Source organism: Cydia pomonella, chromosome 7 (assembly GCF_033807575.1).
Source record: "Cydia pomonella isolate Wapato2018A chromosome 7, ilCydPomo1, whole genome shotgun sequence".
NCBI classification, from domain to species: domain Eukaryota; kingdom Metazoa; phylum Arthropoda; class Insecta; order Lepidoptera; family Tortricidae; genus Cydia; species Cydia pomonella.
The window spans coordinates 18,066,974-18,123,712 of record NC_084709.1 but is presented as its reverse complement, the minus strand read 5'-3'; the positions used below and the strand labels follow the sequence as shown (position 1 = coordinate 18,123,712).

At 35.3% G+C, this 56,739-nt stretch overlaps 2 protein-coding genes across 2 annotated transcripts; one reads left to right on the top strand and one right to left on the bottom strand.

Annotated features, from left to right (window-relative positions):
* Positions 1-7,299: 7,299 nt before the first annotated feature.
* Positions 7,300-21,172, bottom strand: LOC133520041 (uncharacterized). The gene is made up of 7 exons (XM_061854303.1): positions 19,375-21,172; positions 17,516-17,738; positions 15,891-16,020; positions 15,371-15,472; positions 14,507-14,645; positions 11,711-11,854; positions 7,300-7,760 (listed from the first exon to the last, which is right to left on the bottom strand). Exons 1-6 carry the CDS (start codon positions 20,605-20,607, stop codon positions 11,735-11,737), a joined length of 1,947 nt encoding a protein of 648 aa, XP_061710287.1. The 5' UTR covers positions 20,608-21,172; the 3' UTR covers positions 7,300-7,760; positions 11,711-11,734.
* Positions 21,173-23,707: 2,535 nt separating this feature from the next.
* LOC133520040 (glutamine synthetase 2 cytoplasmic-like) lies at positions 23,708-55,904 on the top strand. The gene is made up of 9 exons (XM_061854302.1): positions 23,708-23,873; positions 26,877-26,911; positions 29,227-29,400; positions 33,437-33,598; positions 37,083-37,296; positions 39,656-39,728; positions 41,603-41,787; positions 46,737-46,876; positions 54,965-55,904. Exons 3-9 carry the CDS (start codon positions 29,235-29,237, stop codon positions 55,111-55,113), a joined length of 1,089 nt encoding a protein of 362 aa, XP_061710286.1. The 5' UTR covers positions 23,708-23,873; positions 26,877-26,911; positions 29,227-29,234; the 3' UTR covers positions 55,114-55,904.
* Positions 55,905-56,739: the final 835 nt, after the last annotated feature.

Genomic DNA, 56,739 nt, shown 5'->3' with positions numbered 1-56,739 from the left:
TAATCAAAGAGTGCTCGTAGGCCAAGTTCTGGAGGCCAAAGGCCCGCGAGCGGAGAGTTGAATAAATTCACTAAAATTTAGGTAGTACGTTGGAACAACTTGATTCCTGACCCACTGTGAAGCTTTTTCACATTTAATCGTCAATGGCATTACATCGCTTAAAATAGTACATTACGATACAAGTGCGAAAAATAGGAAATTCGAAACGAGTGGCGATAAATTAAAACACGACCGAAGGGAGTGTTTTAAATCGACACGAGTTGCGAATTGCCTATTCGCACATGTATCGTACAACGTTTTATAGTACATATGGCCCTTTAAATGTTCGACACAGTAACGTAATATGCTAATTTTCGCACTAGTGCTATAAAGTAGCACCATATGTACTGTAATAGTACATTACGATACAAGTGCGAAAAATAGGAAATTCGAAACGAGTGGCGATAAATTAAAACACGACCGAAGGGAGTGTTTTAAATCGACACGAGTTGCGAATTACCTATTCGCACATGTATCGTACAACGTTTTACAGTACATATGGCCCTTTAAATGTTCGACACAGTAACGTAATATGCTACTTTTCGCACTAGTGCTATAAAGTAGCCCCATATGTACTGTAAATTAAATTGTTATGACACTTGCTGTTAAAATGTTCTATGGTGGTTAACAAATCAGTTTGTTCAATTATACTACCGCTTTTTCTGAACGCTGGCGTCCAGAGCGCGGCCTTATGCTGGATGAACCAGCGATTAACTAGAATTCTGGAGCATAATCTTGATTTTTTCAGTCAATAACTAAAAAAATGTGACTTTGCTTTGATATTAATCTCTTTTCGTTCTTTTCGCGCGATCACAGGAACATGATAAATATTTGCACGGAACACTCAATTTCAATTTAGAAAGTTTCGATTAGAATATATTAGGAAGTTAGGTACAGACAGTTCGGTTCCTCTTCCCGCAAAATACCGTAAAACTAAGTTACTCTAAACCTATTAAATATGACACTTTTTGAGCAGAAAAAATATGTAACAATCTACAAGATATGAGCAATGATATTTTTTTTCTGCTTACTCCGAAGTCGTTGGCGTCGGGCGCAGCCTTAAGGCTGGATAGGCCACGGTCGGTTCTCCATACAAACGTAGTCCCCATTTTCCTCCCTGGATATTGAAATTATGGAAAATATTTTTACATCTTTTGATGTATATTAACCATATGTTTGACTTTTTTCGATTTTTTTATTTGTGTAAAAATTAGGAATGAAAACCAACTTTCATACAAAATTTTAACAGTTTAGGTAAAAGTATCGTTATTTATGGAATATCAGAAAGGAAATTGTTCATTAAATCCATTTAAAACCAAATTGTAATCGTTAATCATAAAAAAATTAAAAAATCTACTTGAAATGTAAAATGCTCTAGTGCAGGAACGTATCACTTTCTCCACACTTCATAGAACAACAACGACCCATCAGAGCATGAAGAATGAAAACCTATTCTATGTTATTTATAGTGTAAATAAAAATGTTGATAGGTAAGGTAACATTAATTACTTATTTGTCTCATATATATGAGTACTTCAAATAACACATTAGTAAAGCCATCAATTTTTAATGAAAGGCATCGTCATAAAGCAGTAATTTAATTACCGAGCAATGTGTGAGGCGACCTGCCGCAGAAATGTGATGTTATTGGCATTTATCGCGCATAATATCTGAAGGTCTGAAATACCTAAAGGGGAGGTCCCATATCTATTGTCTAATCTAATACCATTAAACGTGCAATTCTTGTATATTTATATATTTCGGGGATCTTCGAAACGGCTCTAACGATTTCGATGAAATTTGCTATTTCTGGAAAAACGCGCATTTTTGAGTTTTTAAATGTTTTCCAAGCAAAACTCGGTCTCTCAGGTACTTCATATTATTTGATTACACCAAAAATGACCAATTTGACGTCTATTTTGAATTTCTTGCAATGAAACGACGAGGTAATTACGAGATTTGAATTTAAAAAAACACACTGGTCGAATAAGTTTATCTGTCATTACGCTGCCGTCCGCTGCTGAGTGAATATGAGCCGTGGTCATATTTTCTGATGTTTGCAAGTCCAATTTGCAAATTCGAGTATTGACGGGTGCAATTTGGTTTAGCGTTTAAAACTTGCGAGGACAAGTGAAATTTACTATAGGTATGTAGGTAGAAGTCGATGAAATTATGAAGAAAGACAGCGTCGTCATTAAATTTTTAAGAGGGAAGCTTTGCGATCCTAACGAAATAACGGTACTTTTTCACTAACTAGATCTTAACAAAACACTTTGATTTTGACGTCGATCGCTTCAGCATAATATATTCTAGGCTTGTAGGTTTCGCTTAAAAAAAAACAAATTAAAAAAAAGGAATAGGTACCTATAAACCTAGTTTTTCATTGTGGCAATAACGTGCTAAAAATCATAGAGAATGGAAAATATTTAGAAGTGGTAAAACATTTTCTCTTTTTGTATGGACAAGAACATGGTATAGGTGTGGCTACCACCAGTTCGGCACTGACATAAACGCTATCGATAACATAACTTACTTTTTTTGCATCTCGCTCGTACTCGCATATAAGTGCGAGCGAGATGTATAGAAAGTAAATTTCGTTCTCGATAGCGTATATGTAAGTTTTGAGACTGTCAGTGATTTATGGTACGGGTACGGGTATACTTCCCTCTTAAATATTGTATTCGCTTTTACAATGCGAATAACTGAATTATTTTTCAATATAATTTTAATTATTGTCAGATTTCCTTAAGTCAATATCAGATGTTAGATATTTTATTTAAAATGTCACGCTACACTACATATTTTACGAGTATTTTCACAATCCAGTTGCCTTACCTGCCTTACATATTACCAGAATCTGACTGATATATTCGTAACTTAAGTGCGAGAGAGATGCATAGAGAATAAAGTAAGTAACGCACACGCTTGCGAATATACCAGTGTCAAACTTGTGGTAGCCTTATAGATACATTTTGAATAGTGCTTGCATAAACTCGACAATACTTTTATCTTAACATTAATTCCAGTTTTAATGAAAGCTCCGGGCAATTAAATTAAATGCAGTTTTTAAATGTACTTATCGTTGCGCTTGAAACACGGCGCTGAATGCAGAAAAAATGCATTTGCTGAAGACAAAAAAATATCTTTACCTTACGTTAGTCAGATGTCATTTGGATACTTGCAGACTTTTTAAGGATTTAACATCTTTCCTTGCGTACACGCACGACCACGTGCGTAAGTTAATTAATTTTTAATAACCAGATACAATGATGTAAAATGATGATAAAGTACAATGATGTTACTTTCTTTGAAGTAACATTTATATTTGCCGGTTCTTATCATGTATTCATTGGCGGGTGCGTGACATTTTAGGATTTGGCAAATGGCGGTAAAAAGGTTAATGAATCGCCCTCATCGCTCAAGTTTTACAAAAATAAACTAGTGGTTTTGTAAGCTGTAGACCTCGCGAAAAGCTTTATAAGCAGAAAATATGTTGACAACAAAAATACTTAGGTACTTCGCTGGGTTAGTATCTCAGCGAACTCGCAATAATGGTAAGTGCTATAGACCCCACTGGCACTGTATAGATATATGCCTATTTTCACCATTTTGAGCATTTCCCAAAAAACGAAATTTCAGAAAAAACGTATGTAGGTACCGAACCTGGTCACAAAATTATAGGTACGAGAATCGGTTAATAATTGCGACCCTATACAGGAGGATATCCGGACATACGAAAGAAGTTTTCCCAAGCTGACATGAAGACCTTCGGTAACGCTCGGTCAATTAATAAGATACAATCTAACAAGACAAGGTATCTAGCCTTGTTCAAAACTAAGCACGACTTGTATGACGTTATATTTCAAATATATACTTTCAAAAACTCGTGAAACGTAAACAAAATTCTGTATTATACAAATTAATGCCTATATCGGGATTCGAGGACCTGCTAGGCTAACAACACCAAAACACCTTACGTAAAACCAACATGCTTAAATGTCGTAAGTTCGTTATTTTACGAGCAATACATATGTAGTATACTATATACCTACTACTAAAAATACACAATACCTGGGGTTGAAACGCGAGTAAAGACGTCAACGTTGTCAGCGGAACGACTGAGTCTCCACGGAACGTTGCAACCGAATAAAATTACTCAAAGGGAATATATTTTGTTGCGAAATGAAAAGACGTGCATGGAAAATATTGCAAAATCACGAAGAGGTTTATGTTTGCAACCTACTGTACATACGGGTTAAAATTTGCTACGTGACGTAACTCTGTAGCTATTTGAAACAAGATAATATTTACCTATACATTTTTGTCGTTTAAAACTGTAACAATTTACGATGCATAATTTTAAACCATTCCAGTTATAGGTCATCAAGGGGGTTTTCAGAAAAAAATGTACCCGTTTTGCCTTAATTATTCTTAATTTTCCATACAAAATTTATTAGTCAGTTTTGTAACGGTCCATATAACAACATGTTTGGTTAAATCCTGACCAGTCACGATTATGATCACGCGCCATATTGCGGAATTTCATTGGAACTAAAATTTTCATACTAAACTAAACTGTCACCATGAGAATAACACCGACCTCTTGACTATGATCATATATTTCTGGTCGGGCTTTAACTACGTTTCAAAACTGACAATTAAAAGTGGGACACTTTTTCTATAGTAATCGTGGTTCTGAGTAGAAATAACCCAAAACTTGTTAGCTTAAAAAAATAAGTACAGGTACAGTATTTTTTTCTGAAAATGCCCACAAAATAAAAATTCTCATTTAGTTGAAATAATATAATTATGTCATTATGAGTTAAGGTACAATCAACTGCAGAGAAAGTGACATAGAAATGTGTATGCGAAGGTGCTAAGCGAATAGTATTGCTGACTGTACACTTTGGGCCAAAACAAATGACAGCATTTGGCTCAGCATTATGACCACAGCTCACATAAACCTGTTAGCGACTGAAACGAACTGAAGCGGAAAGTCAGATAAACATGGTATCTAGTTAAACGAAAGTATTTTCTAAATAAAATAATGTTTTAATTAATGATTAAATATCTAACAGACCGAGCTTTGATCGGAAAACATATAAAAACTTAAAAATGCGCGTTTCCCAGAGATAAGACCTAGCTAGACCGATTTTTCGCCCCCGAAAACCCCCATATAGCAAATTTCATCGAAATTGTTAGAGCCGTTTCTGAGATCCCCAATATATATATATATATGTATATGTATATATACAATAAGTGGTCGTTTAAAGGTATACATTTACTTTATACATTGTAAATATGTGATAGATATGATATAGTTTAGAATGAATAAATGTAAATCAGTCCCATTTGAAACCATGTAATGTATTTAAGTACTCAATTATAAATTTCTGTTACAACCACGATGCGGTTTGTTGAAATAATTATTTTATGCAAAATAATCATATTTTTATAAGTAGTACCTAAGTCGGTAAATAAGATTATAGGTTTCCGTCCAAGTCATCTCTGATAGGTATGCGTAAATATATTAAATCACATTTATGACCGAGTCAATAGCGAATTTATTTGATTACGTTTATTTACCGACATTTCGACACATGCTTCAATGGCCATGGTTATAAATGTAATATAATATGTGTTCAAAACGCGAAAGTTTCAAATATTATTTGGGTAAATATACCCACATCCGAGATGGCTTGTGCCAATATTAATTTCTAAAAGAATTTTGGGCAAATTAAAAATCTGCGAAAGTGTGAAAGGGTTGACGTTTTGCGTTAATGTTCGCTAGTACTGTCAAGTGTAAAAAATATGGATACATACAACTTGCTCAAAAATATGTCCCATAGTTATTAATTCGCCCACATAGGAGCTATGGGGCATATTTTTGAGTAAGATGTGTGCACCCATATTTTTACACTTGACTGTACCAGAGACAAAACTGCCAGTTCATATTAAACATAAAAAAAATAAAAATAACGATAGGCCTTCTTTGGTGCAGGTACTTTATATGAATGACCTGCAACACCTATACGAGCATTAATTTATTCATCGAGAAATGAAGATCCTTTCACAATCGAGTATTATTTTCTGTAGCATATTGTTCCATTATGTACTCTTTGTAAATATAATGCTTCGTGAATGGTGAAATGTTAAGAGGGAAGAATATCACGTAATACTCGTCCATAGAAAAAGGGAAAATATTTTTCCACTTCTAAATATTTCCATTCTCCATGATTTTTTAGTATATTATAGACACAATGAAACAGTAGGTGTATAGGTCTTCCTTTTTTACAAAATTTGCAATACAAAAAAAAACAAAACCTATAAACCTACAATATATTATGTTGAAGCGATCGACATCAAAATCAAAGTTACGATTTAGTTAGTGGAAACCGTTTTCTCCCGAATGGAAATTCATAGAAAAAGTACCGTTATTTTGTTAGGATCGCAAAGTTATTCTTCCGTCTTAAGCCTAGGGGCTCGAATTTTTAACAAAAGAACGCATTTTCTACCTGCAATCTACTTGTGAATCTTCGCCAGGTATAAGTGTGTCTGATCCAGCTCGCTCAGTGCGCTCACATAACGTGTCTACTGTGACTATTTATTCGTTCATAAAATATAGTATCAAGGCATTGTGCAAAGTTCTCAAGATGTTCATATGCGGTTAAGATACTGAATGTGATAGCTTCAAAGTTTATAGTAAATAAAGTCTCTCTAAATTTCTATTCATTTGTTTTTTTTTACACCCTTTGTTTATGTCCTGATTTGGGATTAGAACTATGTAATTATAATCTTATCTAAAATATAAATTATTATTATTCCATTACTTTTCTGTTATAGTTCTTGTACTAACAAATAGGTCGAAAGTTGAAAGATTCAATTTCAAAGTTTAAAAAAATGACGAAGTGCTTCGAGAAAGGTAGGTAATGCCATTGCGCTTAACTTTGGTCGTCTTCGCGGGGGCATTACCGTGTCCCCAGGTTATCACATATATGTATATACATTTGGTACTTATCTACATACTCAAATGTTCACCGGCAACTTCAATGTTTATTTCGAAATTTCTGAGGAAACATTCCATTTGAGGGTCTCAAACCTTTATTCAGTCTCTTTAAATCACGACTGTCTACTGTTGTAATTTAATCTTCTAGTCTTAATTTATAATTCAGTTAATGTGCTGATGCTGACACTGTAGTCAGAAGGAAATGGCAGCCAATGGCCAAATGTATTTGCAATACACCTAACTTACTACGGGAAAACTTTGGCTGAGATTATTTATTTAATGCTGAATGTAGAAAAAATACAAAAATGAATACGCACCTAAGAAACGTGTATAAATTTAATGCACCATTATTATTTTTTAATAAGCTTAGAACAATACCTAACTCAAATATTTAAAGGAATTACAAAACACAAAACGAAGTTTAAAAACATAAAAAAACGTATAAATCAAATAACACAAAAACGAAAAATGTGCGTAAACTTTGAATTTTCCGCTAAACTCAATTATTTCACAAATCGAGCGTAAGCATGCTATTCGTTATTACTTCGCAAATTCCATTTCCGAACACCATGTTGTCTTTTCGTGTAAATTACTACATAAAATGGAGCTGTGCTAAAATGCGGGAAATGGAGGGAAAAGGAATCAAGAGATAAAGCTAAGCTTTTTCATCTTAAAGCTTCATCACGGGTGGTGTAGAGCGGAAGACGCTGGAAGCCTGTGGAACAAATTTACAAAAGCGTCGTATGTACAAGGCACTACAAGTTCAATATAATAATGCGTTCCGGCGTTGATGGGGCTGCCGCGCTTATGCAGTGCCTCACAGATGTTGGCTGACGCGCGCGTAACTTGTTTTACAGTACACATGGTGCTACTTTACTGCACTAGTGCGAAAATTAGTATATTACGTTACTGTGTAAAACATTTAAAGGGCCATATGTAATGTAAAACGTTGTACGATACATGTGCGAATAGGTTATTCGCAACTCGTGTCGATTTAAATCACTCCTTTCGGTCGTGTTTTAATTTATCGCCACTCGTTTCGAATTTCCTATTTATCGCACTTGTATCGTAATGTACTATTAAAACAGCTGCAGTGCGCCTGCGAGCCGCATCGCTGGTACGGCGCGTGCGCGCCAGCCCTAACATCATACTAAGTATGATTGCGGACATACATATATATACACGGCATATTGTGCACTGTTGCGGACTTCACAAGCCCAGTATCAGTCAACCGTTGTAATTGCCTAGGTTGTATTATTACTAACATAGTTTTAAGTTTTTTTGTTATTGTATCATTTGCAAGTAACACTATGTATGAGCCTGATGAGCTTGACATAAAGGTTAATTTATTTTATTTATTTTTTAAATCGGGAAATTGGCTGGAACACATCATGTATCATTAAACACCAGCCGTACCATGACATCGTGATTGTTTGTAGCACGGCAGCATTATATTAGACACGAAATATTTTTCCTTTTGCATTTAGTAGACATAATATGTCACTTGCAAATATTATCTGATAGTCTGATATTATCTGGTGTGCTAACATCGTCATTTAAATCGGGTAGGTACTTTTCTTCGTATATAGAAAGAATGCACATTTCAATGCTCTGCTCACTTGATGAGTTAATTATACTTGACTACTTAACTCGACAGATTGCAGATATTACTTATATACTTAATATTTTAAATGGTAACATTGATTGTCCTGAATTGCTCGCTAAGCTCTCCTTCAATACTCCATCTAGGTCTAAAAGATACTTCCCTCCCCTCTCAATTCCTTTTTCATCACGTAATTACAGAAAGAATAGCTTTCTACTACGAGCTGGTAAAAGTCTAAATGAACTAACGAAGGAGCGGGATATAGACGTTTTTAATAGCAACATCACAACTATAAGACGGATTCTAACAGACAAATTACTTGAGTGAGCGAGTCGTATGTGTTGGCATATTATTGTATCGATTAACGTATTAAGATTACTAATAAGTTTTGGTTTCTTTGTTCAGTATATAATATAATAAGTATTAATATTTAAAAATATTAGTGGTAACACGTTGTAAAAAAAAAAAAAAAAAATCTAGTGCTAACCACCAATTATCTGTTAACCTGTTGCTACCGGTGGGAACCTATAATTGGCTCTTTGTTATCTATATATATAACTATTGTACAATTTATAGCTGTTGGTTCTCCGAACAATAAATAAATAAATAAATAAATAAATAAATAAAAAAATCCGAGCCCAAGCTGATGTTTGCGCAAAGGACAGACCCGTTAAACTGAACTGGAAAACTATCACATTTGTATACTGAACAGGGTGCATAGCCAACGTGCCAATCATTTTCGCTCCATAGTTAACAAAACGCAGCTGTCTCTGTCGACTCTGTCGCACTAATACGGAAGAGTGATAGAAAGATATGACTGCGCTACGCTACGGAGCGTAAACGATTGGCACGGAGTCTAGGCACCCTGGACTTCATTTACATCAGATCACTAATTACCGTGAACGGCGATCAGAAGAGCTCAAAAGCCGCGGTAAGGCGTTTAGAGAAGATTTGGCAAACGGAGGAAACAACCAATTCAACCCAAATCAAGCTAATGCGTACCGTTTTTTATATTTCTGTACGGTTCGGAAACCTGGACTCTGAAAGCGAGTACTCAGATAGAATTGATGCATTTGAGATGTGGTATTGGCGGAAGGTGCTAGGGATTCCATGGACGGCGCGTAGCACTAGTGTCAATCCTGACGGAGTTAAGGGGCACCCCGCGGTTTTCATCGATTTTAGACAAGTTTTGAGTCGTTACTCCTACATTTGCACTATGGATAGAATTATAAGACAAACGGCTATCGGTTCTTCAATCTTTTATCTTCATTCTGGTCTGCTGGATTTTGAAAGGAATGAACACTTACATTTTTTTTTATTGTCTAAAGAAACACTTTTTTCGTTACTCGATTGCTGTGAAGGATTTTACATGTACAAAATCTACACATTTGGATTCGTATTTGATGTCTCTGAAAACTGGCCAGAGATTTTAATTTTAAACTAATTAACAGAAAAGGTCTGGCCAGAAAACCAGTTTTTTGGCTTGAAATTGTTCAACTTTGATGCCAAATATCTTGAAGACAGTGAACTTTGAAGTAAATATGGGATACTATATTGCTTAAAGCTGTTGCTCTTAATATGACACGCTACAAAAAACATTAGAAAACTCAGGGATTTTAATCAAAGGTCATTGGCGCTAGGGAGCCCCTTAACTAATTATGCATTATTTTGTCCCTAGAACAATACTTTACTCAGTTTCAATAGAATATTAAAAAGAAATCGTAGATTTGCGAGATCTCGTAAAATAAGATCTTGCGAGATTGGACCTCTTGAATCTTGCAAATACCGAGATCAATGATTATGCTGCAAGATTGCACTCCCTAGACGCGACTGAAACGATTTGACACGAACGGAATCGATTCGGTCGATAAGTAGGGTCAAACTCTATTGCAATTGAGTCCCGTTTTACATAAATAAACTCAACGATATTAAAATGTATCTTTTTATTTTGATTACATAATATTGTATATTTTCCTGATTATTTTTTTATTTAAACTTTATTGCACAAAATATATACAATAATGTACAAATGGCGGACTTAATGCCAAATGGCATTCTCTACCAGTCAACCATAAGGCCAAACAGAGACACTTACAATTGGTGCAGAGAGAAAAAAAAAATCAATGAATTAAAAAGAAAAGCAACCTAATATACTTATAAACTACATATATATCATATAAATACAAACATACATACATACTATAAATATAAGACACACATACATACGCTTGAACGAAAACTTACTTGGAGCTTCTCTGGTGTTTAAGAGCGAGTGAATTCTAAAGACGACTAGCCTGGACGGCGAAAGAATTGGTCATAAATCCAGTGCCGTGAGACGGTATGTTCAGTTTGAGAATACGGGAGGTACGCAGCTCGCACCCTAGACGAGGAGCATTGAATACGAATTTACTTTTGAGATATGCAGGAGCAGAAGGCTCAAATAGGATAGAATACAGAACACAAAGGATTCGGAACGACCTACGACGACGTATGGGAAGCTAATTTAGTTGCCGACGGTAAAAGGAAACACGATCATATTTACGAAGTCCGAATATAAATCTAATGCAATTATTGAGGAGACGGTCTAGTTTATTAAGTGATTCTTGAGTGACATTGGTAGTACACATATCACCATAATCAATGATTGGCAACACTAAGGACTGCACTATCATCTATAGAGATATTAATAATAATAAAATTATTTATTGTACACTACATAAAAAAAAGATACCGAAATTGAGAAAATATACAAATTGGTAGGATATTCTAAGCTATGTTTTGGCCTATTAGAGTTCAAGTTAGTTTTGTTAAAAAAGGATTCGTCAGAAACGTCAATGGCATGTAATGAAAAAAAATCATATGTTAATCTACCCTTCCCATTTAAAAAGGCTATAGTATTGCCAATTTCTGAACAGGACACTAAAAGACCTAAACGACTGCTAGTAGTTAGTCACATTACGATAAGGGAATGTATAAATTTTGAGAGACAAAAAATGACTGTCTGCGTTTCAAGTTTTGTCTAGTAGAACTTATTGTGATTTAGAAATACTTAACCTACTTACTATATATATTACTCCAAAAACTCCCTATACGTCCAAAGTGATTTCCGCGTCGTCATGCTCGTACGCTACGTCTGTTATCCAAGGGAGGAGCCGCCACACACCCGTGTACTGCGCTGACTGACTGCCCCAGGCACGACGTTCTTCCTGAAATTGATTCACAGTTACTCAAATAACTATAGAGCGTCAGCATAACAAATATACTATAGTCAGAATCTAATGTATCTGTGACACTAAGAAATTGCCAGTGCCATTGGAGTTGCAGTAGTGAAAATTCGAATTTTTCAAAATTATACCCGACGATTACAAATTAATGTAATACTTAGGTCCAGTCTTCCAATATATTATAAAAATAATTTCTACGCGTTTTTGCCAGTAACCGTTTATGCATGTGCAGTCAAAAGTCAGCGTCAGCCAATTTAAGCGAATGATAGTTAGAGTGCTGGCGGAGCATGGAACGGATTTAATTTAAAAATAATGCTGACTAAGATAATTGCCACCGACTGCTTTTATTGGCCGGGCGGCCAGTATAATCGATTAACAGGGAGCCTTTGCACTGAGGCGGTAGACACGCTGACTATAACTGCTATGGAAAGACTGAAGACTTGGCCGCATGAAGCTGATTGATTATGTAAACAGTAAAATGTTATGTACCTAATTGATTATTTTGAAATAAGTTCAAAGTTAGGTGGGAAATATATTCCCTGTGCCTTATAAAGGTAAAGGGTATGACATAAACTATTTTTACTTCCAAAACTCAGCTAATACTTAACAAATATCCGTGCTCATCACATGAATAAATGCCCTTACCGGGATTCGAAACTAGATTTCAAGCTACGGTTTCATAAGCAGGGTCACTGCCCACTAGACCAGACCGGTAGTCTGCCTGTCTTGGGGTGCCATAATCAGAACCGAATTTTCGAATCGGATTAATCTGATTTTTTTCCTCCTAGAGATAATTACAAATGACGGTGTTAAATTAAGAAAAAACCTTCAGATGAATTAAGAAATTTTATGTCTGTTTTTTAATCTAAGGATTAATTGAAAAGTTCAATCTGATATTGTTTTCTAAGTCTACGTTTCTTGTGCGTACATTTAGGATTAAAAGTTTAAATAGGGTGTTAGGGTATCAGGGTAACTTATTCCTTTCCAATCTTACATAAATAGGTCAGCCAGCAACAACATTTGGGTTTCGTTTCCATATGCGAGAATGCGAAGCGAGGGATTTTTTAATAAAACCGGGTAACTGCGAGTCGGAATCGCGCACGAAGGGTTCCGTACCATTATTTATAAAAACGGCAAGAAAAATATGTTTGTTGTATAGGAGGCCCCCTTAAATATTTATTTTATGCTGTTTTTAGTATTTGTTGTTATAGTGGCAACAGAAATACATCATCTGTGAAAATTTCAACTGTCTAGCTATCACGGTTCATGTCATGAGATACAGCCTGGTGACAGACGGATGGACGGACGGACGGACAGCGACTGCACGATGAACGAGGAAAACAAATGTAGTGGTTCTACGAGTATAAGTATTCCTTCTTAATAAACACCTCCCTCGCTACGCATCCTCGTTCGTCTCTGGTGGAAACGCAGCCTATGTTAAGCCGTAATATGGTTAGACAAAGATTTTTTAAAATATACTTTCTTTATTTTAATTGATTTTTTATTGAAATCTACAAGAAAGTGAGTAGAAAGTATAGTATATGATAGATATCGTTTTAATTCAAATTTAAATATGACGGATAAATAAATAAACTGACTTCAAAAGGCTAAAACAAAATAAAAAATATCATATTTAGTCTTTCGCGAAACGATGATCTTTTTCTGTGATATTATTATATTAATAAAAACGGGACTCTCCTAATTATTATAAATGTATCTTTTGTGAAAAAATATTATACATATTTATTGCGTACAACTCCGTAGAACCTTAGGCAAAACTAGTGTTTACACAACGGATCTGGAATGTATGGGAAGATCCAGGTATCTGGATCCAGATCCGGATAATTTCATACATTCCGGATTTGGATTCCAAACCCTAGGCAAAACGCAGAACGTAATTGGATGTCTATCCAACTAATGTTGGTCGATCGTTGGCAGCAATATTGTATGTAGACTGCAGATTGTTTTCTTTATCAGTTTACTTCTCAGGATGTTTATGCGATCGGCTTACTTATCGATTTATGCTATTTATTATTTATAACTAGTTTGTGTTTCACCATCAATAATTTTAGACAGCGATTTTGGGAAACATATGTATCCTGGAATTATATATTCACAGGCCAAGTGCATCGCCTCGGTTAAAGAAATTTATGATTATGGAATGCAGATTCGAAGAGAACAATTTTAAGATGGCAATTACTAAACTACACCCATTCTTTAATAAATAGGTTATTGAATGGGGCACCAATCTACCCTTAACCGAGAGAAAGGCTTTAGGCGAATATTTATAAAATAGCGTACCACGTTGGTCCGTTTTTATTTTTATAAGTAATCGAAAAATGTATTAGTTATCTAAATGAAATAGGTATATATGACTAGGTTCACACGGTGTTATTTTTCCCCCTATACTGTTAACGGGATTTTGTGGAATACCGTAGTGACAGCGAAATTCTTTTGGCAACTTACAAAATCGTTCACACGGCTAGACGGCTTTCCCGCATAGACGTCGTGTGATTGATTTTGAAATTTGCCATACAAATAAATATATACAAATAGTTATTATCCAGTTAAAAAGAAGAGAATTACGTTCATGTGAAGAAACAGTCATCTACAATTTCAACAGCAAAAAAGTACCTGCAAATATAGTGCTATCAGCTTTCCATCGACCAGCAACAGTCCGCCGTGCACGGAATCGTTTTCTTCTCCAGTGTACACCGGCAGCAGGAGACAGTAGACATTGCTGGCGCCACTGCCATCTTGGCGTTTCGCCATGCTGTACAACAAAAACGTGCATAAATAAATATGATAGGACATTATTACACAAATTGACTAAGTCCCACAGTAACGACATATATAAACACGATATATATAATATATAAATATGTATAAATACTTAAATACATAGAAAACATCCATGACTCAGGAACAAACATCCATGCTCATCACACGAATAAATGCCCTTACCAGGATTTGAACCCGGGACCATCAGCTTCGTAGGCAGGGTCACTACCTACTAGGCCAAACCGGTCGTCAAATCGTATATGTTACGTGCATATGTTACGTATGCATTGAAAGGCGCCTTAATTGAATACTTGTAGCGAAAAAAATTGATGCTAAGCTATACGCAGTAAGTGATCACTGGTCAGAAGAATGCAGTAAAACAGTATCAGAAGACGCCACCAAACCCTAGCTATTTCTCGCTTGATTCATGTCATGATATATAAGTAACAATACTTAATTAAGACAAAATTACATAGGTATCTGAAAAAATACATATAAATTCAGCCCGAAATTCGACGTAGAATACATAGTAATGGTTATTTCAGGGTTCCTATCAGCTCATTATTTTCAGGCTAGTTGTTTAGTTAAAAAAATAGGTAATTAACGTGTTTCGGTTGTCATACGTATTATTTAATAACTCTCCCAATAAACGTTCATAGCTGTGAAACCTATCTTTGATTTGAATATTCGATTGAATTATAATTTCTGTATATTTACCTAAACGTGGAACTCCCTGGGCATGTGTTGTGATAGACCAGAGCTTCGTATACAGTAAGCGGCCAGTGTGGCAACTTTTCAGTCGTGTATTTAGATCCGTATCTGAACAATACAATAGTACCTACATTTTAATATTATTGTCTAATTGACTATATTGTATTAAATCTGGTATATTAATACATAAGCGCTGGTAGCCTAGCGGTAAGAGCGTGCGACTTGCAATTCGGAGGTCGCGGTTTCAAACCCCGGCTCGTACCTCGTACCAATGAGTTTTTCAGGGAAGGAAAATATCGTGAGGAAACCGGACTAATCGCAATAAGGCCTAGTTTACCCTCTGGGTTAGAAGCTCGGATGGCAGTCGCTTTCGTAAAAACTAGTGCCTACGCTGATTCTTAAGATTAATTGCCAAGCGTACCCCAGACTCACATGAGCCTTGGCAAAATGCTGGGACAACGCAAGGAAAATATTGAATATTAATAGAGTCTTATCACCCTGAATTAAAATTAAAATCTAAAATCACCTGTCTAAACCCCAGCCAACTGCAGAGGCCATAGTACCCGCCGAGCTCGCAGAGAACTGATGAGACATCATTGCGATTGGTGCCCAACGAGGACAAGATGTGGACATTGAATTCGACACTTGGATCAACCCTGTAAGTACAGTCAGCGTCAAATACTTTGTAGCAGTCAAAGTGGCCAAATAGTTTGGTACACCAACTAAATATATGGTGTACCGAACTATTTGGCTACTTTGGTTGCTACAAAGTATTTGACACTGACTGTACCACGGAATGTATATGACATTCATAAGTCAAGTCCGGATTCGTCCTGAGGGTCCCGAAGTTGGAATCTTGACACAATGCAAGTTAAACAGGAAAAGCTGTAATTGGCCACACTATTGAGTAAATTAGCATAAGATAAAAACTCTGTATCAATTATAGCAGGTAAGTTCCACGTATCGCCCGTGGTCTTCATAATCAGTAAGAAGACTTACCATGAGTTTGACACTGACATACGAGTATTTACTATAGTGTAACTTATTTTCCATGCATCTCGCTCGTACCGGCATCCTATTAGTGCGAGCGAGATGTATAGAAAATATATAGAGTCAAACTTGTGGTAAAGCTACATTTGCACTACATCAAATTGGTAGTTTACAAGAGGAAATGCTTCAGTTGCTTAAGAATACAGTCAAATCGCCATTTATGTGCCTTCAAAAATTGAGGAGTTCCCTCAATTCCTCGTGGATTCCATCATCAGATCAGAACCAAAAATATTATGGGACCATCTTTCAAACCTTTCAAATAAAAAAAGAATCATTCAAATCGGACTACAGGTGTCGGAGTAATCGGTGTACATACATAAAAAAAAATTGCTACAACCGAATACAGAACCTCCTCCTTCTATGAAATTGAAGTCGGTTAAGAAATAAGTTTTAACTAAAACTCTATAGTTTATACATTAAATTACTACCAACGAATTAATATAACTTACTCAAAAGCTTTCAAGGTATTATCATGCTTAGTTATATTTAAAAAAATAAACAAATTCTCAAGAGTCTTAACCTGCCGAAACAGCCGGCCTAGCCAAGGTGACAATCGCTATCGCTTCGACAACGAAACGCTTTGTGTCTCTTTATCACTCGTCCATATTAGTGCGACAGTGACAGTTGCCTTTCGATCGCTACGGAGCGTAAGCGATTTGCACGTTGGCTACGCGGCCCTTTACCGTACTTACGTAGTAACAGGGCAAGTTAAATAAAAGCTTGTAAATATGGAAGTCTCAGAGGGCCAAAAGTTAATTAAGTACGAAGCTTTGGAGTTTTCCTAATTAGAAAATTTGACTCAAATTTAGTTTATTTAATGAAAATGGAAAGTTACTAGTTATGTTACTATGTACATTTAGTTTAGACCGTTAAGCTGATATAATTTAGAACTCGCAAACTAAATTAAAATTAAACACCTCACCACCGCACAGTCTATAACCACCACATGATGTCTATCAGTGATCATCCTTATCATGAACATAATATAATATTACTTCAAGACAATAAGTAACGTAAATATAAAATAAAACTATTATATATACATATTATTACATTGCAATTGGGTGGAACAATAACCAATTGTTTTGAAAATTGCCTTACCAATGTTAAAAAGAAGTCTTCTAACTTTATCCCTTGGGTTGAATTTAGGATGTACCACGATTCTTTTGACATAAGCGATACGCTCAGGCGATCGCCAGTGCTCTCCGCAGTACGTCACATACGCCGATCTTTCGTCGATCGAGTATTCCAAGTTATGTCGCGACAGGCAGGATCCGGCAGCTAGCAGCCAGTGCGGACTTATACCTGATGCATCGCAATGTGTCTAAAAGGGAAATCATAAATAATATTTTTCATATCAAACGTTGAAATCTCTTAAGTTTGTCTAAGGTATATTGTTATTATTTAGGTAATAATTTGAGTGGGTGATTGATTTGTTTTTGTTTCAGCTTGAGCAAAAATCTAAATATATAAAGGAAGAAACTGACTGACTGACTGACATATCAATGCACAGCCTAAACCGCTGGTTCTAGAGATTCCAAATTTGGCACGTAATATTGTGAACATGAAAAATGTTGAATGTATTTTTGCTGAATTGCAATTCAATCGGTCCAGTAGTTTCGGAGGAAATTGGTTGTAACAGATGGATTGACAGACATGCCACACGTGATCCAATAAGGGTTCTTTTTTAGCTTTTGAGGTATGGAACGAGACCCGCGTTATCCTAATAGAAGTAATAGATATTACGACAGGACTGTTTCTCCCACGTTCAGTAATTTATTCGATGGCGTAACGTGACGTACGCGTTTGCGTTAAGTGTCATTTTGTATGGGATTTTGAGTTTCCGAACTACGCGTGCGCTGCGGGGCGTGTAAACGTTCCGCTTGGCGCGCTGTCTCTAAATCCCATACTAAATAAGACTTAACGCAAACGCGCACGTCACGTCACGAAATCGAATACATTTACTAGGGGCTCCGTTATATGTGGCGTGCTCCCGTGTAAGTTCACCTCAAAGTTTGGTTCTACCTACCTCTTTCAAACATGGCTAAAAATGTTGTTCATAAGGATGTACTTTAACAAGTATAAAGTTGTGGAATACTTCATGCATTTTTCAGAACATGATTCTAAATCTAATAATCGCGGACAAACATACATACCTACATGCGTTCATACAAACATACGGGTCAAACAGAGAACCTTTTTTTTGCTTTACGCGGGCGAAGCCGCGGGCTAAAGCTAGTGCTTTCATAATGTCCGGCTGTTCAGGAGTACAGAATAAATTCCAGCTGCTGTTGAGCTATTGAAGCACAGCTCGAATTTCTCAACCGATTCTCATAAAATGTTGTTTACAGGTTCGACAGTTACATATAATTTTTTGTCGCTTCGTTTGATTGTAAAATGTTGAAAATGGGGGATATTGGCACATAATACTTAAGCGGCAGTAGAGAATATGGTGTTTATGACCATTGTGATTATGAGTTTGCTGTGATAATGGCATTTACTTTTTTTACATTTTTTAAGTTTATCGCCAGGTCTATAGGCCAATCATACAGCCAATGGTATCTATTATCTATGCGTTTATTCTGGTGTAGTATTACAATCAGTGAAATAACTGACTATAATTAATTACTCAGTAATCAAACAAGAAAAAAATTCATTTCCCGTTCCAATCTATCGCTTTGTACAGTTCAATATAGCAAACATAATCGAATATAAACTGTCGTGAGCTCGTGAGACATAAACACAAAACACACAACATAACAAAACAAAATAAACATTAAACGAATTTTACGGTTTTAACTCACGTACTAAACTGCGTGCTGTGTCACGTGCGAGGTGACTAAAAACGCGCGAGTGACTAACACGTGAGTTAAAACCGTAAAAATTGTGTAATGTTACAGCAAACATGTTTTATGAATAGATATTAGAATATTTAGATCAATTCAATGTAAATTCATTACCTGCGTCGGTTTATAGACGTAAACAGATGCAAAAGGATAGCTGGACCATTTCGCCATGGCAGTTCTTGTTAAAGGTTCTGTTTTAGAGAAGACGAAAGTTTGTTCATGACTGTATGTTTTTGGAATGGCATGTAATTCCGAAGCATTACTTTCAGGAATTCCGTTTAAAATATCTAAATTTCCATCCACTTTAAAAGACCTTTTTCTGAAATTCTTATATTTCCTCTCAAATCTTGCATTAATCGGGTTATCAAGACGCCAAAATTTACTTGGAATGTTACTCTCTCCGTTGCTTTTATTTGTAAAATTTTCTGTTATTGATATAATTTCTGGCATTTTCTGACTTTGATGCATACTGCTGCTATTTAATTTTAATCTTTTGTTCGAAGGTCGTAAGGTATTTGTATCATATATTTCAAAGAATTTTACTCTGTCATCAGGAGATGTGAAGACAGTAGTTGATGCGGATGTTGTAGATTGTACCAGTAGTTTTACAGTTGTCGTTGGCATTTGGGAATCTTTCAGAGACACTTTTACTGTAGCAAGCTTTCTACCCAAATATGCTTCATTGCTAATTAAATCACTTACTTCGATGTTATTCTTCAGTTTATCCACTTTTTTAATTTTAAACTTGTTGAAAGCTTGGTGATGAGAAAATAAAGCAGATTCTTGAAGAATTTTTGGAGGTTTTGATATGGGTAACAATTCCTGTGCATTGTATGGATCGTTAATACGTAATGAATTAGAAGGGGAGCGCAAAGTGGAACGTAGCCTTGTCTTGAATTGATCCAATATAGCTCCTCTGATATTAGTATCAACTCTATGTAACCTTTTCAAACTGGTATTCTTTTGGTATTGATCCTCGTCTAAATAATCGAATTCTATATAACTAGCAGTAGTTGATAGACAAGTGTGACGGGGCAACACAGACATATAACTTCTTCGTTTAGACTGAGCAGTGGAGGTTTTTATGTTTGTAACAGTTTTTGCGTTTCGCCAGAGAAAATTGCTTTCTTTGTAATCATTTTGACTGTTTTCATTTTTTAGTTTCCAATAAAAGGGTTGATGTGATGTGTTGCTGTAAGTATTAGAATATGAATGCTGAATATCTCTTAAGCCTGGAAATGGTGACCTTCTAACATGTCTGTCCCCAAAATCGAATGCAAAGCAATTAAGAACTGCTTGTGATACATGAACAATCAAGAAATAATTTACAAGTTGATGTAGTCCCATTTTTAACTGGGATTAAAATAATTAGTCGTGTTAAGGCAAAACATTATTTTAGTACTGAGACGTAAATGTTAATTTTATAAATAAATATTCATTAATTTTGTATGTCAACTTGAGTTCTGACCAACATAGTTGATTGATAGTTGACATTGTTTTGATAGATTCAAAAAGCATCTAATCCATAAATATAATCACTACCATAATTGTTTTTAGGCAAATTAGGTTCAAAAAGTTCCGCAAGAGGAAAAAAAGGTTTAAATTATTTATTCCAAAACAAAACAACTACAAAGAACAACTTTATAACAAATTGAGAACGTCCTCCTTTTTTTGAAGTCGGTTATAATATTATTTCTCCGTTGTAGAAGTTGCCGTTGTTACTTGAAGGAAACTTTAAAAAAAAATTGTGCGTGGAGTCCCTCCGCGCGGAAGAAGTTAAACTTCGCAATGTGGAGATGAAAATAATGCTCTAAAATACATATGGTTTATATTAAGAGGTATGGTTTATATTAACCTTGTTGGAAGTCGCATAAGAAGTTTCACTTCAAAAAATATTTTAAATTAAGATTTATAAAATACATTTAATAATACATATAATTATTTAAATATATGTATTCTAAAATTCCTAAATAAGTAATAGAAAATATAAAAATACAAAAAGTCAGGTTCCACCGAGATTTGAACTCGGATCGCTGAATTAGCGCTAGAGTAGCTAAGAACCTAGGCGTTATTGGCGGAGTGAAGTGCGTTGTCTATGATTAGATTTTTTTCTCAAGTATTCTAGGTATTGTAGCGCCACCTATTTATGGTTTTTTGTCGGACACTTCTTGGTATATGGAGATTCTATTCCTTGACATGACGCTTCATAATTGCGCATGTGTGGTTTGACGCCTGGGATAGATACCAGTTATTAATATAAAAATATTTTGCTACAGCAACATTGCTCCTATCTGGCTTTTTCTATACAACTTTAGGAACAAATAAAATTATTTTTATCAAATATTTTGATTTATGTCACACTACCATATGTAAATTATTATTATTTTATATAAATTATTACCTATTTCAGTTTGTCTTTGTCTCATCTTTGTCTATGTTCCTAAAATCGATAGAGATCAGAGGCACATACACCCTCCATAAAGCCTTGCATACGGAAGGTGCAGATAACTCTACCTTCCATAGCCTTGCACTTGGGTCTGGCCGTTTAGAACATTGTCAACATTGACCTAAGTCATTGACGCAAAACTATCAGTTTTCATATAAAATTATTAAATAACGATTTATGTTCTTGAAACAGATTTATTAATTCATTTTCAAAATTAAAAATCCACCGCACAGAGGCTCCGCACAGACTCAGTTAAACTTTAATCGTACAATGGATTAAACTGAGAAACAACAATAATTCCAAGTTAAGAAATATTTTAACTTATAAATAAAATAAGTGTACTATTGCCAAATTCAATTACATAAATTTAATATTGCCGCCCTCTTAAGTCCCACGGCCGTCCTATCGCGTCCAAAATTCCAATCAAAATTCATCATAGATGTAAATTCTAACATTGTTTTAGCGGGCAATTTAGAACTCTGGTAGCTATTAGCAAGGTAAGTAATTAGGGATATAGGTTATAGTATTGTTTAACATCTGACTGTTTTGTTTTAGAGAGTGAACGTGAGAGAATAATCCTTGGCCGTCATACTATTTCCTTGGAAAGGCTCAAAATCAAAAGGCACGGATCCGCCGCATAATTCCGACAGTAGTTTCCCGGTTACCATCAACAAGACCGCTGCAATGAGCTGTGGAGCAGAAAGTGTCCGACAATCGAATAGATGTAATAACAACTTTGGCTGTCATATATTCATGTATTTATAGTTTTTTTGGCCTGATATATGTGATATGATTACAATTTATACTAATTGCGATTGTGGAGTAAAATCAGATGTGCCAAAGATCATGTTTCAAATATATAAAAAGCTATATAAAAAGCAATAAATAGTATCTGTATATATATAAAATTGTTTTTATCATGAAGATTTTAATGACTTCTATTTATTGTTGTGAAGGTAATCTGGGAATTAAAACATGCACTAATAAATAGGCGACCTAAACATGAATAACGCTTTAAAAAAATCAAAAGATAATAATCACACGCACCCGTAGCACCTGTGGTCTCATTGAATAAAATTCATATAGGTATGTAGATGTTATATGCAAGTGTCACAGTTAGTTCAACAAGCCCCGTCAGATACATAAATTTGTATAGAACATGACTTTTTTCCTGCCTATTGTATGTTTTTCGAACGAATTAAGCTCTTTTGATCCTAATATATAGGTATAAAAATATTTGTAACTTGATAATAAACTGTTTTGTTACCTTTTATATTGAAAAAACTTCAAAATATAGATATCATTATATCTTAGGACAAAAGATGCCTGTGATTTTGATTTGTGTAACATAATATTTTTCTATTTGTAAATGCTAATTTAAAAATCTCACCCCAAAAAACAAAAAATACAAAAATAAATTCCGTGGCCGGGATTCGAACCCAGAACCACTAGCTAGAACAGGATCACTACCAACCAAAACCCGCCAGGCTAAACCGGTTGTCAATTTTAGTACTGAGATACAAAGAGAGCGCCACTAGTATAAACGAACTTTTGTAAGGGGCATTTTTTGTATGGAGTTATCGTTCTTCTCCTAGTGAGTATTATATTGAATTCCCCTTGCCTAGTACATCTTAGATTACATTAAGTCGCAATAATATTTATAATTTTACACCTCGGCGGGTGCTGTATTCGTATATGCAAAGGTATAATAATATGCAAGTGCGTTCCATGATACGGGTAGGGGCAGCGTAAGCTCATTGTACTCCTTACACTTCATAGAATCGTCGAAAGCCCTCCCCGTATTGGCTCTAGCTCCGCGCATGCCTCTCAAATGTCCGGGACAGTATTTTCCTGTATACGGAAAATACGTACTAAATAGCTGTGTCCTGCTCATTTTTTGATCCCTTTAATTATGTTAAAACCTCTATAGGACTGTATTTATAAATTTTAAAACGTGTCATATAATAAGGCAAACCTTTTTTCATCGAGGCATCTTGACATCGAGACCTCCTGAATTTCAAAATTGACAGGATAAATAAATCAAATTATACTCAAATTATATATAGTGAATTTGTACAAAATTGTTTAGTAAACCCACATATTTCCACAATCAGCTTTAGTTATCAATTAACTTGGTACAAGAATCTACGAAGTAAAAAAGGATTCGGTAGGTATATATATATATATATATCATTACTAATCCCTTCTATAAGATAATATGCGTAAGTAAGTCTATCTATCTGTCTGTTACTTCTTTGTGATAGAAATCTGGTACATATTAAAATAGGAAACGATCCGGGAAAGTACATAAAATTAATTTTATAACATCTGATTATGGCTAAAACTAGCGAATTGCAAATAAAAGTAAAAAAAAAACTTTCCACACAGACTAAGTCGTTGAAAATATGAAAGTAACTCTGTCTGTCTGCTCTTGACGCTCAAACAGCTGAACCGATTCAGATGAAATTAATATGGATATAGTTTAAGGCCAAGGGAAGGACATAGGATAGTCTTTATTAATTATCATTATCATTTCACTCAGACGAAAACGCAGGTACAAGTTTGTTATAGAGGTATTATATTTCGGCCTGAACGGATGTCTGGTGATTAAGAGTGCCCGGCAAGCTCGGCCGAATTGCACATTCCCATACAAACGGAGTTTAGTTCCCATTTTAAAACTACGTGTTGGATTGTATGAAACTTCGCACATACGATGACATGAGATATATTTATGCTTGTAATTAGTTTATATAGCGCCAGCTTATGAAACATACGAAATAGAGCAAAAACAATTAAGTTTTGTATGAAAAATTTAAATTTGCTGTATTTTTTTAACTATTGTATCTGAAGCTAATTACAGGCATAGATACCTTATTCTGGTCGTTTTAAAATGACAGCGTAACTACCTTTGTATAGTGAACCGAGCTTGCTTTGGTCTCTTAAGGATCGGAATAACGAGAGCCAGATGGAAGTTCAACTTAGGAACGTGTTATTGGGCGAAAGATACGTCGTTACTATACGACTATATGATAAATTACTTCGCTAAAAGTAGCAGTCTAAATAACATTTCTTTCCAAGCAATCTATATTAAAATGTGGTATATATAATTTGGACGTAAATCTCGGGTATCAAAGCTGTAAGTAAAATGTATTTCCGTAGTCGTAAACAAATCGTAGCTAAGAGTTGAGCCCACCTTAAGTGCGCTAAAAATAGCGGGATTTCTTTCCATTTACCTTGATAAAGGGGGTTTAGGTTGTAACTCAATTGCAAATCAGCATTTGCACGGAGCAAGCTCCGAGTGTTTGTGTTTAAAATATATATTTGTTTTTAATTTAATATTAAAAATATTTTTTCTCAATGCTTCTCGTTCATTTCATCTAAATTCCGCTCAAGTTCTGTGCACTTCTGTTAATTTAAGGGGGTCCCTAACGCCAATGACCTCGATCTGAATCCCTTAGTTTTCTAATGTTTTTTGTAGCTTATCATATTAACAGTAACGGCTGTAAGCAATATAGTATACCATATTTACTTCAAAGTTCATTGTCTTCGAGATATGAGGCATCAAAGTTGAACAATTTTAGGCCAAAAAACTGGTTTACTGGCCATAACTTTTGTGTTGTGTTAATTAGTTTAAAATTAAAATCTCTGACTAGATTTTAAAGACGTCAAAGACGAATACAAATGTACATGTAAAATCCTTCACAGCAATCTAATAACGAAAAAATTGTTTTTTTTTTGTTTATACAATGTTTAAAAAAAAGTCAAAGTCAAAATCTGGCAGAACAGAATGGAGATAAAATATTGAAGAAATGATAGCCGTTTGTCTTATTAACCGACTTGGCGACGCTTGGCGATTTGTCGTCTTCGTTATGTTTGTTAGGCAAATTAGGTTTTCAATAAATTTTTGTCAAGCTTGAGATTTGATGGTATCTATGAAGAATCGAGGAAACTCCTCAAATGTTAAGCGCATACATATAGTGATTTTTGTATTTTCATCAACAAATCAAGCATTTACATTTAAACAATTTACAATTGATGCAGTGGAACTGCTGATGATGGTCAGAATGGAACTCTTCAACGAGGCATAAGTTCACGTTTGGCGATTTGTCCTCTTCGCTGTGTTTGTTGAGCAAATTAGATTTTCAAGACAATTTTTTGTCAAATGCGAATTCTGACAGGGGGTTCATGAGGAATCGAGGTAACTCCTCAAATGTTAAAGGCATGTATACAGTCGTCTTAGTATTTTCATCAAAAAATCAAGCATATGAACAAATTCATATGAAACATTACACAATGACGTCACAGTCAACTCACCTACTTTTTAAATATTTCTATCCTATTTATTATACTATAGAACTTGTGTTTAAAAATAACTGCTATATATGTTTTCCTAATAATTATCTGGTGCTTTATTGCATGGGTACAATAATTTATTTTAAATACAGTCGAATACCCTATTGCGGGTATCTTACCAGTCAACCATAGGACAAATCTGAAATGAGTCAAAAAAACATTTTACCTCCTTTTCTACATAATTAGGCGTAGAACGCTGTCTTTTTAATTTCATTGTATGAAACCCAACATCAACAATCATCTTTCTTTCACTCTTTGAAATCGGTTTTTTTTTCTTAAAAATTATAATTCTATCTACATCTAGTGCAAATGTAGGAGTAACGACTCAAAGCTGGTCAAAAGTCGATGAAAATCGCGACGAGCCCCTTAATGTATTTTATAGCAACAAAAACTTAAATTAATTAATTATTTCTATAATATCACAGTAAAGAACAGAAACACTTTTCTTCAAAGAAGAAAGAGTTATTTCAGTATACATATACCCCCACTCTCTTTGTCCTCTAGTTGAGCGCCACTATATGAGTAGTGATACATATGTACGAGTGGCTGTGATTTGAGCACACCCTTGAGGGATTGGATCCGTGCTATTTATTTCCCTTTCCTGTCCCCAAAGGAGAACAGATTGAAAAAAGTAGCCAATGTCTAATCAAAGCCTTCGATTTCACACGCCATATTTAATGAACATCAGTTCCTTATTTTAAGTGAAGAAAGGTACCTAACAGACAGAATAAACGAGTTACATTCGCATTAAATTTCTAATATTAAATATATGATTAATTATATGGCACGTTATTCCTTATTTCATCCTTTGTTTCAGTGTTTCTTTTGACAGGAGCCTTCAGATATAATAAGGTATGACAGACGATTATTTTCTGACTCTTCGAAAAATGTACGGCAGGGTAATTCTACAATTTAAGGCAGCTCTATATGTATAAATTAGAATTAAAGTCGAATTTCCCGTAAAATTGTTATAGGATTGGATTTTTACCAAGGAATTTGAATTTTAAAGAAACATTGATCACGTTTAAATAATCATTTTTAACCTCAAAAGAATGATTTTCCTAAAAACAAGCTTTCAAAGAAGCTTTTAGATTTAATTATGTTTATTTATATAACACGCTACTTAATACGTTATTGTGGTAGAATGGAAATTATTTTTCAACGCCCTTGCTCGTAAAATGGAAGTTATTGATCTGCTTTTAGGATCGTAGATATTAAACACGCGTGATTTTTCATTATATTATAGCACTTGTTAGGTAATGAATGATAATCCGAGTGACTTAAGAAGGTAACTGATTACTAATAATATATATGGAAATGGAGCCTTCTTAAATTGGTCGAGTAGATTTTATAATGCAGACTGGCGGGCGCTGGCGCCCCGCCGCCCCCTGCCGGGGCCCGCCGGCCGTCAGCGGCGAGGCGAGGGGCGGGAGGCAGTATGACAGATTTTAAACTTTTAATAACTGTTTTAACACTTAAAGTTTTAATTGTTAAAACTTATTAAATTAATATGAAAGTTCTTCTTCCAAAGTAGCACACTCGTATCACAATGTACTCTTGTGAGGAACCCTTCAGCTAATGTAATTACAGTATAAGAGTGGAAGTACAAAAGTGCAGATGGCAGAAAGCGGCATATATATATTTTATTTGGTTGGGAAGACCGTCTTAGGGCAAGAGCTCTCGTATTTTTATAATAGTCTGCTCTCCCGACCTTTTGTACAGATGTAGTGCATAATTATTTTCCATCGTATTTTCGCGGAAACGTACGAACGTGTCTTGCTATTTCAGTCATTCTCGGTACCAAACGTAACGTATTGAAGTAGCATGACAAATACGAACGTTTCCGAGAAAATACGATGGAATACAATTATGCACTATATCTGTAAGTGTAGTATGAGTACAGTAAAACCGCAAGAGTTAGAAGTAACGAAAGAGCTTGTAGACGGGCTAAATTAATAGACTGTCTTTTACACATTGACCTTATGTACCTACCTATATCTTTCCTTGGCTTTGTAATTTGTTATTATGTTCCGTAACAAAGAATCATTCTTCCGATGGGCGCTGCGGCGAATCCAACACGCACATACACTTACGACATATTTTTGAAATGTGATGGGTTCACCTTTCTTTCGGACCCACGAAGAGTCAGCACCCGCCAGGGTATATTTAATTGAGTGATAATCAATCGGTCTAAGATGTACTTGGCTATAAAGTGAAATACTTCTGCAGTAGGTACTACCTACATATGTCGAATTTTATAACAGAAATAATAAGTTGTATTTTCGAACATAAATTGAAAGGTAGTATACGATCCCCAGAATTTTAATTAACTACTTACTTAAATATAAATTATATTTATTTTCACAGTGGCATCTCTACTCTTATTATATTTAATCAATGGAAAATGCTAATTGTACTGTTTTCTTAATTACGCTAGGTTGAACAACGAAATTTATAAAGTGGAATTAGAGAGAATTTCTTAATTTTCAGTGGTTGGTTTTATAAATAAACTAAAGAAAAAGTCAAATACCTACGTAACTAGAGAAATAAAGTCATGAAATGAATTTTATTTTTTGTCATAAAACAGAAATCCTTTCTTACTCTTTACAAAACAATTGCAATATAGATACGTATATGATACTATTAAATGGCTTATCAAGAACTTTTTGGTGAAACGTTTGCTGCTAGAATATGGATGTATGCAATCTGTTTTGCATGCACAAGTAACTATTTATCTGACGATGACGACCAATATTTCTATCTTTATACAGATACCCAAATACAAGCATAATACATATGTCATATTATCATATGAGTATGTATAATCTTCAAAGATTCCCAGATTTTATTTCAGATAAACCCACAAACCGAACGAGCAAACAACGAGTAGGTATCCACTGTTCTGTCATATTCTTTTCTTCTCTAAATATTTGCTATCATGTTGAAAAATCAAATGTACTAATAATATTGTATGTAATGTGAAAGGTATTGAGCTTTTGATCGCCAAATAAATCGTTTGTTTCTTTCTTAACGGCCTCATGTGCTACAATAAATCGCGTAAGTTTTAGGTATACTGCTTAATCTCACACTGCCAAACTTTGTTTCAAGTAGATATTTGTTATGTCACGACTTATTTGTACTAACCTAACGAGTTTTGGCTATTCCAGGTATCAAAATGAATGCGGTTCCAACAGCGCTGAATAAAGCGGGGATGCGAAAGTACGAGGACTTGGAAGTCCCCTGTGAAAGTATCTTGGCTTCCTATGTTTGGGTGGACAGCAGCGGCATCGACCTTCGATCCAAAGACAGAACTTTTGACTACGTTCCCAAAAAACCAAAAGGTAATATAAAGGAACAGTATTTTTTAACTATACGTTTTGAGGTGATTAGTATCATTCCTGTAGTCATACTAAAACATTTTATAGTTTTATATTCTAGTTGGGTGTAAACGTAAATAGTACACCAATATCTACGATATGTTTACATTATCACGATTTCACTCATAATTGTAAAACAGAATCGGGACTTACTCGCCTCCACTTTTATTTGGCGTGATGTTTCAAACGTGACACGTTACGTCCGTGTCCATCAGTCACAGGCAGACTGGCGAGGAATTGTCTCACCGTCTTCTAGCTGCGCGGGTTTTGCGAACTACCCACACTTCATCTTGATTATTCGCTATTACTCTATTACTATTACTACTCTAACTAATAAAATTCGACATGATTACACACACATATATATATATATATATATACATAATAAGTAAGATTACACACAACACTCACGATATCCGATGATTTGTGGCTGGAAATATTTCCACGCTTGCATGTACAGACGTTCCTTTGAGAGGAGGATTGTGGAGCTCAATTCAGTGGTTTGGTCCTGGCTGTAGCAAATGCTCGGCTAGGGCAGACTTATTTGTTTGACGTTTCTTGACAGCCGTGATATATTTATTCCTTGACCCTTTCTGCTACGGTGCGTTTGGTTTCCCCAAATCTCCAATATAGTAGTAACTACCACAGCTGCAATCAATCTTATAAACGCCCGGTATGTGATGTGGAATAACATCCTTTACTGATCTTAGTTGCCCAGCCATCAGGTAAATCGGAGCGGCCAAATATCTGAACAAATATGTTCAGATATTTTTGAGCACCTCGGCCACTCCAATATATCTGATGGCGACTGTACATAGTCTGCGTGGGATACTTTCTTAGAACCTTACCGAAAAGTGAAGGACAAGGTCGGTACATTACTAAGAAAGTATTCCATATTTTATTATTTACATTATATTATAAACATACGTCGGGGTTTTCGGTGCGGGAATGTTTTACACTAGCCAAAAAACAGGTTAAAACTATAAAAACCAATACTATTTTAATATTTCTAATCGCATTTGAAGCTTACCTTCTATTTTTAATTCATAGTTTGGTAATTATTTTACAATAGACAAAGTTATAAATAAAAGAAAACATTCCCGCACCGAAAACCCCGACGTATGATTATAAATATCAACGATTGTTTAAATTTAATTCTGTGACAGACAAGTTCTTAGAAAACATCATTATAAATAACGAAAAGATTTCAGCTTTTTAATTAGTTGTCTAGACCTTAATTACACCAACACAATCATTTTAAATTACGAGAATTTCTGTTTTTTTTTTTATTAGTTGTCAAGGCCTTAACTAAGCCAAATAGCTAGAATTTAATTAATAGCCTAATGTAGCGTTAATAAGTTAGGTATTAATTTATATTAGTATCTAACTTTTGCTATATAATCAATTAAATCGTGTACAAAACAAGAATCGTTTACTATTTTATTTTTGCAAATCCATCGTTACTAGACACACGTTTCATTAAAGCCACGCACACCCGCAGCACGACATTTCATAATGAACCAATTTATATAAACGGTGGTTATTGAAAATATTCATGTTGCAATCCTTTTATTAATATCGAAAACGAAAACTAGCTCATTAGTGTATTGACTGATTTTTATTAAAATAGATCTGAGAGTTTCACGTTTAACCGATGCCTGAACGGATTTTATTAAATTCAATCAATAGGTCTACATTTTGTTTTATATAGGAGGCTACCGAGCAGACAAATGGCCTGATGGTAAGCGGTTACTGTCGTCTATGGACACTTGCAACCAGAAGGGTTGTAGGTGCGTTGCCGACACTTAAGGGGAGTACGCTCTTTTCTTGAAGGTCAGAAGGTCCTATCGGTCCGTTCATTCTACAGTTTAGCTGTGCCAGGCAGGAAGTTACTGGAGAAACGCACAGTTGAGGACTGCCAACCATCAGAGTGGAGAAGATGGAAAAGGTGTCGCGTAGAGCGATAGCGGAAAGACGTGGCAGGGATTAATCAGAACAATTCCTCGGAGAATGCTTTCGTTTTTCTCCTCAGCTCTGCAGGTAGCTTTCTCAACCGATTAAAGCATTTTTGATCAGATTCGATAGTGAGATATATTTTTTGTTGTTTTGTTTTATTGCAAAATATTCAATATGGCGGAAATTGCAATAAAGGATGTAAGCACTAGCTTAAGGCCTTTGTAAATTCGCTGCGATAATAAATCAAGATTCTTTAAAAGTTTTTTAAGCTTATCGCGAGGCCTACTGCTCACAGAGCTACTGGTTTGTATTTGTATTCATTCATAATTGAATTTCGTCGCTTCGGTTATGATTATGATCAAATCGCTGTAGCGCTGTGTTTTGCAAGTTCCCAACTAATTAATGCTCTTCGCACGTGTTTCGAGTTCGATAAACTTTGCCCTTTATAAAAGCGGAATCAAGCTTGGGCCGCCTCCCTACGCCCTGACATTATAAGGTCAATATGGAGAACACCGGCATATTTTTTTTTTTATACTACGTCGGTGGCAAACAAGCATACGGCCTGCCTGATGGTAAGCAGTCTCCGTAGCCTATGTACACCTGCAACTCCAGAGGACAAACGAACTCTCTCTCTCTCTCGTATTTTGGAATACGTACGTCCCTCAGTCACAGTCAGAATGGGAGACCTTCACTCCATCTGCTCTACCAACCTTCTTTTAGTGAAGTATGTGCATAAACACAGAGTTAAAAACAACGAAAGAGCTTGTCGTTTGACCTTCCGAACAGCGTAAGCGTATAACAATAATTTTAGAGTTGGCAGCCAATAATACAAAGGCCTCTATGTAAAGCCCTAACATAACGTATCAGAATTGAGGTCGTCAAATTAAGGTTAATGTTACCTTCGCAATTTACTAGATCCCGCACAAGCTTCCAAGGCTTTGCCTATTCCCTCTTATCAGTTCTATCAATCTTATTGACCAATAACCACCACTCAATGCCTTCGCTCATATCTATTGTGTTCACCTATTTTTATTAAGGCCAAAGTTATTATAAAAAGTTAGATTGAACTATAAGTAATAGAGTTATTCAAACTCTACATGATTTTAGGCTAAAGGTAAAAACATGAGAGTTATAATAGAAAAGAAAAGAAGGAAACCAACAAAACTCGACATGTTTCGAAATTATTCCTGAATAATACTGCGTACCATAGTGTGAATGAAATTCATCCATAAAGTGGACATGCAATTTTGCGGCTGGCTATGCGTTTTAAGATTCATTTTTACTTATTGCACGCTTTTGACCTACTAAACCACGGACTTATCGCAAATAAACTCGAGCATTACTTCCTTCTTAGCGAATCGGTATCAGGCTGTGGAGATGAACAGTGAGCGCTCAGTAGCTGAGCCGATCGGTTATAGGTCAGTTCCCTAGGGGTCTAACGTAGGCAATAATCTGTTTGTTCTACTCATGACCTATTTCCCCTATGACTCACCTACGGTTGATTTTGTAATGTATGCCGACGATATAGTAAACGCGGAATATAGGGCAAACTGTGCGATAACGTCATATTTGTCACCTGTAAACTTTTTGTGGTTTCGGGCAAATGGGATGATCCTAAATCTGGATAAGACAAAGTTAGAGCTCGATCTTAGACAACCTGTAGCTACTTCTACCGATAATATAGGTAAACAACCTATGCGGGTAAACATAGAAAATGTGCCCCTGCCGACAACTAATATGCATGTTTTGTTGGTTTCACCTTTGACCGTGACCTTCAATGACAAAATCAAATTGATAAGATGTGCGCCAAATTAAGTTTTGCACATTTCTTCATTTCAAATTGAAATAAACGTCAATTTTGACATGTCGTTTAGTTATCGATCTTTTAAAGATCTTTCCCAGATCTTAAACGTGTCTTAATCATTCTTCAAATCGAGCCATTACTCTCTATTCCTATTCTTAGAAAATAGTGATTCTATTTATATGTTTCTATTTCAAGTCACAAATGTCATAATGTAATTTTAAATTATTTAATGTTTCACAGACCTACCGATCTGGTACTATGACGGCAGTAACACTGGGCAGGCATCCGCCGACAACGCCGACACGTTCATCTTCCCGCAGAGAATCTACCACGATCCCTTCCGACGCGGCAGTCACATCATGGTGCTCGCAGACACTTACCAGCACGACTACCAGCCCACAGGTTAAAGACTTTAAAGGTTTATTGAAAAGGCCAACTTAATGGAAATGATGATGTGACCCTTCGTCGCATCTGCCATCCCGATATAATTTTATTTTTCGCTTTTTTTTAATACTACGGCGGTGGAAAATAAGCATACGCCCCGCCTGATGGTAAGCAGTCTCCGTAGCCTTTGTACGCCTGCAATACCAGCGGAGTTACATGCACGTTGCCGACCCTAACACTTTGCACTCTCGTTGAGCTCTGGCAATATTACTCACCGGCAGGCAATATAACAGTCAGCGAACACATCTATTAGCGTTTGTCAATAAAACTATAGTCATCTTGGCAACTACCCCCAGGGGTAGTAATGCCAGCATTATTATGAGGTTATCAAAATTATATGCACAGTAAACACGACGCTATCGTGTTCCTCAACGCTCCACATTTAACTTCAAAAGGTCGAGATTTTAAAGTGGTGGACCAGCTCGTGGTGGTCAGGTCACCTGATCTTTTTGTCGCAATGTTATAAATTGTAAGCGAAAGTGTAATTTACTTGAGACGTTACTACCTGGGACTATTCCAACAACCGCCGCGACAATAATTGCACACTCTGATATAAAGACCTAACCACCACATGGTAGAGGCAGATGCAGCAGACTCAAAATTAGTGATCGTTTTCAATGTGCAGTTTTCATAGCAAAGTATGGTTGACAATTGACAAAAAAGATATACACAAGAAATTTTAGTATCATATATTATACACATTCACCCGTCATTATATATACGGATGCTGTATTAAATGTATATTTTGATATTTCATGCACTATAACATGACTCCACTTTTTAACTTATGCAAATAAATAACTAATATAGTCTATCAAGCCCCAAAAGCGGCAAATTTAAATATTTTATAATATATATATTATTATTATCTCGCGCGAAATATTATTATCTCACAGAAAATTTACATTTCGCGCCTTTTTCTACCGACAAATTTGTTTGACCGACTATACACGCTACCCAAAGGTTGTTTGGAAGAGATCGCTTTTTAGCGATAAGACCGCCTGTTGTCTGCCTCTAAATTTAATCAATGGTTTATTTTTCTTGTATATTTTTACTGAGGTGTGCCAATAAAGAGTATTCTATCTATCTATCTATAATCGTCAATATCCCTGGCGGATAACTCGTAGAGTGGTTTTATGGTGATAAAATAGGGACCTGGTGCACTTAAATAAGTGCTCCCATCTGGCTTCTACGTTATGGCATTCAGGATATCAGCTAAGGTTTACACGCTTATGTGACCAGCTGACGGTCTTAACACCGTGATACAACCGGCTGACGATTTTCTTATTCACAGTAGCATCTAATCTAAACGCTCATCTTCAGCTTCAATCTGGACGCAATGAGTAAATTTATAATTTTTTTACGCACCCAAAAACGTAACGGCAGCCGATGTCCACGAGGGTAACCTACACATCGTCCTTAACTACTTTAATTACGAGTTATCGCACGTGATGCTATTGGTCATGGAAATCTGTTCCTGGTTCGCGGGCTAATTGACGTTGCGACTAATTGGCCGTTTCAGCGGCTTTTTGTTGTGGGTTAACAATAGCCGGTTGTCCAAATCCATTTTTCGCCTATTTCTAATGATGTCATCTACGTCAACATTTTATACTATGGATATGACAATAATACTAAAGAGCAAATATGGTCAAGGTTACATCAAACATGTAAATTTTCGTAAAGGCTCCTAAGTCTTCATCGCTATTCAAAGTTGTTTTAATGGCTACTTTTTGTTGTACAGTCGTCATCAGATATATTGGAGCGGCCGAAGTGCTCAAAATTATTTGAGTACGCACTATAGCGTCTTGACAATAGAGGCGTGTTCAAATATTTGATGAGGCTTGCCCGTTCCGATATATCGAATGGTGACTGTACGGTCAACCAATTTGATGCCTAGGCCACTATAGAACCATGTCATAATGACTTCTACGACAGTGCTTATTGAGTGATGTATGTCATGTATAGACTAGTTAAAGCGACAAGGTTCTACGAGTATAGTGGCCTAGGATTCAAATTGGTTGACTGTACATAGGTTGTTGACACTTTTTCGTAAAAAAACATATTTTAGAATACTTGGCCATTAGGTACTTTCATTTTCTGGTTCGTGATAGAGAAAGAGGTTTAATTAGGCTATCAATCCCGATAGCTTAGTTCAATAAATAACTAGTGTAATGATGATGGTATCCTCTTATCCTCAACAGGGACACAGGGCTCTCAGAAGGGATTAAATCGGTTCGTGTATTCCTCCCTTGAGTTTCAGTACAGATTTAGTGAATAATCCTTCCCAACGTATTTTCTCGGAATCGTTCGTATTTGTCATGCTACTTCAGTCAACCTCAGTGCTTTTTGTACTGAGTCTGACTGAAATAGCATGTCACGTTCGTACGTTTCCGTAAAAATACGATGGGAAAGGATAATTTACTACATCTGTAATAAATTGTAGATACCAGATATACAGGTTAAGTATTAACCCATAGTACCCTAGACGATTAGCAGGGCTGCTGCCTCAAAGTGTACCGCCACACTCGATTTTATTTCAGAGTTTCTTCTCTTATTGGTGGTTTTTGACGACCGGTCTGGCCTAGTGACCCTGCCTATGAAGCCGATGGTCCTGGGTTCGAATCCCGGTAAGGGCTTGTATTTGTGTGATGAGCACAGGTATTTGTTCCTGAGTCATGGATGTTTTGTATGTATTTTAATATTTGTATATATATCGTTGTCTGAGTATCCACAAACCAGGCCTTCTTGAGCCTACCTTGGGACCTAGTAAATTTCAGTAAGAATGTCCAGAGTGTTAGAGGTTGTCCATGTTAGAGGGCATTTGTCAAGGCCCCTAATGGTCTCTTCCAGCTGTTATTCAGCTAGGTGACAGACTAATTAACCGCCGCCCATTGCTCGGTTAACAACACCTTCTTTTGGTGCCAGCCGGGTGATGTATGTATTTTGGTCAACGAATTCCTATTAATTGGTTCAGGTACAATTTGAGAGACTTTTTTCCGTTTTTTTTTTTTTATCTTACACAGATCGACCTAGCCCCAAACTAAGCAAAGCTTGTACTATGGGTACTAGGCGACGATATACATACGTTTATAGATAAATATGTACATATAAAACACTCATGACTCAGGAAGAAATATCTGCCCAAACAAATAAATGCCCCTACCGGGATTCGAACCCGGGACCATCGGCTTCATAGGCAGGGTCACTTTCCACTAGGCCAGACCGGCCGTCAAATCGTATCGCAATAGATTAATATCATGAAAAAGTAGAATTCAATATAAATATATATTAAACTCCACCTGAAATACCATTGATGACCATTAATAGCTTATCAAATAATATTTAAAATAAACAAAAAATATAAATATTATAAAATAAAGTTGATATTTGATAAATAAAAGTTTGTAGCTATAATATTTTAACAGAGTTTTTTTACGTCCAGCATCCAACCGTCGTAAAGCGTGCATGTTATCGTGCGAGAAGACCGACGTAGAAGAACCTTGGTTCGGTTTCAACCAGGAGTTCTTCCTCACGACGACAGACAACCGGCCGCTGGGCTGGCCGCCCGGCGGCTTCCCCTCCCCGCCCGGCCCCTATTACTGCGCCATAGGTGCCAACAGAATCGTGGCCAGAGACCTCATGGAAGCTTTCTACAGGTATTGAAAATTCCTTACTGCAATTTGTTTCGCCCTAAGATTCCTAAGACTGTGGTCAAAGGCGCCTAGCTTTTCAAACGTTTCATATACTTGAATCTCGCACAGGTGCCGTCGTGTCCGGATGGGTTTACGGCTTTCGTTGCGAAAGCGAATCCGGACACTACTTTTGACAAGCTTTTATTTATCTTGCAATGTACCTATATATATGGTATGTAACTATGTTTGTACGGGTCAAATCTTGCAAGTTAAATTTGACCCATTACCCGGTTTCCGATAAAGCTGAAAATTTTCATACATATGTAAGTCTGCGTGACAATGCAATATTATGGTACCATCTAGCTGAACTGATGATGGAGACAGGAGGTGGCCATAGGAACTCTGTGATAAAACAACGCAACCTCATTGTGTTTGCGGTTTTTAAAATTGTCTCGATGAGTATTACTTGCCCGTGGAAAGAAAAGTACAGTCAGCGATAAAAACTTGTACCAATAATGTTTTTTTTTGCCAAAAACTTATACTTTAGCATGACATCTGTTTCAACTCTTTACTATACATCACAAGACACGTGCCTGAAAATATACGTTTTACTGGTGTTAATATACTGATTCTTGTGGTATATTTTTTGTGTTCTGGGGTTAGAATTTTATTACGCTGCAGTTGCTATCCCCTAATTTCACCCTAGTACTAGAGATTTTTTTACTTTATTGAAACCATTTAATTCTTTAATAACATTATAAACTTTAGTATTCAAATATAAGAAATAATAATAAATTAAGTATAAACATAATTATCAAGCTATTTCACATGAACATTCAAATTGGAAAATACTTTTATATAATTAATAAATAAAAAATAATATTAGCGCTAGAGATGATCGACCAAATTGTAACCAAAACCCGACCGCATGTAAACGTAACTATGAGCTCTTACTAACTTGCCCATTTTGCGCGCAATATCCAAGTTATGGCTTTGAGACAAACTATAATACTTCGTGAGGGCTAAAGTTCAACAGAGAACTTTAGATTACCTTGAAAATTAGCAACCAAATGACAACTCAAGGCTTCTCATCTATGGACTACTGAGATTTAGTTTGTATAAAGGTTCCCACAGCAAAATCGAACCATAATATCATAATTTGTCGATTCGATAACATTTTTTCATCCTAGGATCATGCCGTTGTAAAGTAATTCCATCTATGATTAAAATTTGATACTTGGGTTAGGTTTTATAGCATGAGAAAAAGGGTAAACAATCTTGTTGCCTTTTTATTGAAAAACACTTTTGAAGAATGAGTTACAGCAGATATGTAACAATTATAATAGCATAGCCATATATTTATATTAATTTGTTTTCATAAGTAGTTCGATAAAAAGACTCCTTAAGATTGTATACCCTTTTTCTAATGCTAAACGAGGTATAGACTGTATAATCTTGTTAAGTACTCTCTCAGTTACTGGCCGATTTAGCGTGAAATAATCGAAGTTACAACATCAGCAATTACACGCAAAGTACCATTAAGTACAGTACATGTACCATTTGAGTTAAATTGCTACACCCTACACATTTGCGTCTTGCGTCGCCATTTAACTCTGAAAGTCGCTGCCAAATTTACAAAGTTTTCTCTGAACTTCCTAAGAAAAGCGTATTATTATAACAAATTATCAAGAGGTGTTTTACTGCTTGATAATTGTGCTTTTTAACATATCGTTAGGTAGGCAAGAATATAAATCATCTACAATAGGTGCTGACTTAATACAATACGCATAAATCCTCAGTATATACTCGTAAATCCATAGTATCCTCATCAAGTCATCAACAACGACAGTAACCTTCAGTTTTATTAAGAGATAGGTTTGCTGGTAGAGATCCCTCATAACATAAGTTCGCCTTTGTGCGTAGGTGAATCAACAAAATCAATAAAATTAGTAGTTGATTTTATAAAAATCTGTGTCAGTGCTTGTGTTCAATCTGTTCATTACTGGGATTTGGTGAGCGGAGGTTAGGTTTTCAAAAGCGAACCCAGAGCGATTAGTACCTAAAGGCTGAAGTATTTTAATCAAAACGTTAATTAACTGTACCACTCTAGATCTAGATGATTCATTGAGGCTTCTATTCCAAGATAAATTTAGTTGCTTGAAGTAAATATTTTGAAATATGATCCATTACGGGCTTTGCGGGTAAACGGAGTATCAACTTAAATCACAATCTAATTAATTCCCAGTGTTTAAAACAAAATACAACTCGTGTAGCATACAATTAGGCTTGTGGCATGTTCTTGACAGGCCACGTTGGCTCAGAATTAATAACCTAGGCCCAAACTGCGCCATTATTACCCTAACTATAATATTACTGTCGACAGATGTTGTCTCTTTGCTGGCGTCAGTTTGAACGGTATCAATCCCGGCACAACTCCATCTCAGTGGAATTTCCAGGTATGTCCGACAACGTTTATTTCTCCCGCAATTAATGTGTAGGCAAGAAGATGGCAAATGGACGTTCTTAGCTTTATGGAGCCCAGCCATTAGGAGCTTGTTGGGGCACAGTAAAGAAAATAGCATCGCGTTTTTAAGATTGTCGGAGAGGGTGTAACTTGGGGACAAATTGTAAGCTCATTTCAGAAATCGTGTCTAAAATGTTTTGAAAATAGGGAAGTGCCGTGCACAAGAGGGGGTATTTGTCGTGATAATGAAGTCCAAATTTAATAACAATGTTAATGAAATGACTATAGGCACACACTAAGCACAGTGTCTGTATTTTTCAACAAAGATTTTTCGAAAATTACGTTTAAAATACATGCTGCGCTTGGAGAATAGAAATTGTATGAATAGATAAGGACAATTAAGGCAAAGAATTGATAATTATTCTATTCGTACAATTTGCAAATTTACTGGTTTTCTCTCACTGTCACATTTTATTGAATTCATTCATAATATATACACTTATTGTCGCATTCATTTTAAATCGAACTTTGGTTAAATTATATGAATCAACATGTCTAATTATGTTTATAGTAACGAATTCTATTTATAAAGCGAGAGTGAACTAATTGAATAAGCTATCTAGTTGTATTAAGTAAACATTTCTAAAAATATGTAGAGAAATTGATATCACAGGACATAACTGATACAATGTTAGAATGTAATTTTGTTTTGTATATTTCGTTAATCAGCTTTGTGTTGCCATATTACACAAAAATCTGTATCACATGCACATGCTCAAAATGTACTGTATGTATGTAATCTACTGCACATGCTATAAATCAAAATCTCTAGCACATGCGGAGGGCCTACCGCGAAACACGAAAATAGAAGATTCATTATCTGCCTCTCTATCACTGTTGCATATTCGAGCGATAAAGAGGCAGATAACGAAATTTCAATTTTCGCGTTTCGCGGTAGGCCTCTGTAAACAAACCGCCTTGATGCATCAATATCATAGTGAAAACTTCTCAAAAAACTGTTTCAGGCATAGTATGTATTAATAGGCTATGGTTTACGATATGTGATAATGCTGCTCTCTAGCGACAGAACACTGCAATAATAATCCCTATTAATGTGTACACAAATATTATTTAAAAATAATTTTGTAAAAAATTACGGTAAATGTAGGCACCTCTTTATTACACCGCTCAATATCGAAATACAGATGGTAGGAGCTTTTGCGCGAACAAACGAGCTAAGCCGCGTTTTATGGCCATTGGCAAGCTTTATGGTATCGTTATTCACATTTGAAATGCTGTAATCTTTATTTAATACTTCTGAGTTCTTATTACTACTGCAGTATGTATACTCATTTAGGTCGCTGTAAAAATTCTGGTCTTTTGTGGGTAATTTGGCGTTTCTTTTCTCATATCTACATGGTTTTTGTAAAAACTTTAAACGTTTTTATCCAAACATAAGAGATGTGCGAATATATTAGTTCAAGAAAATCAAACTTCAAAACGGATTAATCGATGTAGCTCCAACTTTCTACCCACTCAAGCTGTACGAGTTTTCCAGCTGAGGAAGCGCCGTGCACCTAGCTCAATTGCGCGAGAATATTGGAAACAAGCCGCAGCGGGGTTCCTGTACAATTCCATGGAGTTCGTGTTCAATTGATACACATCGATTTATTATTGGCTTCTGGATACCAGGACGGATATGATGGTCGTATTTGTCTACGTGCCAGCGTGATAAAGACAGTGTCCGTGTCTCTTTTAATTGCGTGGTGCTAAAAAGTGATACATATTTTGTCACGTGGATAAAGCCATCCATTATTCGCCTGCAATTTTAGTATTTTTATTTATTTGTCGATGATAATACCACAGGTTGGGCCGAGTCCTGGCATCCGCTCGGCCGACGACCTATGGATGGCGCGTTACATTTTGGCGCGACTGGCAGAGGAGTACGGCACAGTGGCCTGCTTCGACCCCCAGCCCGTGCCCGACTGGCCTGGCAACGGCACCTTCTGTTACTTTTCCACCAAGGATATGAGGGAAGAGGACGGCATACTGTGAGTTTTGGATATGTTAAGTCTGATCGACAGGATACTCGGCCGGCGATGACAATTTAACCACGGCCCGTATAAATAAATAAAAAATATAATTACCTATAATTATACAAAATGTGCACATTTTTCGCGCAAGTAATTTTTTTTTTTCTTACTTTAAGACGTGGAAATCATACCAAAAAAAGGTGTTGCCTTTATAATTATATTATATATATATCAAAGTTTTCCACCTCGAAAGCCCTTCGGATCATTGTATATATAATATACGGTAGCAAAGAGAATTTGAAATGGAAGTGGATTGTCAAAGAAAATTTTGTAGCCACAGTAAATTTACTGCCATATGATTAAAACTTTTAGAACGCCATTTGACTTTGATCCTTATTCTTTCACTGATATGTGTTCAATTTGTTAAACATCAAGAAGTGGCGCCATCTCACCGGGTATCAGCTAAAGGTTGTGGCGCCATTGCTCGAAACAATGCCGCCATACCTCTGGCCTTTGATCTATTAGGTGGCGCCACTTTTTGATATTTAACAAATTTAACACATATCAGTGAAAGAATAAGGATCAAAGTAAATTGGCGTTCTAAAAGTTAAAATCATGTGTCGAAAGATGGCAGTAAATTTACTATGGCTACAAAGTTTTCTTTGACAATCCACCTCTATTTCAAAGTCTCTTTGATGGTGGGTACAGTGAGGGAAATTGTTATAACTCGTATCTCTGGTATACCAGGCTAGTCCTCTGAATCCACAGCACTTCTTTTGGGGACAGCTTGCTGTGGTAGCATTTCTTCGTCGACCAGATCGGGCAGGTCAAAATCGTCATCTGATAGTATAGTCAATTTATATAATTTATATATTTATGTAATACTTTTTGTATTGTTAAAATTATATCATTATTCTCTAAAATAAAATAAATTTATGTTAATTGTTAGGATATCTTAAGAAAACATGAGTGAAATAGTGATAAAGACGGATTACATTATTTATATAATACTCGATACCTACATATAACATTAACACAAATCAGGCCTCAGTGGTATTGATCTGTAAGCGTCATCTCGGTCTCCAAAGTCGCAAAAATGTACTAAGAGGTACTAAGTGCTGGTCTAGCTGTTATTATTTCTTGATTGATGAAGACACTGCAAGAGTTTCAGGTATTAAACTGATTGCATAACGCTTCATATTAATAGGTAAAATTAAATTTTAATATTAAAGTTCTCTAACATAAATAAAAGATTACGATTGTCATTAAAATTAATTGTTGTACAGAAGCTATAAATGTTTTCGAAATGACGCAAAATGAATACCAGCATAATGAAAATTAATCCCAATCAGTAAAAACGACTCTTAAAACTTTTTTAATTTTAATCGGGTTTTGAAGGAACAAATTACTTTTTTCTACTCATCGACTGTAATGGTTGAATTAAGATTTCGTATACCAAACTATGATTGCGTACTTTTCATGTATGGGCTCCCAACGCCATACGTTGTAGTCAACTATTAAAAAAAATGACCAATCACGTGCTGCTGCGCTCCCATAGAAAATACTAAACGGTTTAATTTCGTTGACATTTAATTTTTTTTTAAGTATATTGTACCTATTATTTTGAATTGATTTTTCGCATGGTAGTAGCTAATACTATTTGCAGTTTATGTGATTTTTTCCATACAAATACTTGTTCAAAAGAGATATCAAAAAAATCTCTGACAATTTATTCTTTTTTTTTCAGGGATTTACATATTTAAAAAAATCTGAGTTATACTTCTACTCATTCTTTGTAGCTATGATTTTGTTTGATTGTACAGGAAAAAAATGACTTTGAAAAATGTGTCCATAAAATGACGTTTTTAACAATATCTCGGTGTCGGTTCTTGATAGGGGGCTGAAAGTTAAGGTGGTTATATATTATAAGATAGCCAACAAATGACATTATAAAAATTCGATATTCGTCAGAGGGGCCAGTTCTCCTTCCTTAGCCTGCTAGACCCTTTACGTGTAATTTAATGCAATGATTAAACATTTATTGAACAAATTGTTTGCGCAAAGTGAGGTCTAAATCGAAAACGTCGTATACCGGCCCCTAAACTATTATTTTTATTTTTGCAAGCTTTTATTTAACTTGCCCTGTTAGTAAGTGTATAATATAGTTCTCAGAAGCCTTTGATGGGGTCGATATAGGAATTAAATGTAATACGAAATATATTAATAATTTAAGATATGCAGACGACACCGTCCTGCTAGCAAATAGTGCTGAAGAATTACAACATCTATTAAACCGTTTAAATTCGAAAATAAATCATTACAAGTTGAAAATTAACATTAGCAAAACTAAATTTATGGTAGTAAGCAAATCTAATACAACTCCACACGTTTTAAGAATAGATAATACACCAATAGAGAAGGTAGAAAAGTATAGGTATTTGGGCTGCTGGCTGAACGAGGACTGGGACATGGAGCAGGAAATACGTGTCAGGGTGGAGATTGCGCGAAACGCCTTTATAAAAATGCAGTCTATATACACTAATAAGGATATCAACCTAAGACTTCGTTGGAGACTTGTAAAGTGCAATGTACTATCAGTGCTCTTCTACGGCTGCGAAACTTGGACTCTGAATAAAGCGATGGAAAAGAAAATAGACGCATTCGAAATGTGGCTATATAGGCGCATGCTAAAAATATCCTGGACCGATAGAGTTACGAATGTGGAAGTACTAAAAAGAATGGAGAAAAAGTTGGAGGTTTTGGTTACGGTGAAAAAAAGGAAAATATCTTATTTTGGACATATATACAGAAATGACAAATATAATATACTACAACTAATATTGGAAGGAAAAATTGATGGCAAGAGGGGAAGGGGAAGAAGGAGGTTCATCTGGCTTGACAATATTAAGAAATGGACGAACGTGAATACTGGCAAGAATGGCCAAGAGCAGAAGAGAGATGGCAAAGGTGGTCGCCGACGTCCGTTAGGGCATGGCAAATAAAGAAGAAGAAGTTAGTAAGTGTCAAATCTTGGAAGCTAAATTTGACTCATTTTGCGATTTCTGATTGAGCTAAAATTTTGCATACTATGTAAATCTGATCGGATGACAATGACAATGCAATAGTATGATGTCATGGAGCTGATCTGATGATGGAGACAGGAGGCGGCCATGGGAACTCTGTGATAAAATAACGCAAACTAATGTGTGTTGGGGTTGTTAGAATTATTTCGATGAGCATTATTTGCCTGTGGAAATAAAAGTATAGGCAGCGATAAAAGCTTTTACCAAAAATGAAAATTTTCCCAAAAACTTATTATCTGTCATTCCGCCTATGAAATTCCATAGTAAAGTTCTAAAAAGAACTGGAATAATCAGTTTTGAACAAAAATCAATAGCGTATGAGAAATAAATCACGAAATGTGAACATAAAAATTATAAATGAGTACGTAATAACAATTGACCGCAATGTGCAACTTTGATTGTAGCAGAGTTAATATTTGCTTACAAGCAATTTAAACCAACCTCATATACTTATTCGGTTTTCGGGATTATAATTAGATATAACTTTTATTTATTAACGTAATAAACGACATACTATTACATTACCGAATCTACGACATATATTATGTTATTCTTGATATAATCATATAAGGGCATATTTACATTTCGACTAATTATACACTGTCATAATGATCACATACTACAGAACATATTTGTAATATAACTAGTTATATTTATTTGTATTCAAATAAACGGCTCCCAGAAAGGTATGCTAGATTGAGTTAGAACTGCGACCCGTACAGAATCGCCTATCTATCAATAAGTATGTTAGGTTAGAACTGCGACCCGCGAAGAAGCAACTATCTATTAAAAAAATAGGTAACATTAAGTTAGAACTGCGACCCGTAAAGAAGGGACTATCTATCAAGTTTCAGTGACGTGGAAAAATCTCAATTGATAAAAACATAAGCGTCTAGTAAGTAATTTTCAGAATTATGGTACATATCCACTTTTCGATACAACTAGTATTGCGACGTGGATACTTAAGTTCCACTTACTGTACAAGAGACAAAGTAAAAGTAAAAAGGAAACCCAATTTAAATTGATACGAGTACCTGCCAGCGTCAGCTACACAACTCTTGAAATGCATCGATGCACCGTAAAAACTCATCCTGTTTCATTATTGACACCTTCTGTGATGCAAATTGGGTGTACGCTGTTCAATTTGCTTGTTAGCAGAAACAGTTTGTATACTTCTACAGAAAAGTTGCACAGTATGGGTTATAATACCCTAGTCACCAGCATAAATGGCTATGCGGGCGTGGTGCTTAAAATGATCAACAGAATCTCTTCCATAAAAAAATAGTTTTACAAAACAATATAATATACGTACATACATGCAATGTAACCCATAATAGTGATAAGGCTTAATAATATATAGACACATACACAGGTAAACAACAGGCGAGTTTTGTGACCACGCACATAATCTCATAATAAAAGAGATTTTGCACACGGTTGTCAAATAGAAATAAGTACTTTATTTGAAAAATACATTTAATTTTCTTTTTTACCTAGAGTTTTCGGTTATACCTTATTTTTACCCCCGTGTCATGTTTACCCACCAGCGGTGGCAGCATGGTTCCATTTTTACCGCCTGTCACTGTGCCCGTCACTTTCGCACTTACATACTTGTTAAAACGTGACAGGCATGGTGACAAATGATAAAGAACCGACCTTCTCAGTCCTAATGACCCTACATTATAATTATGTTACTCTATAAAAGCCCGAATTATAGTAGGTATTAGTGTTACCGTACCGGTAGGCGGTAAAACTTAAGATTTATCAACAGGTACCCGAAATATTAAGTGACCGTCGTTTATTTCTGAATTTTACCGATGTTGACTTAGTATATCTTAAAGCAGTCGTCCACTATCCTCATAATCGCGTAATTTTGTATTGTAGGGTGATCGAGCGCGCGATCGACAAGATGTCTCGACGGCACGGCGTACACATTAACGAGTACGACGCCAACAATGGCGCCGACAACGTCAAGCGGCTCACTGGGAAACATAATATCTCTCATATCAAAGACTTCACTGCAGGTAACTAGACTCTCTTTTTACGTATCCCTCGTATTATCGCAAAATAACCAAGCTAAAGTGAGGTCAACGTATCGAGATAATGTCTACTCTCCTTTTGCTTCTCGTATGCCATAATGTCGAAAGCTGTTGCTTGGTACACGGTAGCTTACAGTTTGATTTGATTTCATTTATTTCATAACAATTAATTACAATACAAAAATGCTACGTCAATGTATTTTATGATAGTCAATATTTTACCTATATAAAACTAATATAATTTCCCAAATGTACAATTAAAATGTCAAAAATATAAGGAAATACATAATAATAATAGATTCTTCAATATTTTTAATCTCGTAAAGTTATTTTATTACGTTGGGCTTACATTATCACATTTAAATTAAAAATAACGGCGCTCACAACGGTGACGACAACGCTCGTCGACAACTTGCATATTAATGATTATAGGGGCTTATTTCTCGAACGGTATTAAACTGATATTATTAGTCCCACACTGAGTATAACATGAAATCCAAATGAAGACATTTCTTTGAACATAATATTTTCATTCGTTTATCGTAATTTCGGTAAAATCTACTTAATACATGAATTTTAAATACATTTTATATAGATTATTTCATTAAATAAGATACAGAGGTATACTAAGACCTTCATGTTAAAAAAATCCTTAGTGCCTTCAAATTGGATTTCGGACATTTGATTTTACTATGAAACTGAAAATTTAGCTTTTTGAACAGAACTTTTTTCTAGGACCGAATAGTACAAATAAGTAATAAACGTATACAGAAACCATATTACTAATTTTCTAGAACTCTTTAAATAACATATTACTATACGCAACGCAAGGTCTAGTATTTTTTTTATAGGTACAATTTTTTGTAAGTCTTGCCCAAATAACCATACGTGTGTTAACTCGGGGCATGCATACTGAAGTGATGCAACAAAATATTTTAGAACCAAAAATTATAGAAGCATCCGTATCAGACATGATATCGAACCTCTCTGTTACGACATACATATATAGAGGATTTTCAATGAGCACAATGTATAAATAAATATAACATTTTATTCATCGATATAAAATCCGTACCATGTGCCGTGAGTTAGCACATGTATGTAAATAATATATGGAAATGAACACATTACTTTTCGTTGTAGCTGTCCATCATGCTAACACATTTTTACTTTAAGAATTGCGTTTGTCGATATAGGATTGTCATCACGCCTATTGGGCATTCCATGATATTGTCTACCGTTGTCTTCTGGAATGCAACGTTTTTGAAGATTGTAGGTAGGTAGGTAATTATAGGAATTTTCTTTTCTGTCACTAACTAATTTATCATACACTCATCCTAGTACTAGTAAAGTTTACGTCAAAAATATGTTTAAACATTTTTCGTTTTATTACAAAAGAGTAAAGTGCAAAAGTGTAAATATATCTTTGACGTCGACTGTGCAAGTAAGAATTCAATTCGAGTTTTGAACTATAATAGTTATTTATTTTACAAGGGCAATGTTTTTTTATATTGATGATATCCGAGCAAGCGAAAGATTTTGCGTTGCGAAAGATTCAAACAAATCTTGCCATCGCGTGAAACACAAAAAAATTCACCACACCAGCGCATGAAAAATACTGACCGTAAAATATCACACAAAATCAAACCAAATAAATTCAAAATGAATGTTATTAAATATTTATATCATTCAGAGTCATCATTTAAAAGTCAATTCATTTCGATACTTCTCTGAGATTCCCACGTTACAGGCTGAGCCTAGTGTGGGGATCAATGTACTGCTGCTTTTGTAATGCCAAATTCTTGAAATAAATATATTCTTTATTCTTTATTAATTCCACCAGCACTCCCACTATTAATTAATTATTGATTAAAGCACTCTATATTTAGACTGTTTTTATTAGTATTGATCGCTAACCAAATTTTGGTGGTAACTACTGGGAAAAAAAATCCCAGTAGTTACCATCAAACCGAGTTGGTGGTAACTAGTGGGATTTTTATTTTCCCAGAAGGTACCAGTGGTTAAAGGTGGGAAAAAAAAGGCCAGTAGTTACCACTGGTAACAACTTGGTGGTAACTAGTGGGAATAACCCATTTAAACCCTTGTTTTTGAGTTGGGCTGGCAAATAAACATCCGTGGGACACGAGGATTAACCAAGCATTTAACAAGATATTCCATTGGTTTCGCTCCGACGACGTGGCACAATTTGAAAAATACCTTTTATAATGGTTAGACATCAAAAGCTCTACATTTCACTATTCAATTATCAATGGTGGTTGATTCCTTAGCTACGAGTCCAATAATTACTCACCGACTTTTTGCCACTGTTAAAAGAACCGTATACCCTACGCTTTACCGTTCAAATTTTAAAACTATGCAAAGTGAGATATGAGGTTGTAGAAGTGAGCAATTCAAATCCATCATCAACAGGACTCAAAGCTCGTTTTTCAATAGAGAAAAAATGAGAGAAACTCTCTATTGAACTGAGAAATTCCAATATATAACGGGTTGGTTCCAAGCAGATAAATAATTATGATAAGAAGTTTAGACATAAATAGTTACACGTTGGAAATACTCTTTCATGATCTAGTTATCAAATTTTGGATACTGATTGGCTATAAACTAACCTATACATATTTCAAGGACTGGGTGTGATTATTTACATTCTTCTTCCTCGCGTTTTCCCGGCATTTTGCCACGGCTCATAAGAGTCTGGGGTCTGCTTGACAACTAATCCCAAGATTTGGTGTAGGCACTAGTTTTTACGAAAGCGACTGCCATCTGACCTTCCAACCCAGAGGGTAAACTAGGCCTTGTTGGGATTAGTCCGGTTCCCTCACTATATTTTCCTTCACCGAAAAGCGAATGGTAAAATATCAAATGATATTTCGTACATAAGTTCCGAAAAACTCATTGGTACGAGCCGGGGTTTGAACCCGCGACCTCTGGATTGCAAGTCGCACGCTCTTACCGCTAGGCCACCAGCGCTTCCGATTTGCGATTTGTGTTTGTTCTTAATGTAATATTTTTATTTCATAATAATTATGATTTCAATAATTGCAATAGAGCAACAATAATAATCAAGAAAGGAGGATCATTATTTTAAAATGATAGTAAGTTTTTGGCAAAAAAAATCTTTATTTTGGTACAAGCTTTTATCGCTGACTGTACTTTTCCTTCCACAGGCAACTAATACTCATCGAGAAAATTCTTAAAAACCCCAAACATAATTAGGTTGCCTTGTTTTATCACAGAGTTCCCATGGCCACCTCCTGTCTCCATCTTCAGATCAGCTCCATGGTACCATAATATTGCATTGTCACCCGACTTACATATGTATGCAAAATTGCAGCTTAATCGGAGACCAGATAGTAAATTTAGCTTTCAAGACTTCCTTGACCCAAACAAACATATATACTAACAGGGCAAGTTAAATAAAAGCTTGTAAAAAAGAAACTTGAATATTAACATAAAGTCTGTGTTTTATAAGGATGCTGACCAAAATTATCACTCAGTCACGGCACGGTCGAGGTTTGAACGATTTTATTTATTTATTTATTTGGGAAATATACAGCACATAATAATGCAATAAGGTACAAGATAAAGTTAGAACATAAGCCAAAACAGTTTCCACTTATAATAGCTAATACAAAATTCCTTTGCTCCGAAAAAAAAGTACAATTATTGGGTATTTTTAATTTAAAGTTGAATTTAACAGTAACATTCAGACCACCACACATACGAAAATTTTAAGTTAGAATTCGACTAACCTCACTTTGCACTGACATAAACAGAACAAAGTCCGGTCGTGTCATTATAAACGTCATATTAATAATAACTCCACGGCCGATACGGCCACGGTGACTGCTATCAACTCCGTTGCTGGCACTGGTGTGCTCGCAAGTGGCTGACGTAGCCGATCTTGTTTGTAAAAGTTCAAAACGGCAAAATTAAAAACACGATGTAACATTCGTGACAACATACCAAAAACAACCTACGTAATTTGGTCGGATTATTTTTTGCACACCCAAAAAATAAATAGACTGTGACAAGACAAGGACAAACAGTAATAGCGCTTTCTCTGCGACTCCTACTGAAAGATACATAAGACTATCCCGTTCGGTCATTTCCCCCCTCTCACTCATGCCTAATCCAGTAATACTAGATTCATGGCTTAGTCCGACCGACTCTAGAATATTCTAAACACCGGAAAAAATGTTTAGCAATATAACGATTGAATGATAAATGATAATCCATACACGTGTCTAGATTAATAATACCTACACGTGTAAAAAGTCTTATTTTCGCTGGTTGGAAATTAAGTATATCATGAAATCTATTGGGAAATAGAAAACATAAAGGATGAATTGGACATTCAACTTTTAAAGCATAAAGCGGTAGAAATTTTACAAATGTCGGTGAAATAGCAAAAATACTCCAAATTTTCTCTTAAATTACCCATGATTGGTGCCATTAATATACCTATGCTCATAATAATAACGATTTACGTGAACAATAGGTGTTTAAATTTTGCTTTCAATAGAATTTTCCAAACAAATCTATTCGATATTTTGCGGATTCTCATTGTAATAGGCTTAAAAGTTTTCTGTTGTTTACATTGTGTTAAGTTGAAATTTATTTAATTAAGTTTAGTGTACCTATACAAATAACTACAAATAAGGAAGTTGCCAAGTGACTGATAGAGTGGAAGTAATGAAATGAGAAATCATTGCTTCATTAATTCCAGTGAATACTTATCGACCTTGGACCAATTTTCTGAACAGACATCGGGTTCTAGGGGGAATAATTTTTGAGGTAGGGAGTTTCTAATACTATAAACAAATAGATGAACGGTGTTTAACTTTTGAGAAAGCTATTTTTCTTCAAATGCCGTTGTTAATTCTACGCAAAAAGGTAAATAACAGTTTTACGTCTCAAATTAATCATCAGCTGATAGTTTTTTTTAAACCAAAAGATTAACAAAGCTTTTTTTATCTAACACGGTTATTGTAAAGCCCAAAACTAAAACGAAAAAATCACTAGTTCTACTTTCCCCTTTCTTACTTCTTCCTTCTTCCTTTCCTTTTTTTCTTTCGTTTACGCTTATTTTTACATAATCTCATTCACATTGTTCATCTTCTGGGCAAATTGGCCTACTTTGGCAGTTATTTATTTTCATAAAAATACTGAATAACGATAAGAGGTTGGAGTCGTTTAAGATCAACTTGATTAGGGTGAAAAAGATAGAGTTAAGCGACTACCCCAAATCTAGTTTTTTTACATGTGTTGTAATTTATTGATATGATTCAGCATATAATCTAGATTAGAATTAATTATTCCAAATGCTCATATTGTAATTCAGTATAATTATAAAAAAATATAATATGAGGAAATAGGGCAATTTGCTCAGAAGATGAACACGGTTTCCTATCTCTGAACGTTTTGACCCCAAAAGATGAACCAGTATAAAACCAAAATCAAGTACCTACCCTAATATGAACTAGTATAGATATAGATAGAGTGTAACTTTGCCCCTTTTGTTAAATTCTGCCCACTGAGCAATTATAATCGGCATCGAAAAAAATGGTCTATAAAATCTCAGTTTAAATTATTTGTGCCAGAGAGAGGATTATTTGTGCCACAGGAAAGAAGGTCTCATACCTGATGGATATTTAGCAACTTACCATAGGCTCTTGATCATCCGAGCTCAATTAATATTTTTTCACTATATTTTAAATTTTCGAAATTAGCAACTTTGCTCCTTAGAAAAATATGCCGTAGGTGGAATTTTGCTCCAAGAAGAGAATATGATCCTCAAATACATTTTTACGATTTATTTATTAATTTATTTGGGAAACAAACAGCTAACAATCTTACATACTATGAATTAATATTAATAGAACACAAGCCAAAACAGCTTCCACTAGTTAATTAAAACAGAAAAGCTCAAAGGGAACTTAGTAAAATACATAAAGTATTATCCAAAGCAATCAAGTAGTAAATCGAAAGCTATTTAACAGGTATTTTAGCTGACACTTATGTTTGTAAAGTTGGGGTAGTCACTTAGGTGTTCATAATAGTTATTTGTTTTATAAGGGGGAAAAGTTGTTGTTTAACTCCTCTTGCTAATATGGACACCCCAGCAAGCAAAAATTCAAAAATGAACAGTTTCAAGGTTAAACAAACTTTGCCGCCGATTGAAACACAATTTTTTTCACCACACCAACGCGACTATAACTGATTGTAAAGAGTAAAATATTACAAATCCAAATATCATAATGCCATTGTATTTATTTATATCTTCTAAATTTCATAACAACTCAGCCCCAAAATGCCTAAATATCAAATTGTTTCCTTCTTAAAATGGCCGAATGTCATAATTATAATGACTTTTTTTCATATCGTCCAGGTATACAAAATACCTAAATGTCAAAAAGTATGTTTCATCAAATACCGAATAATCTGATGGATTCTTTTTGAAATATACTAAGTTTAATTAATTATGTGTTAAGTGCATTTTTATAACCTTTGTCGTATTTACAATATTTTTTAACAATCTGCCAGAGCTAAAGACGGATAATATTGGAGAAAATAGCACTCATGAATGTAGGTAAGTTGACATTTAGGTATTATGACACCACGTCAATTTGAAGTTTAGGTATTTTGGGAATGTAGTAATTTGAGAAAAAAGTTAGGCATTCTGAGATTCAGGCAGTTTGAAACTATTCCCTTTTTGAAATCTAGGTAAACGGGTAAAATGAATTAAATGAAACCAAAGCAATTATACATTTAAATTATAGTTATAGAAACAAAAAGAATACTTGAAAAAACCAAAAAAACTGCCTTTTTTATTTTATTTTTCAACCTACTTGAACTTCCAATGTATAATACAACAAAAATTGCCATAAAATGTACCTAGACGTATGTACATATATTATTACAAATTAGTGAAGAACATGAACAGCCATGCTCACACGGTTTCATAGTAACCTGTCCGTCACAAATAGGCGGACTTAATTAGGGTTAAAAATTAAATATCAAAAACGGAACCCTTATAGTTTCGCCATGTCCGTCTGTCCGTTCGTCCGCCCGTTCGTATTTCCAAGCCTTTTTACCCGGAAACGATACGGTAAAATTTAATGAAAATATGAAATAAAACTGTAACATAATACTATTTCCAATATGGAAAGTTAACCCAATTGCTCGCTATATGGCGCTCGCGTCGAGATAGTCTTTCACAGATTGATGGCATGTATTAGACATTAGTACGATAACCGTTCGCTAGATGGCGGTGGCATCGAGATTGATCGCGTAAGCGTTTGTCTTTCATAGAATAGTTAAGTTCTAAATTTGATTTTTAATTATTTGATAGTTAGAATTTCGAATGGTGATTTTCACAACGTGATGATGCTCGGCGTGCAATCACTGTAGTACTAAGTATTGAAAATATCGGAACCCCGTGTTATTCGTGCTGAGGGTCCTTGCTCCTGTATTTCCTTGTGGGTACCATTACACGGGCTGTGTTGCCTTTTTTGTGCACCGTTACTAACGCTGTTAAAATTCACTAAGAAAATAAACTTACTCGTCAATTACTGTCTACCGTTGATTGAAACGCCCCATCGATCCCAGCACTTACATAAGGAAATTATATTTATAAGGGGATTTTTATCCAAAGGAAAAAATCAATTGGTCTTTAAAAATATTGTTAAGGTTAAGAGCGTTTCGAATACTTTTAGAAATAATCGCTTCAGAACTCCAAAATAATGTGTCTCCCCAACCAGAGGTGGGTCGTTGGTAATATCCTCATTACCAGTATTTTTCCATTTACTTACTTGACTAGTGCGATGACCCACAATTACTCTTGGCCTCTAACACAAGAGCACGTCACTTTCCCCGATCCAGAACGGATGGCGGAGTTTTCCATTTGGAAATACCTACATATAAAATATAACCAATAAGCGTCCAATATTACCAGTAATATTTCCAAAACTATTAAAAATTATATTTATAATGTTTCGTGGTGTTTCCACGTTAAAATAGCGGTTGATTTGTAACTCCGAATGTTTGTTCAAGGTGTCGCCAATCGAAGCTGCAGCATCAGAATCCCTCGCCAGGTGGCGGAGGACAAGAAAGGGTACCTGGAAGACCGGCGGCCTGCCGCCAACGCGGACCCTTACCGCGTCATCAACATTATGCTCAGGACTTGCGTCATGGATGAGTAGCCTCACTAACACAGGTGGCTAGAAATGTGCAAGTGGCGAAATTTTTCGAAAAGTTGAGAAGAATTCTAGGAATTTACGGGAAAATATCATATAAAACAAGGGAATCTCATTATGGAAATTGAAAAAACCCTATGTGCAAATTTCAAAATTTTGGAAACTTTCTGATAGCACATCAGTACATGGCTTTACAACATGTGAGGCTATCTTCCTAATTTTTTCTTTCTTATTTACCTCCATTACTTGATCCATTAGAACCGAAAATCAAATCCTACTAAATCATTTTATAAATTGACGATATCCTCACGAATCTAAAAAATTTCACGAAGTCTTAATTGCTAATACCACATCTAAGAGCTGTCAAGAATTATGAAAAGTTTTGAATAACTTTGATTCAAACGAAAGCTAATTTGCCGAACGCTGGTTGAGTGAACGCGTTTATAAAGGCCTAAATCGATGGGCGTATCATGGATGAGTTTATCCACGTGGTAAACTTACCGTCTCTTTTTAACACCGCGTGATTGAAAGTGACGGACACTGTTTTTATCCCGCTGTCCCGTAGACAACAACGACCATCAATTCCGTACCTACTGTAGGTAATCTCTGCCTCTCTTTGTCACAATCAGATTACCGTAACATACTGCAGGTATTTACTGTATTTCATTGTTTCATATTATGTTTGTTCATTGATTTGTTGGTTGGTTCATTGTATAATGCGGTTTTTCTCAATTTGTTTGTATACTTTTCTTTGGCACGTTATTGTGGAAAAAAATATATAGAGGAAATGAACAAAATGTTTTTCTATTTTCTTTAATAATAAAGTGATGGCATGTTTTACGTTAAATTAGAACAAGCATAATTTTGCTTGCTTGCAAAGACTCTCTTTATTCTTTGAAATCGGTGTGCACTTATATAGTTTAAGTTTATCCTTTAGAGCGCAAAGTAATTTGATACAAATTTTGAATTGCTGATTCACATTACGGTAGGAATGACATTTAAGCGCTTATTTAATTAAAAATAATTTTAACACTATTATTTACATTATTTGCTTAATATTATAGCTGTTTTTTTCCTTACAGTTTCGGTATTAAAATGTTGTATTACACTCCCAGCAACGTTCTTTGTCTTACTTTGAAACCCTCACAACGCTTAAGGTTCCACTTTTTGAACCGTTCGCTACGTTGCATTTTGAAGTCTTTTGCTTACTTAGGTCTCAAAACAAGCACGAGAGGTAAACAAGCAAGGTAGGTATATACATAGTTATTTCCATACCTACCTAATATAATGCCGACTATGAGTACGATAGTTATATCATAGTTATTTGTTTTACAAAGGTGCAAAGATGTTTAATTTTTCGTGCTAATATTGATACCCGAGCAAGCGAAAGATTCCAAAATTAAAATTGGTTCGAAAAGTGGAATATTGAGCGTTGCGAGGGTTGCACCGAGTGAAATAGGAGGATAATACTAACCGTATCCAACAAAACCAAATCAAATCCAAAAGGAACGTTTAGTAAATATTTATTATTGAAATTTATCATTTAAAAGTCAATTCTACTAGCTAATATAAGGAAACATTCACAATTTGCATCAGATTACTTTGCCTTACATGTGGATAAAATGTAACTTT

Coding starts and splice junctions, on each gene's coding strand:
- LOC133520041 (XM_061854303.1), bottom strand. CDS start 20,607: ATGGGACTACATCAACTTGTAAATTATTTCTTGATTGTTCATGTATCA. Junction 17,739..19,374: donor ACGTCTATAAACCGACGCAG/GTAATGAATTTA, acceptor TTTCCCTTTTAG/ACACATTGCGATGCATCAGG. Junction 11,855..14,506: donor TGATAGCACTATATTTGCAG/GTACTTTTTTGC, acceptor AATCAATTTCAG/GAAGAACGTCGTGCCTGGGG.
- LOC133520040 (XM_061854302.1), top strand. CDS start 29,235: ATGAATGCGGTTCCAACAGCGCTGAATAAAGCGGGGATGCGAAAGTAC. Junction 39,729..41,602: donor CATCTCAGTGGAATTTCCAG/GTATGTCCGACA, acceptor ATAATACCACAG/GTTGGGCCGAGTCCTGGCAT. Junction 41,788..46,736: donor AGGGAAGAGGACGGCATACT/GTGAGTTTTGGA, acceptor TTTGTATTGTAG/GGTGATCGAGCGCGCGATCG.